The 72,089-nt window shown below is 36.8% G+C and overlaps 3 protein-coding genes and 2 long non-coding RNA genes across 12 annotated transcripts; 1 reads left to right on the top strand and 4 right to left on the bottom strand.

The window, feature by feature from the left end:
- Window positions 1-15,755: 15,755 nt before the first annotated feature.
- LOC127862245 (uncharacterized) lies at window positions 15,756-29,560 on the bottom strand. 2 transcript variants are annotated; one of them, XM_052401289.1, is made up of 6 exons: window positions 28,900-29,560; window positions 27,399-27,489; window positions 25,112-25,213; window positions 24,262-24,481; window positions 21,976-22,191; window positions 15,756-17,093 (listed from the first exon to the last, which is right to left on the bottom strand). In XM_052401289.1, exons 1-5 carry the CDS (start codon window positions 29,065-29,067, stop codon window positions 22,134-22,136), a joined length of 639 nt encoding a protein of 212 aa, XP_052257249.1. In that variant the 5' UTR covers window positions 29,068-29,560; the 3' UTR covers window positions 15,756-17,093; window positions 21,976-22,133. The 2 variants fall into 2 exon arrangements, with proteins under 2 accessions (XP_052257249.1, XP_052257248.1); XM_052401288.1 differs by lacking the exon at window positions 15,756-17,093 and adding an exon at window positions 19,456-21,674.
- Window positions 29,561-31,918: 2,358 nt separating this feature from the next.
- Window positions 31,919-39,125, bottom strand: LOC127862241 (uncharacterized). Of its 2 annotated transcripts, none has more exons than XM_052401283.1 (8): window positions 38,977-39,125; window positions 38,497-38,635; window positions 38,012-38,174; window positions 37,252-37,428; window positions 36,154-36,309; window positions 33,773-33,898; window positions 32,897-33,077; window positions 31,919-32,113 (listed from the first exon to the last, which is right to left on the bottom strand). In XM_052401283.1, the coding sequence occupies exons 2-7, from the start codon at window positions 38,554-38,556 to the stop codon at window positions 32,992-32,994; spliced, it is 768 nt and encodes a 255-aa protein (XP_052257243.1). In that variant the 5' UTR covers window positions 38,557-38,635; window positions 38,977-39,125; the 3' UTR covers window positions 31,919-32,113; window positions 32,897-32,991. The 2 variants fall into 2 exon arrangements, with proteins under 2 accessions (XP_052257243.1, XP_052257242.1); XM_052401282.1 differs by having other exon boundaries at window positions 38,497-38,624.
- LOC127862243 (uncharacterized) lies at window positions 39,001-57,524 on the bottom strand. Of its 3 annotated transcripts, none has more exons than XM_052401285.1 (8): window positions 54,587-56,088; window positions 53,279-53,462; window positions 52,598-52,740; window positions 51,604-51,775; window positions 45,256-45,389; window positions 41,087-44,653; window positions 39,649-39,824; window positions 39,001-39,130 (listed from the first exon to the last, which is right to left on the bottom strand). In XM_052401285.1, exons 2-6 carry the CDS (start codon window positions 53,304-53,306, stop codon window positions 44,612-44,614), a joined length of 519 nt encoding a protein of 172 aa, XP_052257245.1. In that variant the 5' UTR covers window positions 53,307-53,462; window positions 54,587-56,088; the 3' UTR covers window positions 39,001-39,130; window positions 39,649-39,824; window positions 41,087-44,611. The 3 variants fall into 3 exon arrangements, with proteins under 3 accessions (XP_052257245.1, XP_052257244.1, XP_052257246.1); XM_052401284.1 differs by lacking the exon at window positions 39,001-39,130 and adding an exon at window positions 56,128-57,520 and having other exon boundaries at window positions 39,762-39,826; window positions 54,587-54,674; XM_052401286.1 differs by lacking the exons at window positions 39,001-39,130; window positions 39,649-39,824; window positions 41,087-44,653; window positions 45,256-45,389 and adding exons at window positions 49,993-50,852; window positions 56,128-57,524 and having other exon boundaries at window positions 54,587-54,674.
- On the top strand, window positions 45,582-46,145 carry LOC127862244 (uncharacterized). Its single transcript, XR_008040515.1, has 2 exons — window positions 45,582-45,671; window positions 45,937-46,145. It is a non-coding gene; the product is annotated as an uncharacterized LOC127862244 (long non-coding RNA).
- A 2,782-nt stretch (window positions 57,525-60,306) lies between the features above and the next one.
- On the bottom strand, window positions 60,307-69,354 carry LOC127862543 (uncharacterized). Of its 4 annotated transcripts, none has more exons than XR_008040671.1 (10): window positions 68,785-69,354; window positions 68,248-68,372; window positions 68,024-68,107; window positions 66,951-67,081; window positions 66,019-66,165; window positions 65,353-65,501; window positions 64,264-64,539; window positions 62,733-62,860; window positions 62,146-62,319; window positions 60,307-60,966 (listed from the first exon to the last, which is right to left on the bottom strand). It is a non-coding gene; the product is annotated as an uncharacterized LOC127862543 (long non-coding RNA). The 4 variants fall into 4 exon arrangements; XR_008040668.1 differs by having other exon boundaries at window positions 68,716-69,353; XR_008040669.1 differs by having other exon boundaries at window positions 64,368-64,539; window positions 68,716-69,351.
- Between the last annotated feature and the right edge of the window lie 2,735 nt (window positions 69,355-72,089).

The following is a 72,089-nucleotide window of genomic DNA, read 5'->3' as shown; positions in this document are numbered from 1 at the left end:
AACACTTTCAAATATTTATGCAAACTCTAGTCGTGAAATGCGTACCTTTTACTGGTTCAGCTCTATTATGTGTAAGAGTTCTGTTCATCTTAATTTGTGCGTAGCCGAATTAAGAGTTACAGATAATCATTACTGTTTTGGATTCTTAAGTTAAAAGCAAGTGACAAGATAATAAAATTGTTCGTTTGGTGCTAGCACGTCAAAATATCAATAAAAAAAATGTTTTTATGTTATTTGAACACGCTTCGTCCACAACCACTAAGAATAATGTTGCCCTTTAATTGTATCAACGATTTCATAATGTGAACAATATCAAGTTTAACGTCGAAGTGTTTGTGGCGTAAATATAAATAATTCGGTTTTGTGAATCACTTCTATTTTAGGAGCCAAGACGCGATTCTCACGAACTGCCCAAATCCCTATTTGTGTTCGCTGGTAAATATTCGGATATCGCCTCGGGAAATTCACATGAAATGCATTATCACACAAAAAATAAAAATAAAAATTTGTATCACATTAAATCTATGTTGCGAGACCACATATATCGCTAAAATTTCGGATATTGCTATAAGAAATATTAAATTGTAATGGGTTTACTCTATTTTATGAAATATTTTTCGACATTTTGGTTGGTTTTAAGTATAAATGTTTCTTTACTATAACGGTGTTTTGTTTGAATATACATGAGTTAGTGGTATATATATATATATATATATATATATATATATATATATATATATATATATATATATATATATATATATATATATATATATATATATCGCCTCAAAGTGTTTCAAGTATTTTACTATTGGACATCTTAACATAATTAAGTAATTTAATTTAAAAATCAAATTATATGCTTTATTTGTTTTCATGTTTAATCACGATGCTATGTTAATGTTTATTTACACTATTGTCGTGATTGAGTACGTATGGACTAAGTGTTTTTTTCAGCTATTGATGAATCGGTTAAAACAACAACAGGTTACAATGGTCATTCCATTGCGGTTATCCAGTTTAAATCATTGGTTTGCTTAATGTTGTTCGGTATATCCAGTGTTAATCATGTTTTGTGCGTAATGTTGTATTATATGTATTGTCTTGTAAAGAATAGCCAATTGGTCATATGCCTTTAATCAAAAACTAGCGGTACGGATTAATATCCTGTTAATGATTCTTAAGTTTCATTTCATCTACATGTATATATTTGATAAAAGCTGATTATTCGAATTACTTGTTGATATCTTTGTGAAACTACATAAAACTTCCCCCGATTCATATTCTAAGGGAGTGTTATTGCGTGACATCCGTTGTGCTTAAATTAAAAATAGCTTAACGTAAAATGTGAGATACGTTAGGAAAACATTTTGTAATCGTCATTGACCATAATTTGCATTCCACAAAATGCAAAATGGCGGACACTCGATAACATTAAAATGGATAACTGTCAGCATTTTTGGATAAAATAATGTTCTTCGATGTTTCACCATTAAATATTAAACTTCAAACGTTTTATATTAAAAAACAATATAAGAGGAAGACATTATTTATTATGTGATGTCAATAAAGATAATAAGTCGCCATATTATGTTTTCTTATTCTAACATAACAGCAGTTTCCTTAAAAGTTAGCGCACTTTACGAACTCATTGCATGGAGATTTAAAAAACATATATTATTGAACACAAGTAAAAATAGCAGACTGGTGGCAATAATGTTATTAAGTTTAATTGCTGCGTTAAGGATCTGTTTTATTTGGTGAAGATTTACTGACAATGTTATAAGTTTGTCACAAAATATGCGTGCAAGTGTTCGACATAAAGCTTTTACCAACAAACTACAAGCTCGTCGACTTTTTGCTATCTTAAATTGTTAAAAATGGCAATTTAATCAAGTGAACTTCACAAACATATTTTTTAGACAGATTTTGATTCACGTCGAAGTAGTTACTCTACACAGTAACTTTATTTATGTATGTATTTAACTTTATTTTCTTACAAGTCAACTCGCAAAATGTCGACTGGCGGTTAACTATAGCTGTTATTGGTTATGAGCAAACTTGTATATGTACACACACATATTGTATAGCATAATTATATGATGTGTATGTTAAGCTACACTGAACTTAAATTGAATTTAATCATACTCTCAGTCTTTTTCGCTTTACTCATTAAGCATGGAATAAACTTGTGTAACGCGATTACTAAATTGCTTTATTCTAACAATTAATTAGTTATTTATACAAATCATAGTACAAACTGAAGATCATGTCAGAGATTAACTTAATTACATATATTATACGAAATGGTATCGTTATCGTTTACATAGTATTGATATGTATACAATGCAATGTATCCATCCAATGTTTTCGTCTTATTTTACGAATTAATCTTTTATTTTAAGACATTGTTCCGAAACTGACGGTTTGACAACAGCACCGTCACTATGTTTAAAAGCATATACTTTGTATTTGCGTGCTCTTTTTTAGTTGCTGATTTTTTTGCACTTAATTAACAGATTGGTTAGATAAAAAATAAACCGTATTTCCTTATGAAATGTTGCGTATATATTGTACATAGTGTTTTGTATAAGAAGCTTAAGTCCCTTCCCCGTATTTATTGTCTATATTGGAATAATTATGCATATTTTGTTCAAAGCGTCTATGCCAACAAAATTCTTCTAGCTGTATTATACACATTTTAAAAACTAAAGTTAGTAACGCCAGTTTACAATAGTCTATAATTATGAACATATACTTGAATTAACAATAACTTTCTGAAAAAACAAAACAAAACAACGTAGATCGTGTTTGATGGACTTTTTTGTTATTAACACCCAACCACATGTTAACTTTTTATATCGTCCGTTTTATTTTTATGTTTAATATGGTTTCCATTTTTTAGTATTTTCCTTAATGTTTATATATTCATTTCTTAAATGTTCTATTATTATTTCGACGTTTGTATATTGTTTGAATTAATGATTCCTTAAAAGTCTTACAGGTTCTTATAAGTCTGATAATTTGTTTCGGGAATATATGATGTTGGTTTTTACTCTCACGGTGGATGTATGGATATCATTCTTTCCTATGGTATATTACAGTATAATAAAAATAACCGCTTTCTTAACAAGTTAGTGTGTGTTTGTTATAATCCAAACCAACAGCTTACTGAACTTAGAAGGAGTAAGTATTCACACGATTATTGGTTTCAGGTTATGGGTCATGTACGTTTTAAAGTCACACACGTGTGTTCCTACTTTGAATGTTACGTCGTTCTGAATCTTGTCATATTGATTTTATTACACTTTAAAAGAACATAAACGGATAAGCTGAGTAATGAACTCTGTTACCATGATCAAAGTAAATGTAAGTTTTCTTCAATTTGAAATAATTGTATGAATGAAGAAGCACGCACAAATGACACAACAACTCGGGTTACCATAAGATATTTAGTCCGAATGAGATGCATCTAAAAGTAAACACCACACAAGCTAGGTAACCATCTTATATCAAGTGTAATTGAAAGTCAGTAACAAGCATATACGTACCTACAACACCAATGACACTCTCCATAGCAGTAAGTTAACAATACGATAGCAAGTCTGCATGGAAGACAGCTACATGCAGATAACTACGGGCACATCATCATATAAGTTACACTATGGTTACAGGAGATGTTACTATAAGAAGTACGTGTGTGCTGTTTGCTTTACAATACGCCATACAAAACACACATACAGAAGCAAATCTATATTGCAATAAAAAATGTCATTCAACCAATACACATACAGACAATTAATAATATGATATCGCTGTCCTATAATGTAATCGCAAATGTTACTCCCCAAAAGAGCTAAATACACTATGATTTCGAAAGTCTTTGCCGGCATAAAACATGTAACCGTCACCACAGCTATGTTACACTAAGATATCGTCATTGTTCTGATATCACTGAATCAAAAATCATTTAAGTTTGCTTAATTATTTTCATTTAAAATGTCTAATTTGGATAAAATTAGGAATACAAAACGAAACCTAAAAGGTAAATTTTCAAAAAACGTTCCAAAGAACAGAAAAATGTGGATTTAAATGAACGTATAACCGACAATCAGGATGTCTGGTATGACCACTGTTATTTTGATGATTTTTCTATCGGATCGTCGGTAAGCGTGACCACATGTGAAAACAGCGATGCCAGTTTGAAAATTGGTAGACGTGTCGTTGAACTCGACACATTGGCCGAATCGCTTTCAGCATGGTGTCCTTGTAAAGAACCATACGTTTACTTAACACAGAAGAAAGCAGGGATTTCGGACTGCCATGTGTATTGGACAAACAGTGTAGCAATTGTGTTGCAATTAATAATGTGGTTACTGGACGAAACGGTGGCAGAGTTTATGACATGTACGCAAAGCTTGCATTGGGTAAGACTTTTTTGTGTTTTTGGTACATTGGTGCATTACATAGGCAAGGCGTTGAACACGCCAAATGGGCAGAATGTCACAAATTCAACAAAAGTACAAATTATAAAGTCATTATCGTTTAAAATGTAAAAAACAATATATACAATTGTATGTTTTTTCTATATTAAAATTCGAATTTAATCTACTAGACACCACACATTATTATTCAAAGAGATTCTTTGATGAATTTCATATAAATACACAGAAAATGTATGAGCTAAAATCATCGTCCAGTCTCGAAAAACAACCCTTCATTGTCCTTTCGAAATCAATGCTATTTATACATATACAATTTAACATGAAAAAACATTTAACAATGTAATAATGTTATTCAGCTCAAAATCACTGCAAATCACCAAATGTATAGAAAGCAAGGCACCATCTACAAAAACAAAATCACTGGCAATGTCGAAAACAAATTCCATTACTCCTGTTCCAATGCAATCGTAGTGCGCCTTAACACTCACGAGCAACCTGTTGGTGTTCTCTTTGAAGAAGAGTGTGTTGTTAACGGATGCATATCCTACACTCAGTGGCCTCTTCATTACGACATTTGGAACATTTTGAAAATGAAACAGGTATTACTGTAAAAACATTATTATTTGCTTACCACTTATATGTTTGAATTTGTGTGGGTCCTCTAAATAAAAACAAATGTTCAAACAAGATGTATATGTTAGGTCTAAATCAGTCATAAGTTTTAACAATTCATGAATTCAATAACACATTAGATGACTTTTTACCAACAGCTAAAAAAAGCAACGGCTGTACATTTGCAAATTAAAGTTGTGTATGTAGTATTAATCTTTGTTTATGAGTGATACATATCCAACGTGCTATTAATTCCGTTGGATTACTTTTGCTTTGTATTATTAACCCCACTAACTTTGATCATATGTACTTGTTCGTATTAATGATGTAGTTCGTACATTTTAACGAACTTTCTTAATGGTTGAGTTTCAAACAAAGGAATTTATGATTTATTGTTAACTTCAGTGTTAAAATACACGTGTGATACAGCTAGCTAAAATGTATGTATACTTTATGATCGCATGTTGTTGACCATATTTACATTTTTGAAAGCTTAACACATGTAATTCAAGAAAGTATTTTTGGGTCAATTTTCACCATTCATGTTAGGTGTAATTGACAGTTAAATATGCATGATTGATTAATTAAAAAAGTGTAAAAATGTTATAAAACAGTATATTGTATAAATATATATATATATATATATATATATATATATATATATATATATATATATATATATATATATATATATATATATATATATATATATATATATATATATATATACAATTTGCACAGATGATATTTTGTGTTACTTATTATTTTGTTTAATGAAGACAGATGTGTGTGTTTAACGCCTGTTAATTTGAACATGCAGATAATGAGACTATCGGTCAAGAGTATAATGGTATGTACATGTTAGATTTAATGGAAGTTTGATACATGTAAGTACCTGAAGTACAAAAGGTCATGGGACTATTGGTATACTAATAGCATTATTTTAACTTAATTGACCGATTTAATATTTATGTTCATGACCATGCAATTTACGCTTAAGGGGACATTAACTTGAAGATTACTATGTAATCATTTAAACAGAATAATGTTTGCAAATATCCTCTTTAAATAAGTTAATGTTAATAATTGAAATAAGTGTTTTTATTTGGAACATGATTTTTATGAGCAGTTGTATGTAAATTGTGTTTGGGCTAGAGGCCTTGTTTATTGATTCTTCGTGAGTCTTAGATACATATTTCTAAAGATAGTTAAATGTCCCCGCACTGCCTCAATGACTTAGGTGTATACTGAAACCGTTTATGTATTTTATGTGTGTTAATTAATTCGGAATTTCATTTAAATATATATGTTATACGCTTTAACATGTTAGTAAATATCTCAACAAAGTGTGTTGTATCTAAAATCGACATTTTCAAGGGTACACTACTCGTATTTGATTTCTTGATAAACATAATGCAGAATAATGCCCTTGTTCTCACCAGCTAAACTCTCTGTTTGTACTATTCCAGCTCCACACGTTTCCTCTATTTTCTCATACAAAACAGAAGGTATGGGTTTTTGAACAACAAACAACGAACAGAGCCTAATGTTATAAACATGGGTTGACGATATTTGAAATATTTCTTTGTAATGCAAGTTTATTAGGCGCGAACGCATATTTGTAAGAGGAAACTGTCTGCATTAGGTGGCGCATTCAAATCAACTCATACGATTAGATTTATTAAAGTTCAATAACTTTCACGAAACATGTGTATTTTATTTATTTGTTAAATTAGCTTTGTATTTCCATTCGTTTGTCTTATATAATTATATTTGTGGGAAAAACATATTGGCAAACGTTAATAACATGTCCAATTACATTGGAAACGAAAAACTACAAATTTATTAACACAACGCTAACTTTAACATCAATTTAAAATAAAACACGTGTCCATTGCAATTTCAAAAACAATAAACCGATATGTTTATGTGAATCAATTTTTCTACCATTGATAAATTAAATGGTATTTAAATTAAATGCGTTTAAATTCCCTTTTTTAAATTATTTAATTGGAGTGACAATGCTAAAAGGTTAAATTGTATTTATACTTATATGTATTATGAATATTGCTTATATGTATTATGAATATTGCTGGGTATGAGGTTGAACGCTCTAAAACCGGTAAAAACACCCAATGCTTTACAATGACCGTTCCTAGGCGGTGACACCAGCTTTATTTTTATGTGTGTTTATGTTGTTTTGTATTGTGCTGTTTTTTACTTTTTTTGGCAATTGGTCATTTGCATGAAAGGACTAACAAATTGTACAAAATGAGACTGCACTACTGCTTCAGCAGTTTGAGTTTCAATTCTTTATATTGTGTGTGTGTAATCAAGTGTATAACATACTTACATTCTCGGGTGTTAAATGAGGACTGATGGGAATAATTGTCAGTGTTGTTATTGCTATTCTTTATTTCCTTCAATAATTAACTTGTATTTATGCATTAATCACTAATTCTTAATTACTTCCAATTTAGCTCACCTTGGCATCATAGCAATAAGATATGCATACTTTGACATCGGAAGATATATATTTGTTGTAGAGATGATGTTACAGAAAATTATGGAGACTATAAGAAACATTAAAATGTTATGTATGTAGACTCACAATTTAGGTATCATACTGCTAAACCCAAACCCAAGTAATTAGTCAGATACTGTCTCTCTATTTCTAACAACAGTGACCTTGACATTTTTTGTCCGACTCGCTCTAAGACTGGTTCTATAATAAAGTAGTCTATCATGCGATCTGGCTATGAAACAGACTTAGCTAAGGTAGAATGCTCATAAAGATTGACAACATGTTTGAAAAAGATAAGATTACAACTATTAAAAATAGAGAGTGGATAATGTTTATTTTTGCCATTTTTTTTATAATTGATGTGTCATTCATGCAATCTGCCTATTTAACTTGGCCAATTTAAACTTCCCAAATGCATTTTTAAAAAATTGCATGATTGAACCTTTTGACATATTAAGCGGGCATTATTTTCCTTAAAATAATATTAAAGCTTAATATTGTCCTTAAAGTTGCCGCCCGCCGCGAACTTCCCGACTTCGACCGCTGGTGTTTCAATCATACGTCCTTCTTTAAACAGGCGAATAAAGAAAGAAACAACTTTAAAGGTTTCGTTGTAATGTCAAAAAGTATGAGACATGCATGTAATGGTTAATCTACGCATACAAGGTAGTAGGATCTTAAATGGTTGTTTTGCATCAATTCTTAAAATCAATTCAACCATTTAAGGAACAAACTATGAAATATTTTGCAAAACTGCGTTTACAATGAGATAAACCTTAAATATCGTATTGCAACAGTTACATGCGAAAAGAAAACGTGTAAGTGAACTACATAAAATCACCGGTTTATTTCAAGTTACGCTGTTCAAATAATCACCGAGTGAAAGCGGAAAGAGTCTTGACAACGGTTCAACGAAAGGTTTGTTATGTTTGTTTAACAGTTTATACGTAGTATTAAAATATTGTTTTAATTCATTGTAAATAGCTCAGATATATTTTAAAACTTAATACGTTCCCCTGTTTAATAGTGATTGCCGTGTACTCAATTTCTTTTTCTGAAACACGATAATGTAAGTCGTACTTTGTAAAGTGTCCACGTTTCTAGTTCGATATGTCTTTATAAATACATTTCATTCGTTTTGTAAAAAATAACAATACAATGCTGCTTACTTTACTGTGCACCTCTTTAAGTAAATACAACATATGTCATTAAAAATATATTAATATATAGCTTTAAAATGTATGCACGTCACTATAGAGATTAAAATGTGTATATATTTATCTCACCTGGTAGGTGTAATTTACTACCTTAATAGTGTTAAAAATGTATTATCAACGTTTAAATATGTATAAACAGGTAACGCAAGTTATCGGGTGCAATAACAATGCTTAATAATGTGGAAATACGATATCAAAATATGTATTAAAGGGTTTGTCTTCGATAGCAAGATAAATACATTCTGGGAACGTCCATTTGATTGGTTATTATGGCGAAATCGTGTCTCAACTTAATCACGCACGTCTTATGATGCAATGTAGCAGCTTAAATGAGTATTTAAGAATATCGCGGATAAAATAATTTCCTTGAAGTAACATATATTGCGTTATTACCGTTGCAATGCCAAGTTACCGTCTATTTTGATCTCCCATAATGATAACTGGCTATTTCATTAACTATAAATTAAATAAACCACAAAACGTACCCTCCATCATTGTACCTCTCTTCTTTACTATTATAATGATATATTTTAGTTATTTTACGATATTGGCTACGGCTTTAAAGGTCATTTAAATTCAAACTAATGTGTGCATACACTCAGTTTGCATCAGACGTATTTGCAAAATATAAGATGAGCGTTATTATGTAAAGTGTATTATTGAGAAATGTATTTGTATTGTTTTGAGGCTGTTGGTTGGTTAAATATAGTATTATGATGTTAATAAAAGTTATACATGTGTATTCATTTGAACAATCCCAACATGTCAGCATTAGTGATCATGACGGTGATAGTATAATACATGTTAAATTGTATTTCTTGTATATATGTAGTGCGTTCACAAATAACTTACAGAGATTGCGCAACAAATATTTGATAAGCAGACATAGTGTGTACGGATATCTTATACCCAGTCTGCTTGATCGATTACATGCACCATTCTCATTATGATATGAATGGTGGTTATGTAGAGTTAAATCTCTCATTTTCATATTTTGGTACAGCGACACTATCTTGAAATTAAATAAACATTTACTCTACGTAACTTGAATAAAAAATGTAGCATTTTTTGTTTCCATACAAAGACATCAATGCACCATTTCACATTTTATTTACTATTATGAGATGTTAATGTATAGCTTCATACATCTGACCGATCTCTGAGCATTACTTACCTTAATAGAATATCAATAATGCGTATGGAATGTTATTATATAGGAGATGTTTGTGTGTGATTCATATGCGGACACACAACATGTTGATGTATTCTTTGGCATAGCTAATGAACATTACCTTGCTAATTTATTCAATTAAGAATCGTATCGTATATTATTAATTGGAAAAATTGAGCGAGATTGAAATGTGTTGTTCATTGTTTGTCTTCGCTATTTAATTTATAGCAAAACAATACTTACGCCTTGTCCGTTTGATCTTTCTGTTCAAACATGTAATGAATTTAACAACAATGCTATTTGGAAATGATGCAACACATATTAATATACTTGTGGGTTTTTTTCGCTTACACATTGTGTTTGCTACATCCGTCTGAACATTTTTGTTTTGTTTAAAACCAGCAAACCATGGGAGGATTTGAGGGGAAGGTGCCTTCCTCCCCAACAAATGTTTTGTAACGACCTTTTCTTTCGATTTAAAATCCGTTTTCAGTAAGATATAAGTTCGTTTCTGTAGCATGTCTCTTTCATTTAAGTGTTTATTATCGTTACGCAATAACATATGCAACGTTAAATCCACATTCTGATAAATATTTAAACAACATTCATTTTTATAACGTGGTAAATAAATTATTGTCAAACAGACACGATTTTCTTCGTCCCTGGTCAAAATGTCATGTTTTATCAACACCTCATGTTTCATTGGCTGAACTCTTCCTGTTTAAGTTACGCATTTCAACATCTATAGTACCTACTTCCGTCTGGTGTTGTAAGGTTTGTTCATATATCCATATGCTGTTTGAGTCAGTTGACGACAGTCAGCTGTACATAGGATACACAATGTTTTGTTGTCGCGAGGCCCGTTATCTTCTTGATAAGGGCACTTGCAAAGCGTCGAGTTTGATAACAAACAATTCAATTAAAAAAATATTCGCGTTTGTGTGCGTCATTATTGAATCAAACTAAAATACATACCAGTGAGTTATATAACAACTGTAACAAAACGAAGAAAACTTGCCTCTGATAAAAAACAAGCGAATCTCAGACGTTTGTCATTTTTTTTATTCAAAAGAACTAACAATGTATTTCGCTCAAACGTACCTATTAATATGACTTATTCAATGCGTATCTTAGTTTAAGTTGTGGGCAGTTTGATTTGTGTTAGAACGATTCGTAATGGCTAAATAGTTCACTCGTTACTTTAAATCCATTAATGCCCGCGCCAGTAAATATTTCATGCATCGTTATAAAATGTCAAGTTATATCAAGTTGAATGTGGAGCTAACACACCGTTCAGTGACAGTTACTATGGAAAACATATTTTGCTCAGTCATAGGTAATATTTATGAGCATATATGAGTACATGAAACATATATACACATCCGTATATATGAACGTGTTGTTTAAGATATAAAGTGTCTACATTTCTATTATTATCATATATCAAAATTTAGTGATAATTAGTAGAGCATATGCGTGTTGTATAAATGAACTTTGTTTGGGTCTTTCATTAATTAAATGGTTTCACACATTCTGTATGTACAGCGCTAGCTTGGTATGTTATAATAGCTTTTATGCATATATAGACCCGATCATAAGTGTGTGCTGGGAGTTTAAAACAGTGTATGTAAACTTCTACTGATCGCTACGACAGATAAGCACTAAACTAGCATATGAAGGTTTTGATTTACGTTACTCGTTCGTCGTTTTATGTCTTCAATGGTACATGTAATTACTGTCGCTTGCGACTGTAATATTAACTGATCTACTGGACAATTGTAATACTTAAGAGCCTTGTGAAATGCGTATTCTTAATATGTGTATTTTTAGAGCAATATAGCGGTCATTTAGAATCCTGTGGTATAACAATTGCCCAATATGTCAACAAGTGACGTTCTTTTGAACTCCATTTGACTCGTTTTTAAAATATGAATACATATGGTGAAGGCAAACATTCAAACTAAAGTTGACTCGATCATCTTATTTGTTATATCACTGAATCTAAATTTTAAGAATTCCATGATATTGCCAAAACATATTCTGATTAAGGCTTATCATGATTTAGTTCAGTATGTGGATTCTTAAGTGGTAACATGTTGTGTTCAAAGATAAACATGTTGGCCAAGTTTCATCAAGTTTTTTTTAATGAAAGCTACTTCTAAAGTGGAAACACGTTTTGTACGTCGACTAAATCTTATGACGTAGTTTTTACCCTACTTTATCTTTTTTCGAACATGACCGATGTATTACCCAATTTCATTAAGATTGAGCTGAAACTGTCCCCTCTATCGAGAGGTAACAAAGAAAACGTTAACAATGCACGAAGAGCGATGCCCAACATAGACTGATCACTTCGTTCTAGGGTGACCTAAACTATTTAGCACATACACGACATGAAATAAGAAAATTGAGCCGCCTATATAGCTAAGTACGCATAATTTAAGCAAGACTCACCTCCTTATATTGATTATCAGTGGTAAATTAGTTTAAAATTTACAAACTATGGAGCTTCTGACAACGATGCGTTATACAACGCGCTTTCTCTCCAAGTTGATCACGTGTTGAAAGTTGTACATAAATATTCTGAACATACTGAATATAAAGTTGGACTGTATTTCGGGACGGTTGCAGGTTTTTACATAAATACAAACGGACGGACATGTGCATTGTCTAAATGTCTTTCCTGATACGTAAATATGTGTTTACTTATATAGTCACGTCATTTATATCGCAGTTTTTGGTGATGATATAGTTTATGTTTGCGCTTAGTCGAACACAGGTGTTCACTTCCTCAAAAAGCGCATTGCTTGTCTTAAGGACATTTTAAACTTCCTTTTTGCATTTAATATAAAACATATAATGTAAACATGTGCATAAGCAATAACAAAGTAATATCATGCAGCAATAATAATGTCAAAAACATATTATACAAGATATGCTAGTTTTTAAATATTTTTGACCTTGTGTTTTTCTTAAGATTTATAAGTTGTTGGTTTGTGGGTTCTTTTGTTTTGTATATTGTCATACATGTTTTGTTTAATATATACTAATTAAAACTATAGACACGTTGCATTAAGTGGGGTAGATTAACAACTGGACTAGATGATGAAAATTTTATGTGTTTTCATTTGTGCTCAAAAACATGAAGTATATCATTGTTGAGATAACATTGAACAAACGCAATGTGGATGAAGGGTTGGGCTGGTTTAATACAATATCTTTTGTTCGTAATATAGCACGACAGTAAATATAACTTCCCTGAAAGGGATATGTTTAATTGTGATCAAAGTACTCATCAACTTATCCATTGTGGTCCTTTTATAAAGCTTTAAAGGAGGTATATACCGATGAAGCAAGCAGACTGTGCTCGCTTGGTATAGTACAAATAACGCACAATTCAAATGTTCAATGTTAAAAGATGTTAATCACATGCTTTGTCAGCTTGTGTATTTGACTGAAACATAATATAACATTTTCCACATGAAAGTAATACAGAGCATTAATATACATATGTGGTAACTGTGAATGCATGTCTGTTGATAATTTATCATCATTTAACATCGATATATGTAAACAGTGCATGCCAGTAAAGTTAACTGACACTTTGTGGGACGTTTATAATAATTGAAATACTGAATAATGTTCTGCATGCACTAATAATAATATAATATTACTATAATTGTGATAGTTTTTTTTTTTAGCATAATTAAAATTGAACACGTTTTGATGTTGTTTTTGTACCTATTCAATCTGTCTTCAATCTATGCTTAATAATATGTATTGTTAATTGAATGTCGTTAAGTGACAGAAGTCATGAAGACACTGCACAGAAAAATAAGAGGTGAACATGAATGATATGTCAATTGAAGGCATTATGTAAAGTGCAGTTCTCAATGTGTCTTAATATGAGAATATATATGAATCAGTTATCAAACATTATCTTATGGTCATGTTTAATAAGTTCAGAAAAGATGCCCTGGATGCCTTGCAGGTGGAAAAAAGTACGGGTTTCAACTGCTGGGAAAAGAAGTGAAAAACTACCCCAAAACGAAAAAAAAGGTTCATCATCATCTAAATCAGAGTCTGCTCAATTTTCCGTGTTATTTGAACCACAGCCCAGCACATCACAGGCTGGTGAACATAACCCTACGTTGAATCCCATTTCAACTGAACCACAGCCCATCACATCACATACTGGTGAGAAAAGCCCTAGGCAATCTCAATCAGAAGAAGAGGATGTGAAATGTGCCATTTGTGACTCGTATTCCAAGGAGCAGGAATGGATTCAGTGTGACATATGTGTTTCATGGTTGCACAGATGATGTGCTGGACTCTAACACCACTTAAAGTGGAAAACATTTAAGAAAGATGGGTCAAAATTTGTTTGCCCTCTGTGTGAATCACATTAATATTCCAGGAATACGTTAGGTGCACTGACAGGTCGTTGTTAAAAGGAAAAAAACGTTGAAAACAGTGTACAACTTTAATTAATTGAACTCCAACTAATATGTTAATGACCAATAATAGGCAATATGTATTTTTCATTAATTGTATAATGTCAAAAAAGTATAATTTTTAATCGTTATCACGAAATAAAACGACGTGCAACATTCACGTTTGTGTTATACCATGTAAATATTGACATTTTCCTGGATTGGAAAATAAATACTCTTCTTTGAAATTTTCCGTCAACTATTTCTTGTTTACAGGCGGATGATTTCCAACTTCGAATATAGCGAATGTATGCGAAATCGGGTACCAGTAGACGTAATAGACACACCTCCGTTATTTACCAATGAGATCACAGCTATTTTGAAAACGCGTTAACAACTCGACAATGGCGTAGCACTGACAAAAGGCAAGCGGTTAAATAATTTGAAAGCCGAATATCGCAACAGATTTAATTTGGGTGAATAAATGTTAGTAAGTGTCAATTTTGTTTAATTTTAATTGTATCTCATTGTATGAGATGTGAAATTACAATGTGAATCACTGTCCAACCGAAGTGTGAACGTTTGTAACGTATTTTCGTTGTAATCAGATCGATTCTAGGAAATGTTGTTGCAAGTTTGTTTTTTGATGACTGCTTGACGGTTCACTTATGCGAACATGCATTGATTATTTCGTTTAGTATTAGGTCTTCTGCGTTGTTTAATACCAAGATTGTGAAAATCGGTTGAAATTTGATGGAGTAGTGAGCCTCGGAAATTGACCGGTATGCCGAACTGAGCGATTTAAGGGTCTAAGTCACATACCTCTGTTTATATATATAAGTACAACAAAAAATAAAAAATAATTCGACAAACTTTTTTTGTCATGTTATTTTGTATTACTAATGGACAATTTTGTTTGAGAAAAATGAATAAATGCATAATGAGAGTTTTTTGGGGAGGGGCGTAGTAGCTTATGCCGAGTGCCTGTGGTCAAAATTGTGTGCTACGTGTCATTATAATCATGTTTGATTCTCTCGTTGAGTTGAAGCTCATTTTTGTTTTATCACCGTTGGCTAAGGCTGAATGTGGACGCCATTTTGTTAAGTAAAAATCGCGCGATTCCATTATTTTCTGATATGAAAAATCGGCCCGGCTCAGCGGGCTTATATAATTTATATTTGCCCGCTAGATATGAATAACGGCCTTGTCGCGACGTCATTTTGTTACTATTTATAGTAACGATATGTGATATTTTATATTTTTCACGTGCGGGCATATCACAACAAGCAACATCAATTGTTTTTCAAGTTCATATTAATGTTTAACAAAATATGGAAACAACATTAGCATTATATATAAAATCAACACGATGGAAACAACAAAACGTCAATTACATGAAACCCGTAACAATTACTTCATGCAAAAGGTTGCAAAATATTCAAATAATATGTAATCTCACAAGAATGCGATGATCTTTGAACAAAGTCCAAAGTGTTTCGGAGATATGGTACGTTATCTAAAAAGCTTTTTTTCCAGTGACGTTTAGTTAATGTTGGACATGAATGAATATAATGTTTACATAAAGTATATGTAAAACACACAGCAATAACAACAATGAAATATTCCCGAGTTAGAAACAAACAGACAAACAAAAAATATGTATGACCATTTATCTAAAAAAATGACGCTTTCTAATGTGATAACTGAAATAACGGTAAATAACTACCATACGAAGATTGCCTTTTTTCATTTTTTGTTGGAAAATTAATGTTCATATATTTTATATATGTATATGTTAAGGCAGACAAAAAATATTGCTTGTGCACATGCAAAACGCCTACCAATACCTTATATAATTCGATAATAATTTGCTGCCTGATTGATATTGACAATCACGCGTTATAAAGATTTGTATGTTTTGCAGCTATCAAAACCATGCCAGAAAAACAGTTTCGATAATGCTTGTTTTTAATTCACTTGTTAAGCCTTTTTCGAAATTCTGATCGCAAACTTCAAAATTGTATGTTTTAAAATGAGATCCAGAATTTACGTTTGAAGCATCTGTTCATTCAAAATATTCAACCGAATATTTCTTCAATCGTTAGTTCCTTCTCCTGATGACACCTGAGATAACGACAGGATCCCGGCATCTGAACTTCTGGTTTATCCTCTGCCGTTCTATGCTCATTTCGTTTGCTGCGGTCGTATTCCTTCAACGATGTCACGGGCCTCTTTTTTAACTCTGTTATCGATTTTGCTCGGCGTGCTTCATGTCCTTTCATGTGAACAACAGCCGACACCATGCATAGTTTTACGCCGTGTGATTGACCCGCATTTTCTACGACCGGAAGCGCCTTATCGGATATATTTATTTCATGTCCGCGGTCTCGTTCGCGCTCTCGATCTCGCGTAGTTTCACCAAACGGAAATGACGTCACTCTGGGATTGACTGTTTGAACTTTACTGGCGAGTTCGACAGTTTCGCCGAGACCTACCGGCTTTGGCGTACTGGGTTCCTCCTCAATTACTGTCAAGACATTTGATTGTAGATCAGTCAGCATACGGTCTATCTGCATTCGTTTGTTTTCACGCCGGGTTCCTACGCTTGATCGTTTAGTCTTTATCCATTCCTTGGTGACGTCCATTTCGGAGCTTAATTTAGTCTGGTTGGTGAGCAGGGCCGTTGAAATCCTGAAATAAAGAAGTTTCTTTTTCAAATAAATGACAAACAAATGCCCCTTACCCCAACTCCTTCACCACCTTACATAATCTGTAACAATGAACAGGAATAAATAACAAATAAATATAAAATGTAGAAAAACATATTATGCGAAGTAGAATAATGATGATGGCAGAGGATTAAGTAGTAGAAGTTCTAGTAATTGTGGTACTATTTGTGCAAGTAATAGTGGAAGAAGCAGTAGTGGTGGTGGTGGTTGTGGTGGTTGTGGTGGTTGTGGTGGTGGTTGTGGTGGTGGTGGTGGTAGTTGTGGTGGTAGTGGTGGTGGTGGTAGTAATAGTAGTAGTAGTAGTAGTAGTAGTAGTAGAAGTAGTAGTAGTAGTAGTAGTAGTAGTAGTAGTAGTAGTAGTAGTAGTAGTAGTAGTGGTGGTGGTGGTGGTTGTGGAGGTGGTGGTGGTGATGGTGGTGGTGGTGGTGGTGGTGGTGGTGGAGGTGGTGGTGGTGGTGGTAGTGGTGGTTGTGGTGGTGGTAGAAGTAGTAGTAGTAGTAATAGTAGTAGAAGTAGTAGTAGAAGTAGTAGTAGTAGTCTGTTAAAATAAAACAAGAAAAAGATACTTACTTTCCGACCGCTATTTAAAAGAACAAGTTGTTTACTGATCGTGAAGATCACGGCGATTAAGAAGCATTTTCTGATGTTAAGCCTCTTAATATGATCCTACCATTATACGCACAGGTCAAGCATAATAATAGAATTCATTATTACACGAAAACTCAGCCAATATCAATTTGTATTTAATTTTGTATTGGTGCAACCTAACCCATTGGTGCTGTCAATCGTGATACATTGACTATCTCCGGAATCCTCCGTAAAACAGTTTCAGCAATAAATCGTCTGCTGATCCAGAATGAAATAACCATGCCTCGCTCGTTGTCGTGGTGATAGTTGTGGTGGTGGTGGTCTTAGTAGTGGTGATAGTGGTGGTGGTTGTGGTAGTTGAAATAGTGGCTGTGTTCGTGGAGGTATTGGTAGTGTTGGTGACAGTCGTTGTGGTAATTCTGATAGTGGTTGTGGTGGTGGTAAGGGTAGTGGTGGGAATGGTGAAAGCGGTGGAGGGTATTGTTGATAGTTTCGGTGGGGGTAGTAGTGGTTGTGACAACTGTGATATCGGTGGTGGTAGTAACTGTGGTAATAACGCTGCTACAGTGTATCAGTGATATTGTTAGAAGTTGTTGTATCGGTGATAGTGTTAGAAGTTGTTGTATCGGTGATATTGTTAGAAGTTGTTGTATCGGTGATATTGTAAGAAGTTGTTGTATCGGTCGTATTGTTAGAAGTTGTTGTATCGGTGATATTGTTAGAAGTTGTTGTATCGGTGATATTGTTAGATGTTGTTGTGTCGGTGGTGTTGGATGTGGCATTGGTGGTAATTCATCTATTATAGTTACTTTAATGCATAGATCTGTGGATCATAAATGAAAACAATATGAATGGTACAAATACAATTGATTTAATCAAACGTTATATGCAACTCGCGCCTTTTCTAATATCGATATTGACAATTGAATCGTACACGCTGATCCAGTTTGTATTAGCGCAACTTTGCCACAGATCGATATAAAAAAATAATTCCGCCAACTAAACGAAATATCAGTTCACTGTCCGATAACATAATTTTAGCCAAGCCCACGTTTATTATTTTCATGTTGCTCTGCAATGATTTTTGTTTCTAAAGTCACGTCGACTTAACTCTTTTTTGTAGAAATGGCATTACGAATTAACAAAACAATATCTGGGTTTGAAGTTTAAATAGCGTTTATGCGTTTGCGAACAACTAAAGAGTTGTCACGAGAAAATAGACAAAAAAGTACCAATAATACAAATATGTTGAATATTACCTGAAAGAACCGTGAAGTTAATTGTTTTAAAAATAATCTCGTAATTTAGCCGCGAATAAAAGTTCTATTTCAACAATATATATGGGCCGTTGCTCTGTGCAAAGGGGGTTTGCTGCATGTGCGTAAAGTTTCGTCCCAGACTTGCCTGGCAGTCCGCAGAGGCTAATCAGGGACGACACTTTCCGCTTACATGATATTTTTCTTTTCAAGAGTTTCTTTTTAACAAAAATCCAGTTTAGGCGGAAAGTGTCGTCCCTGCTTAGCCTGTGCATTAAACCCCCTTTTCACAAAGCGCTGCTTATATCTAAAAGTTTACTATTTTTTAACAGAAACTCCATCGGTAGAGAAATTCTTGTTCTTGTCCATTTCAAGCCTCGCCAAGCCTCGCCTTTTCATACGCCATATCAGACTCGTCCGATTTCCAATGATAACGCATGTATAAAATCGAATAATAAAAGTCAAACGTCAAAACATGTAAAAGGTCTCGATTTCTTTATTTGATAACGATATAATCGCGCCCTTCACATAGTATGCTCAAAAAAGAATAGAGATCATTTATAAATACGTCTATTGAGAGAAAAGTCAAATACATAAACAAACATTAATGAAACAACAGTATTAGGCTGGCTTAAAGGAAAGTGTTCACCGATTTTGGAAGATATTGAAGTTCGTAATTAACTGCTTTATATTGATAAATGTAAACATCGGATCTAAAAAGCTCCAGTAAAAAAAACAAGAAAAAAATAAAGAAAAAAATAAGTAAAAATCAACTGGGTTCGAGCCACTGACCCCAGGATTAAAATTCCAACGCTTAGACCCTTCGGCCACCCGTGCTCATACAATAAGTGATGCATTTTATACTTTGTATAAGCAATCCTCGTAGTGTCAAAAAATATAACGACAACAACAGAACTCTCCAAATTATTCAATCGTTTCGCATTGCAACGTTTTATAATGCTTTATTCAGGTTTTAACTCGTCAAAAGATACATATTATGGATATTTTAGAGTATGGTAAATGTTTAGTATTACCGTACTGTTTCCTAAAAAATATCATAACTACAACGAAAATTTGCGAATCTGAAACAATTGTTGTTGTTTTTATTTTGTGAATTTACCAAAACGTGATAAGATCCCTTCAAAGTCGCAATATACAAGTTTAATAAATCTTTTTACGAGAGGAAAGCAGTACCAATTACTAAAATATGAAATATACAGGTACAATAGACGAAGCTGCTCTTACAATCACGTGAGGAACTTCAACTTTGACTGTCTTTCATAACGGCCTTGATTCTATTTAAGTCAAATTATGAAATGTTCAGTCCGGCAAGATTTATTTAATTATTTGAATAAATCTAAAATGCGTTTTATTCACAAATTTCCGCAGCCTGTCTTTCATGTTCAAAAGAAGAAAATCGCGAGTTAATACGTCAAATGTTGGCAGTACTCATTATTGTTTTCTTGTTTGTCCTTTTAATTCAACTGCGTAATCAATCTTTCAAATCGTCCACGTCCATAATCTGTGGTAAATTCCTTACCATAACCCAGCAGTACCGTTGAAAATTAAGTAACTGCAAGGATTAAAAGCCATTCCATCATTAACTCCGGTACCGGTTTCTATCTTGATTGTAAAACTCTTAAAAAAACTTGAGCACAGTTTAGTTAAATGACGATTTTCAAAATCAATATCATAGATTTAAAAAGTATTGAATGCCTAATGTTTTATTTAAGCGAATTAACAATCCTGACTGGGAAAACGTTTATAATATTGGTTCATTAACGGTTATTCATCATTCGAAATTGGTAAAATAATAAAGCGTATGTAAGGCTTTTCTAATTGTTCTGTTATAAATGCACTGCGAACTAGTATAGCTTTAATGTTCGTTAAGCCATTTATGCCTAGTGGACTCTCCCATCCTTAATTGGATCAATTTAATACCAAAATTAGGGATGTCTATTATATTTATTTCTATATTAATACTATTTCTTACAAATATTCCTTTAAGCAAACAGCGCAGAGCCTGATAAGACGCCGCATCATGCAGCGTCTCATTTGGGTTAACGCTGTTTGCAAAGGCCTTTTTTCTAGACGCTAGGCATAACTGGGTTAATGTTCGTTCATAAAAACGAACGCCTGCGTGGCACAATTATAGCGCATTATATTTTGCTGCCAGAGGTCCCGGGCTCGAAAACCATGTAATGCAATATTTTGTAATCCAGTTTGTTCTTGCACGTATGGTAAGTTAAGACAATTGAAAACATATTTGTAAGCAAATTTAATGACTTTTTTCAAAAATTCAATTATCTACGAGTAAGAGAGTACAAATAAGTCTTTCACAGCGGTTTGCTGTATTAAAGGTGTTTTTAGAGATATGTAATAATTCAGCAAGACTACAATGAGCTCTTTGTGCTTTTTGCGCGGAAAACAAATTGCAAAATTACAGTTTTCTAATGTTTAAACAGCATTATGATGCACAAACTTTAACACTTAACGATCCGGTTTGAATAAATACTTGATTGGCTTGAAATTGTTTTTTTTAAATATTCCGAAGCTTTTCGAAAAGTCATGGAATTGTCTCTAAAATAGTCTGAAGATACCATTCCGAAGATTCACGAAAAGTCACGGAGATCGCTGTTTACTGATCTCAATACTTCGGGTACATAGCACCTAGGTTCCCCACATCACGTTCGTGGTAGCTAAAATAGACAAACGTTACTATTAATAAACGTTTGTCAATTAGTTGATACTTAAAATAACATTTTTTTTATATAACGCAGACCAATTTTCAGTAAGACTACTAAACAAGGATTTTTATTTTGACGTTTGGTAAAAACTTGGTTGTTGTTGTTGTTTTTTGAGGGGGAGGGTACCATATGCGGGGCGTTTAGTATGCGCCTTCCATTTTCCGATGTGTTTGTGTTAAAATCGTAAATCGGTTTAGCCACAAAATACAGCAAAATGTATGCCCGATGCTTACAAAGAAAGAACAAAACATACTGAACGATAGGAAGATCGCATGAAGCGATTGTTCCTTTTTCGGTCGGTGGAGGTGGTTGAGGTGGTGGCGTTGATGTTGAGGGGGGCTTGCGGTAGACCGCCTGACGCTCATCGACTTCCCTGGCGGTGATCACTCGTGTCTGGCCTCTCCCTGGGTCTTAAAGCGGCCGGTCGGGCCGGATCGTCTTTACGGCGCGCGACTGGTAACAGGAACCGCTGAGCGAAAAAACACAAACGCCGGGTCATAATTTTCAAAATAATAAGAATACTGTTATTGTTATTTTATTTTAAAGGGACTTCATTCATGTCGGCAAAGTGTCGGCCCAGATTAGTCTATACACTCCGCATAGCCATATCAGGGACGACGTTTTCCGCTTTTATTTAATATGTTTGTGTTAAAAGAAAGTCTCTTCTTAATGAAAACCCAGTCTAGGCTTTAAGTGTCGTCCCTGATAAGCCTAGAAGCGGACTGCACATGCTAATCAGGGACGACACTCTACGCACATGCAATAATAACGGCTATCCCAACTTATAGCAAGTAGATTTATATAATAATCATTAAAATAGTGCAAATGGTTATTGATTATGACGATACAATTATAACGCAAACCAATTACATAGTGTGCCGACTAACAGACCACTCGAAGGAATGACTGCGATAAACTACGAGTATACCTCCTCTCAAATTTCGGTTATGGATATTATATGGTGTTCAATATCAGGAATGATGCTGAACGGAAAAGGGAAAATAATAACACTAAATAAAATAGCTTAACACTGAAGGAATTTGATCATGATTATTTAATTCAACTGATTTGTCCTAATACGATTAGTGAAAGCGTGTCTACGTTGCCAACTCGAGACAATTTAATTAAATCTTTTGATAAGCTCTTATTGCATCGAACGCAAACTGAGACACAATAGAGTCCCATTCCTGGGTATAGCCATAACTAGAGATGTGGAAAACGCATACTTGTATGCAAATATTTTAAAATACCTTTTGTTATAAGCAATATGATCTTTAAAAGTATGGTTTATTAAATTAATGTTCTGTCTTGTTACAAATTACGTGTTCAAGTCATCGAATCTGTTTATTTGGATTTATATCCTTATTTGACTATTTTATGTTTCAAAATTATATGTTGTTATACCTATTTACCTAGAAGAAAATAGTGTGTTTATTTAAGCATCAAGACGATGCACTGTTCTTTAAGTCTCAATTAAGCATCAAGACGATGCACTTTTCTTTAAGTCTCAATTAAGCATCAAGACGATGCACTGTTCTTTAAGTCTCAATTAAGCATCAAGACGATGCACTGTTCTTTAAGTCTCAGTTAAGCATCAAGACGATGCACTGTTCTTTAAGTCTAAATTAAGCATCAAGACGATGCACTGCTCTTTAAGTCTCAATTAAGCATCAAGATGATGCACTGTTCTTTAAGTCTCAATTAAGCATCAAGTCGATGCACTGTTCTTTAAGTCTTAATTAAGCATCAAGACGATGCACTGCTCTTTAAGTCTCAATTAAGCATCAAGACGATGCACTGTTCTTTAAGTCTCAATTAAGCATCAAGACGATGCACTGTTCTGTAAGTCTCAATTAATCATCAAGACGATGCACTGCTCTCTATCTCTCAATTAAGCATCAAGACGATGCACTGTTCTTTAAGTCTCAATTAAGCATCAAGACGATGCACTGTTCTTTAAGTCTCAATTAAGCATCAAGACGATGCACTGCTCTCTATCTCTCAATTAAGCATCAAGACGATGCACTGTTCTTTAAGTCTCAATTAAGCATCAAGACGATGCACTGTTTTTTAAGTCTCAATTAAGCATCAAGACGATGCACTGTTCTTTAAGTCTCAATTAAGCATCAAGACGATGCACTGTTCTTTAAGTCTCAAGTAAGCATCAAGACGATGCACTGTTCTTTAAGTCTCAATAAAATGTAGGTATGTCTATCTGTCTGTATCCGAGTTGGTATTTAACAGGGATAGCAATGTCGATACTGTTCAATGAGTTAATGAGAAAACTGGGCATAATGCATGTACGTAAAGTGTCGTCCCAGATTAGCCTGTGATGTCCGCACAGACTTATCAGGGACGACACTTTCCGCTTTTGTGACATTTTTCGTTGAAATGAAGTCTCTTGTTAGCAAAAATCCAATTTAGGCGGAAAATGTCGTCTCTGATAAGCCTGTTGGGACTACACAGGCTAATCTGGGACGACACTATACGTACATGCATTATGCCCAGTTTTCTCAGAACGGGACTCAAATAATGTTACCATCGGCCGCCTTGGATGCATCGCCGAATGACATACACGGCCAGCCCCGCCATGAGCGCCAGAAGGAGCAGCGCCGGAATCAGCCAGAACAGGAAGTGGTCTATGCCGCCGGAAGTTGCCGACGCCGACGATGCGCCGCTGGCGCTGTTGGGTTTTGATGGCGCTGGTGGGTCGCAGAAGAACATTGTGACAGGAGATTCGTCGTAGTGACCGGCGGAATCTGACACAGAAGAAGTATAGAAACTGAGCCTCGTTCTGGCAAAATAGGGCTTAATTCATGTGCGTAGTCTCGTCCTAGATTCTCATATGCAGTTCCAATAGTGTCGTCCCTGATTAGATTTTGCATAGACTAATATGAGTCGACACTTTACGCACATGCGTTAAGCCCTTTTTTCCAGAACGAGGCTTATGTATACAAGCTCATTCAAATAGTAAAATAACGAGCTATCGACGCGAACAAATAGGAGCGTGCGGGTCAGTGGATACAACGACGTTTGACGCCTAAGTTGTAGGCAAAATACTCTCAACTTTGATAGTTCGTTTGGATTGTAGTCCTCATCCAGTTATTAAATGATTTGTATATTAAGAGGGTCACGTGTTCAGAAAACTCTAACACACTAATAATAATTTATATGCATACATGATTATAATCAATGACCGGCACTGTGGGAAAAAAAGGATTAATTCATGTGCTTAAAATGTCGTTCCAGATTCACCTGGTCAGTACGCTAGGCTTGTAAGGAACGAAACTTTGAGTCTAGACTGGATTGACACGGATTAAGTCCCTTTTCTCCCAGAGCGAGGCTTTAAATGTAATACATTAACATGTGGCGTTATGATTGTTTCTTACCTGTAACTCTGAGGGTCGTTTCAAATTTAGTGCCTTTTGCATATGAGCTCAAATCCCCGTATGTCAGACCACCGGTCCCGGATGCGGAGTAGGGTCCACTTCCTGTGAACAAACAAGGAAACAAACAAAAATCTATTAACCACGTATAGGGGTCAAATTATACTAATTAGAATTACAATGTATAACAAATATGTGTGAACAATTAATGTTTCATTTGTGAATATTTGGATTTTACGAAGCTTAATGGCTCGTCAATACAAACTACGAACTAGTATTTATTGGTTTCTTAAACAATATGTGAAAAATAAATAGTTTAGTACATCGCAATTCTAATATGTGTGAGAAATATTTTTTTAAAGTAATTCTACAGAATTTAATAAAAATTAAATAGCTCGTAAATCTCAGATGTGAAAAAATATGACTTTAAAACTAAAAAGCTCGTACCGACAAAATAAAATAACTAAATCCCCCGTACCGAAAAACTAAAAAGCTCTTACCGACAAACTAAATAGCTCGTACCGAAAAACTAAATAACTAAAAAGCTCGTACCGACAAACTAAATAACTAACTAGCTCGTGCCGACAAACTAAATAACTTTATAACTCGTACCGACAAACTAAATAACTTTATAGCTCGTGCCGACAAACTAAATAACTTTATAGCTCGCACCGACAAACTAAATAACTAACTAGCTCGTACTGACAAACTAAATAACTAAATAGCTTTTACCGACAAATAAAATAACTTAAAAGCTCGTACCGACAAACTAAATAACTAAATAGCTCGTACCGACAAACTAAATAACTCGTACCGACAAACTTAATAACTCAATAGCTCGTACCGACAAACTAAATAACTAAAAAGCTCGTACCGACACACTAAACAACTAGCTAGCTCGTACCGACAAACTAAATAACTAACTAGCTCGTACCGACAAACTAAATAGCTCTTACCGACAAAGAAAATAACTAAATCACTCGTACTGACAAACTAAATAACTAAATAACTCGCACTGACAAACTTATAAACTCAATAGCTCGTACCGACAAAATAAATAACTAAATAGCTCGTACCTACAAACTAAATAACTAACTAGCTCGTACCGACAAACTAAATAACTAAATCACCCGTACCGACAAACTCATATTTCTTGGTTTTATGCGCGTCAAGGACGTCATTATCCCCACGCTTTTTGAAAAAAAGGTGGGGATATTGTGGTTATCTCCGCCGTCCGTCCGTCCGTCCGTCCGTCCGTCCGTCTGTCTGTCCGTCCGTCCTGGCCACTATCTCCTCCTACACTAAAAGCACTAGAACCTTGAAACTTACACACATGGTAGCTATGAGCATATGTGCGACCCTGCACTATTTGGAATTTTGATCTGACCCCTGGGTCAAAAGTTATAGCGGTTGGGGTGGGGCCGCGTCAGAAATTATCACTCATTTTTTTAGGTTATTTTACATTTACTTCTTTATTTCTACACCGATTTACTTCAAATTGATACTGGACCTCTCTTATGACAATACGGTCAATCTCAACCATGCATGGCCCCATTCCCAACCCTTGGGCGCCCCGCCCACATAGGCCACACCCACCAAAAATTTCCATTTACTATAATTTTTTCATTTCTAAACGGATTCACTTCAAATTGATACTGAACTTTTGTTATGACATTAGGGTCAATCTCAACTATGCATGGCCCCAATCCCAACCCTGGGGCGCCCGCCCACATAGGCCACACCCACCAAAAAATTCCATTTACTATAAAAAAATTTTAGGTTATTTTACATTAACTTCTTCATTTCTACACTGATTCACTTCAAATTGATACTGAACCTCTCTTATGACAAAACGGTCAAACTCAACTATGCATGGCCCCGTTGCCAACCCTGGGGCGCCACGCCCACATAGACCACACCCGCCCAAAATTGCCTTTTACTATAATTTCTTCATTAATACACTGATTCACTTCAAATTGATACTGAACCTCTCTTATGACAATACGGTCAATCTCAACTATGCATGGCCCCATTACCAACCCTGGGGCACCCCGCCCACATAGGCCACACCCTCCCAAAATTGCCTTTTACTATAACTTCTTTATTTTTACACCCATTCACTTCTAATTGATACTGAACTTCTCTTATGACAATACAGTCAATCTCAGCTATGCATGGCCCCATGATCAACCCTGGGGCGCCCTTGGGTCAAACATGCGGCGTGGGGATACGCGTCGGCCTCTGCCGCGCCATTTCTAGTTGTCGAATGTGGTCACCTGACCCAGCGTACCGGAAGTGGAACCCACAGTCGGGCAGTACACGTAGGAGGTCTGCGACAGGAAGGGTTTGTTGTCGTCATCTTCCTTGATCTTTATGTTAAACTAAAATTGAGAAAAAAGCTTAACCATAAAGTTTACTTGTTTGTAAGAAATCTAATTATAGCGTCGTTAAATAAACTGGCAATCTCCACGCAGAGTTGTCGTTCCTTATATATAATTTAGAGTACAGGATTTTATTTTTTTTGTTTAAGTATTATATTATGAAAAGTAAGATCATTTTTATATATTTTTTGAAAAATAATATATAAGTTTAGGTTCAAAATTTAAACAAAAATACCTAAATTAAAAAAATAACAACAGTAAAATAAGTGATTAGTAATGAAGGCAGGGATTTTTTCAAGCTATGCTGGTTCCAGTCAAGTCTCTGCGGGGCGCTTGATAAACTAAATGTTTGTCACAACAACCGTGATCCATTTCGTTAAATTTTACAATTTTATGTCATCAACCACGTCATCAAACCACTTATATTTTACGTAAGACGTCAGTCTCATTGTCACTAAAATGTAATGTTGACGCATTTTACAAATATATACAGGATCTGGCTCGAGTTGTCATATCATACCATATCTTATTACACGAATTCAGGAATTGTGTTAGTAAGCGAGCCTTTGGCGAGCTAACTAACTAATTTTCTGGACGAGTTTAATAAAATATGGTATGATATGACAACGAGTGTCATACCTTTTTATCACATGCTTTTAATGAGCAAATTAAATAAATATTGACGCAAACATAATGATGCATCCCAAATTTTGTTTTCTTTTCGTGACGTAATTTGACGTTGCAACGTCATTTCAGCAAAATAACATAATGCGATTGGTCAATAAACGAAAACTAAGCAAATGAAAACGCTTAAAAAGTATATATATCACATGTTAATACAAAATATATGTAATGGTTATATTACATGGGAAACAGGGTATATGGCATGTTATTTCCTTTATGACGTCATAATTTTTGCACACTTGCCTAGGCGTTCGACCCCAGCCTGCGGCATTGAAGTCATTACATTTAGTTTTTCAAATAATGTGTGACTTATTTCAGTCATATTAGTAATCTAATTCTTGGTCTTGCTCGAATTCACTGTACCAGGGTTCAATGCATCAGTGCATGATATTATCACAAACACCGGGGCCTTCTTCATTATTATTTGCAATTTCAAATTATAGGTAACGTCATCCCCTACGTTTAACCATTGTCATCAGTCTTTCATCGCCTACATTATCATATAAGGTCATAATATACGTAATTGCCTACGTCATCAAGTGTGTCATCGAATACGTCATTTAAAAGGTAATCGCTCTAGGCAACGTATACGTAATTATTTACATCAAATTTATCTGAATCCAATAAAGAAATAAGAAATACACTAGGCTCACATCCATGTGTATTGTAAAATTCAGAGAAAGGTATCAATATTATCATGACCTTCATCATCTAAGTCAAACTCACCATGGCGGTGCTCGTCAGTCCACGGCGGTCGGTGGCCGTGACTGTGCACACAACAGTCTCCTCACCCAGACGCTTGTTGGCCGCGTCCAGGTCCCACACCTTGGTCATGGTAATGCAGCCAGTGAGGGGATCCATGACGAAGACGCCACTGCCCCGAGGGCACGACATCTTGTACGTGTGGACGTCGCCCACATCTTCGTCCTCGATGTCGTTCTTAAAGTCCGGACAGCTAATCTGCTCTCGGGGCTACAAATTGAAGAGCTCAAGTAGTCTGGATTACCTGCCCCTCTGTATATAATTTGTTTAAAATAGAAGCTGGGAACCAGACTAGAGCTCAAGTTGTTTAGAACGTTAATGGTCAGTTATGCTAAATTGGTCGTTGTCAGCTCAGGTAGTTCTTGAAAGTACCCCGGGTACTTGAAAGTGTACGACAGTGAACCCCGAGTTCGGTTTATACGCATAAAGGCACCCGGCCATTCATCGCAATACTTTTTAGCAATTTTTCCGTACCCCGAGTACATTGTAGTATACTTAAAAGTACCCTGGGTACTTTTTAATAGTAAGTTAGCCTACAATGACCAATTGAAGGTTAGTTAAGCTAAGCCGTCTTAAACCTTAAAAAACATATTCATATTATTTCATTTTTAAACATGTGCTTAGTTTTAAAAAATGCAATTATCGACTCATTTTTATTTTTTTAATAATATGTGTTCGTTAAATGAATTTATCGATGTCTACATTAAATTTTATCAAGCTGTAAGCCTTAATCGGCACAGTAAAGTTTTGTTAACTATGGTTCTATTTCAGATTGTACGAATATAAAGTCAACTATTTTTAAAACCAAGTATTAGTAATTATCGGATTATCATAATTTAACGATCGATAAACAATTCTACATCGGGCCAATGCGAGGCTAAAGCCCCGTGGTTTTATTCATACAGATCCGAACACCAAATGAGCCGCGTTCTGAGAAAACTGGGCTTAATGCATGTGCGTTAAGTGTCGTCCCAGATTAGCCTGTACAGAATCTGGAACGTCACTTTCCGCTTGTATGACTTTTTTTCGTTTAAATGAAGTCTCTTCTTAGCAAAAATCCGATTGCGAACTGCACATGCTAATCTGGGAAGACACTTTACGCACATGCATTATGCCCAGTTTTCTCAGAACGCGACTCAAATCGTTCTTTACTGACCTATTCAAACAATTAACCGAAAACTTTTCATTTAAGAAAATACGCTTTAATTTATGTCTACAATGAGCGCCTTAAAAGCAACATACTATAAAGAGCTATAAAAAAACGTGAGTCATTCAACCATGACAAAATCAAACTTTGAAATCATGTTTGCATTAACGTTTTATCACACGCGACACATATGTATATTTGATTTCAATATTGCAATATGAAAATTTCACCTGAGAAAGATCCATATTTAGAACACGATATATTCACAGTTAACACATGTAAACATTACAAAATCACACGCGGCACTTCTACTCAGAAATAAATCACAAACGATGCATTACTGACAATAGTTAACCCACACGGAATTTTCAAATGAGACACGTGTACTGGACACACTCAGTAGTGGCACAATCACAACTCATACGTTCATACGGACTCGCATACATCACGTGACAATCCCAGATATGAAACAAGAGTAACAATTCATTTGGTTTGTGTTCAAAAGTAATGGAGTATATCTTCAGCAATTAAATAACATTTTAAATATGTCAACAATGAAAAGAATATATGCATGACACTTTTGTCCACAGTGATCCTAACATCCCTGAGTTATTTGCCCTTGAAGAAATCGCTCAATCCGATTTCCCTCCTCCCCCAACACACACCTCCCCTGCCCTTCCTTGTCCATTAATAGACTTTCCAACACTTAAACATTGTAGGAACATATAGGAATTAACATGCATTTTTGCAAATATTTAGATTGCATAATAATGGTCTACTAGATTTTTAACACGTTTGTTTACACTTTAGTTTAAAATGCAAACATTTCTAAAACTATTAACTTGCAAAGTATAAGCATACGATAACAGGTCAGTATTTATGACATTAAAACTATTCACCAGCTTCAGCAGCAAACAATGTACAACAAGCCAGAAACTCAACAATACATTCATACGCTGCGAGAAGCTCCTTAACCCCGCCCGAATGGCTCCTTACCCCGCCCGAGTAGCTCCTTACCCCCGCCCGAAAAGCTCTTACTACCTACCCCGCCCGAGTAGCTCCTTCCTACCAACCCCCCCGAGTAGCTCCTTAACCACCTACCACCCCCGCGAGTGGCTCCCTTACCCAACCGCGAGTGCTCCTTTCCCGCCAGAAGCTCCTTATCCTGCCCGATTATTTACTTATCCTTATCTATCCCCCCCAAGGTAGCTCCTACACGGCCCGAGTACTCCTTTAACCACCCACCCCCGCCGATGGCTCCTTAACCCCCGCACGATAGCTCCTTACCCCTTATACCCCGCCCGAGTAGCTCCATACCCCCGCCCGAGTACTCTAACCCGCCTTAATGGCTCCTTACCCCGCCCGAGTGGCTCCTAACCCCGCCGGAGTGGCTCCCTTACCCCGCAGAGTTAGCTCCTTACCCCGCCCGAGCTCTTACCCACCGATAGCCATTACCCCGCCCGAGTAGCTCTTACCCCCGCCGAGTGGCTCCTTACCCGCCGTGTGGCTCCTAACCAGCCCGAAAGGCTCCTTTAACCAGCCCGAGTAGCTCCCTATCCCGCCCAAGTAGCTCCTACCAGCCTGAGTAGCTCCTTACCCATCCGACTAGCCCTTACCCAGCCCGAGTAGCTCCTTACCCCGACCGAGTGGCCTAACCCCGCCCGAGTAGCTCCTTTCCGCCCGAGTAGATCATTACCCCGCCCGAATAGCTCCTTACCCCGCCCGCGTAGGCTCCTTACCCCCCCCCAACCCGAGTAGCTCCTTACCCGCCCGAATAGTCCTTCACCGCGCCCGAGTGGCTCCTTACCCCGCCTGACGAGTAGTTCCTACCCCCCCCCATGCCTTCTTCGTTTTTCGTTATCGTCCACGTCGTAGTTGTGAATTCCGGTTTCTCGTTGACGTCACTTATGAGCAGCGTCAAAGTCTCGGTCGTAGAATTGCTGTTACAGTCGTAGGCGTGAATCTCGACCTCGTACGAAAGTTTGTTGACCTTCTCGAAGTTTACCACGGACTTGGCGCGAATTTCAACCGCTGAAAAGAAATCAAAGCGCTGAGAGCCTTAAACGACTGTACGCGATATACTTTATTAATATCAACGCGATTTAAGAGCTGTTTTATATGTATAAGACTCCAAACTAGGTTATTTTTGTGAGGTAAAATATAGTAAGCACATAAACTGTAGAATACTTCACCATCGTTTATATTCGCCAGCATTAAATTACGTGATTTGAAAAACTGACTATTTTGTGGTCACCTATATTCGTGAATTTCTCATCATGGGAATTCGCGTCGATCATTTTCGATATGTATGTAAGATAAACAAAAAATGTCCCAAACATAATATTCATTTTACAAAACAATACAAAAACTCATACTCCTTACGAGTAACGATCGTATATATTGCAAAACTCGGTGTAAAGCAATTTCTTTGATATTCGATGCTTTAATTTCAAATTGAAATCTCTGGAGCCAGTCAGGGAGGAATGTGGAAGAATGAAAAATACCCGTCCTTGTCAAAACTCCAACGACTGATAGTATTGGAATACTATTTGAGTATATCTATTATTTTTCAATGAATAGAACGCTTTCTTAAAAAAACTCCGTAAATATAGATTACTTGTGTAACATCTCATTTGCATACATAACTTGATCCAAAAAGTTAACGTGTTATTAAAGGTGTTTATTAACTCCGCTAAAAGAAGTACATTTCACTGTCTTTTTTTAAAGTGCAGTTTCAGTTTTAACAAAGCGCATATCCTATTTTAATATTTTGTCCAATGTACCAAAAAAATAGAAAAAATATAAACGCCGTACTTGCAGAATCGCATGTGAAATAATCTGCGCCACCGTCGATGAAGTTGCAAAAGTATTTTATTACGTCACCAACATCCGGGTCCTTGTGATGTACGTCATACGTCACCGGTGGCGTTGTTTTCGTAGACGGCTAAAACGTTGATTTTCGGAACGTTCGTCAGCTTTGGCACAGTGTTTATATCTGGATTAAAAACAGATTAAATATGAAAACGCCCACACGAAAATAGAATTATATCTACGGAAACATTTCTAGTGAAAGTCCATAAAGCGTTTCAAATGTAAATAAACGAAGCCGGAACTGCTTTTCTATTTTTTTCCTACAAAAATAGTTTTCGCTTTGGTAAATAAGTTTAAAATATTGCTAGAAGGGATGTATGCATACTTTGTGGATCGTAAAAATAAGGCTCAAATTATTGTTGAAACAAGAGAAATGATACAGATTAAGCATCTTACAGTGAAAACCAGACCATTATTCTAATTCTCTGAAACACCGAAACAATAAATGACCGAGTCAACGGAACATTAAAGCATGGGAGACAAATGATATTGCCTGTTATATCGTTTTTAAATCACAATTACCTCCCATTGCATATTCAAAGTGGATAGGCAAACAATGTCGGAAAGAAATATTTTATTTCGAAACCGGTCGTCAACTTGATAGATTACATATCATCAGATGTGTGTGCTCGTATTTTGGTTTTATTTTTCCATCTGCTTCTTGTTCAAAGGCAGAAAAACATTAACCAAACTAGGATATATCCAGTTACTGTGTCTAAAACAGATACGTTTAAATTTACGTCGCCAATGTTTATGGTTAAGGTTTTTTACCCTCGCTAAATAAATTGATCCAACACCCAGTTTTCTCCATGTACTTACCAGTTATTTCCACAATGACGGTGTACGGTGTCGGATTCTTGTTATACTTGTCCGTGGCTACCACTGAGAGTTGGAACGAGTTGTTAGGGTACGAATGAAGGTCCGCATTCGATACTATATCTCCATCTAGAATTGTGCGATAGATTGAGCTTACACAAGTTATCATTAATTAATTGAGTCTTGTTCTGAGAAAACTGGGCATAATGCACGTGCGTAAAGTGTCGTCCCAGATTAGCCTGTGCAGTCTGCACAGGCTAATCAGGGACGACACTTTCCGACTAAACTTGATATAAGGCAAGGAGGGACTTCCTTGAAACTAAAAATACCATAAAAGCGGAAAGTGTCGTCCCTGATTAGCCTGTGTGGACTGCACAGGCTAATCAGGGACGACACTTTAGGCACATGCATTATGCCCAGTTTTCTCAGAACAAGACTCAATTTATTAATGATTTATGCGGCAAATACCATCTGCTTTTAAGACATGCAAATGAATATAGTTGTATGCAATATAATGAATATTACGACAATAAATTTGCATATTATTTTACGACTGCAACGATAAAACAACACATTACTCCATTTAACTTGTTTAATGAACCGATTCCAAAATATTTTGCCTCCCAATAAACATCACAAAAATGTAATAGAATGCACAAAGTATTCACTAACAGATCTCTTTAATATATTATACGAGTAAAAAGTGGGATATAAAAGGCCGCAGCGAAAAAAACAGCCGGTGGTAACCACGAGCCCAACGAAAGATCGGCTACTCACTCGTGGAAACCTGTTACTTTGAAAATATACCTACCGGAGGTGGATGAGCACACGATAAAATTACAAAACGTGAAGTAACACCGTTATAGTAGCAACACCGCGTACCCAAAATAAAAAAAGCTATTGCTCATCAAGCGACCGAACTAGGAAGAACCATATACTTTGCTGGGCTAAACCTAGTTCTACCAATCGCTTGACCATTGGATCCACTTTTACATGATAATCGCCATGATACTTTTAATGACACACTAAAACTTTTACTTCATCACTACACTTGTGATTACACTTTTTTCGCACTTGCGAATTACATACTTAATCGGACATTGATCACTACACTTGTGATCACACTTTTGCGCACTTGCGATAACACTTACTTGATCACTACACTTGTGATCTTTTACATACTTAATCGGACATTGATCACTACACTTGTGATCAAACTTTTTGCACACTTGCGATAACACTTACTTGATCACTTTACTTGTGATCCAATACTTTTACTTGTACCTTTTACATACTTAATCGGACATTGATCACTACACTTGTGATCACACTTTTTCGCACTTGCGATAATATACTTAATCGGACATTGATCACTACACTTGTGATCACACTTTTTCGCACTTGCGATAATACTTTTACTTGATCACTACACTTGTGATCACTTTTATCGCCACACTTGTGATAATATTACTTGTACCTTTTTACAAACTTAATCGAACATTAAAATACAACTTATCGCTCCGCCAGCGATTTGACACCTAAACGTTTTTTACCCTACGGTATTGCTACTATTTTTTATTTTGTTTAAGCTTAAACTTTAATAACTTGGAATTACCCGAAAGGACAAGGATGATAAACTACGCAAGTAGTCACAGAGTCCATTCAGATAAATGTATAAATGCGCATGCCCATCCGACCCCCGGCAAACAGAATTTTCCGCCACAATAAATTTCACAACTTTATCCCCCACAAATTCTGGATTAGCCCTTTAACAGAACTTTAAGATGACGTCGCGATTGCAATCCAAATACGATACATAAATTTGCATATTATTATATTATAACTAAAAGTACAGAAAAAAAATAGGAGGCGAAGACAATAGTGTCCTGAGTATCGCCATCCTAACTAATCATGAATGTATATTTATATAAATTACCTTTTTGTTGACACTTTTAATCGTGGATTTCTGATTTTGGAAATAAAGATTAATTTGGGTCGTTGTGTAATACGCATTTTTTTCAACATCCGAAATTGGCGAATATAAATGCTGACGAAATATTCAAATTGTTTAATCACGAAATGTTGTGCTGTCGGAAATAAATGAATCGGTCAGCCTACAAAATCATAGAAAACGTGCCACGAAAATTATTATGATTATTTTACAGTGAATGTTTTTGTGATACATTATTCAGTGTACATGTATTTATATTAGCTCGTATTTTCCTAATAGCTTATTCCTGATTCGAACCACTAATTAGGGTTTTTAAATATGAAACACACTCTAAGATCACACGTGGAATTACAGATATCTAAGCGGACACAAAATCATCTTCGTAAATGTGTGAATGATTCACTGCGCGTGAAATGTCTCCTCAACAACCTACTCGGAGACATTATGTACGGGCACGTGGCGTTCGGGGTACAGGACAGCATACTGTAGATGACGTTATCGTTTTCCACGTCACTTCCGGTTGCGGTAAACACGTCGTCGGTAGCGCTGAAGTCTTTAGCGACGAGGCTAAGTTTCGTGATGGGGGACCCTGTGACGACAGATAAAACCGTTTAAGACAACACTTATTACAAAAGCATTCTTTTAACGGTGTCAGTTTGAAGATTCTTAAAGCAACTCAATGTCATCCTGCTCAAAATAATGTTGATACTATAAAACTAGGCTTAATGCCTGTGCGCAAGGTGTCGTCTCAGATTAGCCTATGTGCTCCACACAGGCTAATCAATGACGACACTTTCCGCTTTTATTGTGTTTATCGTGTAAAAGAGTTATATTCTAAACGAAAATTGGGTGCTTGCGTAAAGTGCCTTCCCTTATTAACCTGTGCGGACTGCACAGGCTTATCAGGGAAGAAACTTTTCGCACATGCATTAAGCCAAGTTTTCTCAGAACGATGATCATTCAATACAATATCTGCTTTAAAGGAAACCTCATGGTCGAAATTTTTAAAAAAAAAGCTCCTCGGAAAACTTAATGTGTTTGATAAGGGAACATTTAAGAACAAATTCTAACAAATTCTGCGTACACAATAATAAAATGTTAGTCATATAAGGCATATTAATCTGTCTAATCATAATGATTTGAATTTAAATAAAACGTAAGACGTTATAACCAGAAACTTAAGGCATTTTATCAAATCTATGAATTTCATAAATACGTCTTTATTAAAAGTGTAAAACATTAATCGCACAATAACGCTATTTATTTTATTTTGATACTTTAACATTAAACATGTTTCTGCCAAAGCCTTCGTCAGCAGTATGATTCGAAACACACACAAGAAGTGACGTCAACGTAATACAGTAACGTAACTTCGTTTGGCAAACAAAAAGACATATTGCGCAATACAAAGATGGATCAAAGTTGATTCAATACTATGTAAGTAATACTACAATTTATGTTAAAAGTATCTAAATAACGCTAAAGAATTATCGCAATGAGTCCTTAATAAAGCATATGTTGTTCGGCTTACTGCTAAGGTTGTCGATCGTCGGCGCTTTGTTATCGTTAATATGGACGGTGAAAATCTTCTCCGCCCCTTTGACCCCCGCGGCGTCGCTGCACTGAATGTGCAGGTTGTAGAAGGGGTTGGTGTCGTAGCTAAGCGACCGCCCCGCCACCGCCTCGCTGACGTAGTAGATCACCCATACTGAAAGAAATAGTGCAGTAGTAATGACGTCATAAATATGGGACATTCTCAAGAAAACATGTTTATTTATTGTATATTTTTACTGGCAGGTCTTCAAAATGATGTATGTTTTGTATTATCTGCAAACGCATGTTTGTTTTTGTACACGCAAGTTTCTAATGCTTACATCAAATAAACTGTTCTATTTTATTCTATAAAAATACTTCAATTTTGTCTTTTGGCGATTTTAATATTATACATACTTAAAACAGTGGATATGGCTTCATAAAGAAGGTGTTTAAATAAGTAGAACTTGAATGACGTCACTAGATGCAAGAATATGATAATTACTGAAAGGTAGTACTTATAACGTAAACTGACGACATAAATATACTGTTTATACTTAAATGATGTTCATCAATATTTCTAAAGATAGAAGAAAAATGTAGGCCTGTCCTGTATGCATACCACTGTGGAAGCTTTATTTTGAACCCCAGTCCCAGAGACACCAAGTTACGCAGAAAACAAACTTTATAGCGTTTAAATAAGCCTGAGGTGTTTTATGCAGTAGAGCCAAAATCAATAGGTATATACTGTTTTATACCCTCTGTGGTGGGCTCGTATTTGACGTTAAACTCGTCATACGTCGGTGACGTCTGAACGCAGTCAACCTCGTCCTCCGTTAACGTCAACGTCATGAGTTGCTTTTCCGCAGTCTGCCACTTGTTCAGAGTTGACGCCGTCGGCAAACTCGTTATCTCTGGACCCTTAAATGATACAGTATAAATTGGGTTTCGTTTTGGAACTGGACTTAATGTATTTGCTTGAGGTGTCGTTCGTGCACAGGCACAAGATAATCTGGGACGACACTTAACGCGCATGCATTTAAACCAATTTTATCAGAAAGACGCTCTTGTGAGGACGTACATATCAACGTTAATCGCGACGTAAATATCAACGTTACTCACGACGTAAATATCAACGTTATTTACGACGTAAATATCAACGCTACTCGCGACGTAAATATCAAGATTTACTCAACACGTAAATATCAACGTTACTCAATACGTAAATATCAACGTTACTCACGACGTTTTTGACTTTGACAACGTAAGTATTCGTGGTTTGAAGAAGGCCGTCAGTGCACATGACGTCAAGATTATGCGCCGCCTTTGTCTCAAAGTCCAGAGCTCAAGCCGTCTTCACGATTTGGTTGCCTGAAAGACGTCTGTGCGTGAGCGTAATATAAGTATAATTCTGCGAAAACTGGTTTTAATGCACGTGCTAAAGGGTCATCTCAGATCAGCCTATGCAATTCCCACAGGCTAATAAGGGACGACACTTTCCAAATGAACTGGATTTTTGCTAAAGAGGCTTCCTTATAACAAAACAAAAACATACCATAAAAGTGTGGAATTATGATTTTTTGGGAAACAAATGAGGAAATTGCGTCGGTCATTTTCCAATTTGTTTGTGTTAAATTCGTAAATGGGTCGACCCATGAAATCAAGGAAAGTTAATACCTCACAAAAAATGATTTTACACTTAAACGAGAGATTATGTACTAACCAGTGACGGCGAAGGGTCCCCCGTCAGCGCTCGTCATTGAGCAGACGGCGTCAGACTTATCGAAAGTGACGAAATCCAACGTCTTTAACGTCAACGTTCCGCTAACGTCCTCAGCGACATCACTGGAGCCCCCTGGGTTAGTGATCACCGGTGCCTACGGAAATATATCAAAACGGGGCTTAATGCATATGCGCACAGGCTAATCAGGAACGACACTTTCCACTTTTATGGAAGTTTCGTTTGAAAGAATTCTCCCCTGAACACAAATTAAGCCCAAGCGTAAAGCGTCGTCCCAGATAAGCCTGTGCAGTCCGACCAGGCTTATCAGTGACGAAACTTTCTTCATAAGCTGGATTTTTTGTTCAGAGGAGACCTCTTTTAAACAAAACACTTTTAATGCGGAAAATGATGTCCTTAATTAATTCGTGCGGACGAACATGCATAAAACCCTGTTTTCCTAGAGTGAGGTTCTAATAATTATTTTAGTGCAGCCGCGTTCAATTCATTGATTAAAATGTATAAAATAGCATTTATTGACAAACATTATTACTTCTTTGAAATATTGTCATAACTCAGTTTAAATATTTACCAACGAAAAAACATTTAATATCTGACCTACGTCTTACACCTAGCATATTACACATTGTAAAAGGCTTTAACATTTAACATTACATTCCTTTGTGTCTGGAGCGATGGATAAGAGGCCCTTGACGTACCGTATTGATTATGTTCACAATCAGCGTCTCTTTGACGGTGGACACGGAGTCGCTGCATGTGATCTCGACGTTCACGGCTCCGGAACTTCCTTCAAAATCGAATCCGCCTGGATTGTGGGCGTACACCAGGTACTCTGCATGAAGATGTTAATTTTGCTAAATTGGACGTTGTCGGCTCATGTCCTACTTAAAAGTACCCCGGGTACTCTTAAGTACTCTCGTAATTTATTAAATATGCACAAACTACCGGTACACTTTATAAACATACACACACACTTTTTTAATGTAACGGCTCTTTCCCGTATGATGACACTTACGCTGGCAATCAAATCTAATTGACTTTAACATTGTTAAAGAAACTAGTTTATACTTATCATCTGTAAAAAGCATAAGGTAGAAAAGAAGATGAGTTGTATTCGGTGGATAATGATTTTAATTCACACGTGATCACAGAAAAAAATTGTAATGATCAGTCGCCCGAGGGGTAACTTCCCAAATTTTAGGGAAGGGGTGTCCCACTGAGACTGACGAAATTTGACCCATTTTTACACCGGAACTATGATAAAGTAGACCCATTTTACACCGGAACTCTGATAAAGTAGACCCATTTTACACCGGAACTCTGATAAAGTAGACCCATTTTACACCGGAACTCTGATAAAGTAGACCCATTTTACACCGGAACTGTGATAAAGTAGACCCATTTTACACCGGAACTCTGATAAAGTAGACCCATTTTACACCGGAACTCTGATAAAGTAGACCCATTTTACACCGGAACTCTGATAAAGTAGACCCATTTTTACACCGGAACTCTGATAAAGTAGACCCATTTTACACCGGAACACTGATAAAGTAGACCCATTTCGATACAAGATTTTGAAAAAGCAGACCCATTTGTATACGATGCCGTTGAGAAAGTGGACCCATTTCAATACACTATTTTTGATAAACTGAGTCCATTTTAATACTTGAATTTGATAAAATGGACACATTTCATACTAGAATTTTTATCATTACATATCAATACAAAATACCTATTGAATTTGCTTTTATATGTTTATTGGTTTTCATATAATTTTGATACCTATTAACATACAAGAATGAAATTTATCAAACGCATTTTGATCCTGATACTTTCAAATATATATTCATTTATATACAAGCAAATTTCTGATTTTAATACCCATATCTATGCTTAGATGCTCAAAACAATACCCATATCTATCATTTTAGTTGAACAATACACCCAATATTTTCGGCACACTCCTATATACCCCTAAATAGGAGGTTACCCCACCCCTTCCAATCACTCATGGATTTAACTTGATATTCCACCAAATCCAACTAATACCCTATATGTTATAAATGACGTAAATGGTGACGTCACGTACGCGTATTTGGTGGTGTCACAGTACTTTGCTCTAAGGGTAGAATTCCCGCGGCAAGCGCAGTATCGCTCAAGTAACATGGTGGAACTTGAAATAAACAGAAAGAAGCTCTTTTGACATAGGTATACTCTTAAGTACCACAAGAACAAATCCGCCTTTGTGGCGTATTGATTTGTTGACAAAGTGTGAGTTTCTTTTGACGCAATGATCTTTTACACATATACAACATTGTGTTACAACTTATTTCGACGAACATAATCTGAGGAAAATGAAATTGCAAATAAAAATAGCACACTTAGAACATTGAACGTATAAGTTTTGTAAACAAGACATTGAGCAATTGTTCGAAATTGTCTTCTAAAACTGATGAGCGATCGAGCGCCATATACAAACAGAATAAAATAGTGGTATTTAATTTGCTATAGTATATACCTATAATAAGAGGTGAGCGCAAGGTGCAAAATAAGAAAAGTCATAGGGTAAGTATTTGCTAATCAGCCACCAAATGTTTTCAGCTTATTGGATGGTATCATTTTGTATTATTGTCCGTTTCAAGACAAATAAATAGTATGTGTCATAAAGTATGTGGGGTTTACTACAATTAAAAGAATAGAAATCAACTCCTCTTTTTAAAAAATGAATGCGGGTCAAAATGGAACACGCGGGCGCCTAATAATTATTTTACAAAATACGATGTTCAATTTGATGAAATTTGTGTGGCCTTAAGATTGAATACAGATAAGTATATTCAGGGCGAGTTGGAAATCCTAAACTGCAAGCTGTGACGTTGTGTAAACAATGACGTCATTATAATATATTATCGATATAAACAACAAGCTTTGTCGTCCTGTACATAATGACGTCATTATATAGATATAAACCACAAGCTGTGGCGTTGTGTAAACAATGACGTCATTCTATAGATATAAACTACAAGCTGTGACGTCGCGTAAACAATGACGTCTTTATATAGCTACAAACTACAAGCTGTGGCGTCGGGTAAATAATGACGTCATTATATAGATATTAATAGTTCTTTTTCCGGGCAAATCTTAAGATTCTTAAAAAAAATCCGAGTTTATAACATATTACATATTTCGACAATGAATGGATCCATATTTCCACACCAGGCAAATGGTTTGTGAAATTACACAGCCTACAAAGTAACTCATACCGCGTAGGTCTGATACTGTGAGAGTATTTAGCAATGTTTTAGACGTCACCGCCTCGGCTATTGACGGAAAAGTAACCGCAGGGAGGTTAACAAACACCGGAGGCTGAAAGAGAAACACCCACTAATTATTTAATGAAATGGGCCGGTTTGATTAGAAAACGGGGTTTTAATGGACCTGTTCAAGTTTTGATAAATTGACAAAATAAAAAAAAAGGTTACAGATTCGCAAAGTTTCGTTGTAGTTATGATATTTGTCAGGAAACAGTAAAACTGAACATTTACCATGCTCTAAAATTTCCATAATACGCATCTGTTGACGATTTAAAAACCTGAAAATTATAAAGCGTTCCAACGCGAAACGTTTCAATAATGTGGAGAGTTGTTTTGTTGTCGTTATATTCAGTGACACTACGAGGATTAGGTATATAAATAACAAGGGACAAAATTGTCACAAAACCAGGTTTTCATTGTGAAAAAAAATCTGATAAAGGGAGAAAACTCAAACTGAACTTTTGAAATGAACAAACAAAATTAACCCCCTTTGTAAGTTTGTTTTAAAAAAAATCTATTTTTAGTTGTGGCGACCTTGACATTGGAGATATTGACGTGATTCTTTCGTGCGACACACCGTCCCATTATGGTGAACAAATGTGCCAAATGGTTTTAAAATCTCACAATGAATGACATAGTTATGGCCAGAACAAGCTCATTTATGGCCATTTTTGACCTTTGAACTCAAAGTGTGACCTTGACCTTGGAGATATCGACGTAATTATTTCGCGCGACACACCGTCCAATGATGGTGAACAAATATGCCAAATGATTTTAAAATCTGACAATGAACGACATAGTTATGGCCCGGACAAGCTTGTTCCGCCAGCCCGCCAGCCAGCCAGCCCGCCCGCATTCGCCAATCTAATAACCAGTTTTTTCCTTCGGAAAACCTGGTTAATTCCTTCGGAAAACCTGGTTAATTCCTTCGGAAAACCTGGTTAAAAACCTGGTTAATAAAATCATGCATTGTATTAGCACGGATGGCCGAGTGGTCTAAGCGTTTGACATTTACTCCAGAGGTAAGTGGTTCGAGCCCAGCTGAGGGTTCTATTTTCTTTAATTTAATTCTTGTTTTTACTGGAGCTTTTAGATCCAATTTATCAATATAAAGCATTGAATGATACCCGTCAATATCTGCTCAAATTTGTGAAAAGGCCCCTGTAAGGCATGTGCGTGAAGTGTCGTCCCAGGGACGAGACCTTCTGCTTAAACTGTTTTTATGATAAGGAGAGGCCTCCTTTAAACATAGATAAAAACATTTGAACGGAAAGAGTCGTTCCTGACTCACCTGTGCGAACTTTACAGGCAAACCTGGGACGATACTTTATGCAAATGCATTAAGACCCGTTTTCTCAGAAAAAGGCTCAGTTGGTTTTCAACGAACGAAATCATTGATTTCGAGATGTCCCGATGTGTTCTGATTTGTCCCGTTGTATTTCGATGTGTTCCGATGTCTTTGTGTCCCAGTTTTTTTTACAGTTTTTACAAGCAATACATTAGCCGCTTTCAGAGACAGCCACTTTCAAAAAAATTGTAGTATACCTTATAATGCTCTTGTTATAAACAATGATAAATGTGTAAGAACTCAAAATAAAACCATATGTAACTAAAATATATAAAAAAAAACGTATGTTTCATATGTAAAACAAGGTTTGTAGTACCATCTTAGGAACTTAACGAGTTATTTCCGTTTGTGTAACCTTTTGTCTAAACTATGTTAAAACTGAAACAATTAAAAATCAAACTTATGTGTCATTGAAATACCATCTAAGGTACTTGAGGTGTTTTTTCAGTATGTGTGGACAGACAGCACGACAAATCAATGTGGATCGACGGACCAAAGCAAAAATATAACCAAAATTTCTTGATAATTCCTGTTGTACTTTTTGAGTTATAATATGAATTTTAAGCTTTGTCTCATATTAAGTTACCGTGAAAATACCTTAGGCCAATGGTGGGAGATTGGCAGGGCGTAATTTCCTCTTTATTAGTATACCAAATATAATCCGTGTGTCGCCGGTTGATGAAAAGTGTGCAGCCAGTCCAGGAGTCGAACCCGGGACACCTCAATTGCATGGCGAGTGCTCTCCCGACTGAGCTAACCGGGCCGCCACACATCTTTCCACCAATCCTGCTTAAGTTTGGTACCGTGACACATGACAGATCTACATGCCAGACTGTTCTTCGTCTTGGCCTACTTACACTGTTTTCCAGCTCCACTGCGTAGTGATATCTCGCGCTAAAGACGTTACCTTTGTCGCAAATAATCGTGACGTTATGAACGGGCGTGACGTCATAGTTCAGGGACGCTGGCGGGCGTCCCTTGTACCAAATCTGGAACGCTAAAAGAAAGAAAAACAAGCATGTGTTAACAAATATAGTATCATACTTTCATGCCCGCTTTAACGAAATAACATCCCCATTTAATGTTGAAAAAGCAAACACGCGCAGGATAGTGACACCATCTCGACTAATTTCTTTAGCAGTGTTCAAAAGAAGATGGCTGGATAAAAACATGAAAAAAAATGCGAATCCTTCGCATTACAAACGGGAAGAGCGAAAGTGCTTGAAAAAAATAAATATGTTAATTTTGACCTTTGGCGTTGATTTTTAAATTTGACGTCAAGCATGTGTCATGTATGTTTTATCATCAACTTTAAACGCGTGAAATCGTCCGTTGAAGAAAATGCGTTTAATTCGGAAGAAAATGTGTTTTGGACTTGCATACCTGGTACAGTTCTGGCTCTGATCATAAAATTGCTTTCTTCTTTTAAAACAAAATAAAGCTTTTCAATTGTGAGGATTGATTGATTGCGCAAAAGTAAAATGGTGCGCATTTTGGTCTACTTTGCTAGTTCACTTCTCTTAAAAATCTTGTTTTTTTTCCATTTTGGCATTAAAAAGCGTTCACACTTTTGCACGTTATACACCTTTAAGTATATACCTGTAGCCTGTCAACTGGGTCATCCTGTTTTGCCGCCAGTTCGAGTAGCGTTGAGTACTCCAGGTACTCTGTGATACGCTGTAGGAAGGTTATGGGCTCGTTGAACACAACTGGCATAGGGATCTTGGACAACTCTTGGAAACAAACAAAACTGCTGAATTGTTCCTGTTTTCATTATTAGTCAGAAGAGCTTATTGTATTTTTTTCAAACATTACATCGTACAATCAAGTTTCTTTCTGCTGAATTATCGTAGGATTACCGTAAGTCGACCATGACCTAATTTCGACCACTTTGTTTACATTAAAAACGCGGCCATTTGGATGACGTCACACGCAAGCGCTCCGAGTATTTCGATGAAGTGACATAACTACGCTTATAAACAAAAACAAATAAAAACAAAATGAGGAAAAAACAGGTAAAATTGCATTTCAAAATAAAAATTTAACTAAAATTACACAAATTTAACTATATCCCATACATTTTATTGGTCCTATTTATTAAATTCCCACAAACATTGAAATGTAAAGCAGACGATCTTAACATAACACTTTCATTGACAGCGCTTCATATCGGAAAATAGTAGTAGTAAATCGTAGTTAATTTAAGGCAAAGCTTTTTTTAATAAATTGGTTTTCAGACCTCTTCTTAATGGTGATTTTTTTTACTTGTTTTCTTTTCAGGCTTATCTCAAACAATTTTGTAAAATGGGCACAGTGTGACAATAGAGCCTGCAACCACTGGGTACACCTGTCATTTTGTACAGAAATTAAAGTCATCAGAAGAGGTGCAACATTTATGTGCCCATGCTGTGCTAAAGAAGAGTGAAAATTGTTCTTAAGAAAAGTGAAAGAAACATGTTCAATTGTATTTATAAAATATTGAAAACATATTTAATATATATTTACTGTTTTAGTTCTTGTTAAAATTGTTCAAAGAAGCGATGTTTTAAGTTAAGTTGGCCTAATCCATTACCACTAGAGTGCTGTCCCTTTCCCGGATGTGACGTATCGACTTAAGGTAAACAACGCGCGGAATAAATGTTCTTGTAGTGTGTATGAAACTATCGGCTTTGCGTAGTAAAACATGCTGTAAATAATCATTTTTGACATTGATTTAACGGGAATTAAATAAATATCTGAAGGTAAATAGTATATTGCTGCATTTTGTTGCCTAAATTCAGAAATTCTTTTACTTGTTTCCTTAACCGGTCGACTTACGGTAATTGGAGGATAATTTTAGTTAGTAAGCGAGTAACTCACAGTCTGTTAAGGTTTTATGCTGTTTGCTGGTCATCAGTATCTGAGGGCTGGAAATGAAGCCTTAAGGCTCATGAATATTGTCAGAAAAGTCTTCAATTAATTGTATCTTTTTAAGTGACTACAAATGTGTCAAAATAGGTAAAAGGTAAAGGGTCAAGTACAGGCTAATCGTTTTTTTTTTCAATAAAAAATAAAGCTAATTCTTCAGATTCTTCTTCTTATTGAATCTTGTTCTGGGAAATCTGGGCTAAATGCGTGTGCGTTTAGTGTCATCACTGATTAGCCCGTGTAGTCAGAGTAATGAGTAAGGCCACTTTTGCTAAAATTGAATTTTTTGTTAAAAGGAGGTTTCTTATAAATCTTTTAACCTTAAATGGTTTTCACTGACCATTCCAAGCTAACAATTAATTTCTGTTTGTGTTCATTTCTGTTTTGTATGCCCCCAGTAGGGTGGCATATAGCAGTTGAACTCTCCGTCAGTCAGTGAGTCTGTCCGTCCATCCGAAAAAAACTTAAACATCGTTTTTCGTTAACTTTTGAATTTTTGAAAGTCGTTGGAACATCATACGCTCGACTTTTTGAAAGTTTGACATGTTTGTGTCTACGTACCAAATACTCCGTGCAGTTGTATTCACCTGGTATATGGTGATTTAACAAGTTGGTGTGCATTATACATTGATACAAAGCTATTCTGACTGCTAATTTGCGAGAAATTCATTGTGTCTTTCCTCAATCGGCCATATTAGGCGCGCGCTTGTTGTTGTTGCTGTAGGGCTATGTACTACTATGTTGAAAGGGCTGTTGTCGACATAGCGAATAACGCGTATGAAGGGCATTTGATGGCAGTGATTTTTGAGAAGAGCAAAGATGTAAGCCAAGTGATTTAGTACGTTGTTATTTGTGTATTTATTCTATGTATGTGATATGTTGCTTTGTTAATTTGCGTGCGTATGTGAGCGTGCGTCATGTTATTTCGGATTGCGCCAGTGAAGTGAAACTGAAAGGGGCATCAGGCTCGTGAAAGCAAAAGGAAAGTAGAAGTGGATGTGGAAAGTAGTTCGAAGCGGATTTCGTATTGTGTTTTGAGTGATTTGTTATTGAGCGGTGATGATTAGCTCAAGATATAACTGAATGTATGTTGTGTGCACTGTAATGTAGCGTTGCTGCACTTGCGAAGAGACTCAGAGTTGCTGTGTATGCGGCTGGTTAATTATGGTAATTTTCACATTTTGCGGGGGATTCCGGAAATAGTTATGGTAATTTTCACATTTTGCGGTAAAAACACACTAAGATATTTGCTTCACGTGGTGATTGACGAAAGTAGTGCCTATTTGTAGCGAGTTCTCTTTCTCTTCTGAATGAAAAGCCATTTCGCGATCGCGCCCATTCCATTAGTGGTTATCAACTGTTTCCTAAGTGTGTCTGCAATATGTATTTCATTGGCAGCGACGTTGGCAGACGAGAGTTTGTGGTGCATTTATGGAAGTGAAGGGATTTTGTCGAAATCTCACTGCCGAATCCCCGAGTTCGCTCGCTTGCATTTGGGCGAATGGGATTTTCTTAGAAGCTGCGTGATATACGTTTTTGATTGCATCTTTCGGAATAAGATCGATTGATCTTTAAAACTGATACCAGCCTTGCACACTCTGATGCAAAGAAAAGGCAGGATCATAAACGTCGGTCGTTCATCAGATGCAGTGTCAACTAAGTAATAACTGCGTAAATATACTCTTGACCAGTCAGGCAACCCCAAATCGTATACTGACCGAAGCCGCATACAGTTTGATGCTGCCTGGCTGGTCACTATTGGGTTTTCTCATTTACCCCTCTGGGTTATGTACTGAACATATTGTCCTGGGTATCAATCAGTGTATAATCAACGATTTTAATAGCAACACTGTCGGTTGCTCTTTTAAAGTGATTTTATGGGCATCTAACAGTGTATAGGTGTCTACCGCAACCGTTGTTTATTTTTGGTGTTTTCACTTCATACACATGAATATTTGTTAATGCAGCATCAACATACTAAAACAACATCCCGGAAAGTGAAAAATAATGCATTTGAATATCAACCGTACTTTGTGAATCTCAATTAAGTTTTAGTGCAGATTCGTTCATACGACACAAAGAAACTCTTTTGTTTTACGGATCATTTCGGCTTAGATGACTGGGTGAGTCATGTAAAATATCGAATATAATTTAAAAAAAAATATAAACAACTGGTAGCAAGATGAGTTGCAGATACATGGTCTGTTACCACATTTTAACTAACTCTTTTGACCAGTTAATTCTTTTCAGCTCAATTCATCAGTGAAAAATGCCCATAATATCACTTAAAAGAACACACTGATATTGTATTCGTCAGAGATTCGAAACTAACGACCGCGTTGTAGAACATCGGGCCAAGACTCACCCATGGAAGCCATTCGGCAAACCTATTTTGCTTTTCGAGTTAAAACTCGAAACACCTGCATTAGATATGAGTCGCATAATGTGCGTAAAGCGTTGTCCCAGATTAGCGTGTGCATTAAAGCGGGTATATACGATTTTTATATGTGCTGAATTGTAAAATATTGATACAAATATGTTGTAATAACACACAATATGCAAGAAAATGATACATTTAAGACGAATTTCATAAAATACAGCAAATACAAATTAGCGCCCCGAGCCGATTGTGACGAAGATAATTCGTAATTATTTTCCTACAATAACCGATGCATTCGTCTTTTTAGTAAGTGTTCGTGTGACTGACAACGCCTTATACTTGTTGACAACGTGTTAAAGCGACTGACAACGCCTTATACTGGTTGACAACGTGTTATAAAAACTGACAGCGCCTTATACTGGTTGACAATGTGTTAAAGCGACTGATAGCACCTTATACTGGTTGACAGCGCCTTATACTGGTTGACAACGTGCTATAAAGACTGACAGCGCCTTATACTGGTTGACAATGTGTTAAAGCGACTGACAGCGCCTTATACTGGTTGACAACGTGTTATAGCGACTGACAGCGCCTTATACTGGTTGACAACGTGTTATAAAGACTGACAGCGCCTTATACTGGTTGACAATGTGTTAAAGCGACTGACAGCGCCTTATACTGGTTGAAAACGTGTTATAGCGACTGACAGCGCCTTACACTGGTTGACAACGTGTTATAAAGACTGACAGCGCCTTATACTGGTTGACAACGTGTTATAGCGACTGACAGCGCCTTATACTGATTGACAACGTGTTATAGCGACTGACAGCGCCTTATACTGGTTGACAACGTGTAATAGTGACTGACAGCGCCTTATACTGGTTGACAACGTGTTATAGCGACTGACAGTGCCTTATACTGGTTGACAACGTGTTATAAAGACTGACAGCACCTTATACTGGTTGACAACGTGTTATAAAGACTGACAATGCCTTATACTGGTTGACAACGTGTTATAGCGACTGACAGCGCCTTATACTGGTTGACAACGTGTTATAGCGACTGACAACGCCTTATACTAGTTGACAACGTGTTAGAGCGACTGACAGCGCCTTATACTGGTTGACAACGTGTTATAAAGACTGACAGCGCCTTATACTGGTTGACAACGTGTTATAGCGACTGACAGCGCCTTATACTGGTTGACAACGTGTTATAGCGACTGACAGCGCCTTATACTGGTTGACAACGTGTTGTAGCGACTGACAACGCCTTATACTAGTTGACAACGTGTTAGAGCGACTGACAAGGCCTTATACTGGTTGAAAACATGTTATAAAGACTGACAGCGCCTTATACTGGTTGACAACGTGTTATAGCGACTGACAGCGCCTTATACTGGTTGACAACGTGTTATAGCGACTGACAACGCCTTATACTGGTTGACGTGTTATAGCGACTGACAGCGCCTTATACTGGTTGACAACGTGTTATAGCAACTGATAGCGCCTTATACTGGTTGACAACGTGTTTAAGCGACTGAAAGCGCCTTATACTGGTTGACAACGTGTTATAAAGACTGACAACGCCTTATACTGGTTGACAATGTGTTAGATTCCAGAGTCCAACTTTTTTTTCAAAATCAGAAATTGGCTCACTTTTTTGTCCACAAAATTCACTATTATGTCCATTCTTGTTTTATAACTATCGAAATATTAATGCCGACGAATAAAAATGATTTAACAGTATTTATAAAAATGTATTAAAAGGGGTTTTAAGTGATAAACCACGCACCTGGGCTAGTTGCGGCTACCATTTAAAAAAAGGTGGTTTCCGGCGCTTGTGTGGAGCACATGACAAGGTCGTCGCTGTCGGTCACGCTGAACGTATGGAGAGTCGCCGCGGCCGCCTGCAAACCGTCGTTGATGAAACTTACGGTAGAAGGTAGTAAAGTAATAACTGGGGGCTGTAGTAAAACAATCAAGTGTAATTTAATGGGCAATACGTATATGCATAATTAAAGCATCCGTGTCAATTGTCGTCACATATTAGCCCGTGCAGTCCGCACTGACATATCAGAGATTATTACATTAATTCTCTTCTTAACAAAAATTATGTTGAGGCGGTAAGTGGCATCCCTTTTTAGCCTGTGCGCACTGCACAGTCTAATCTGTGAAAAGACTTCACAAACAAGCATTAAGTCCAGTTTCCCAGAACGATGCATATAATAATTAGAAGGGAAAGTGGACATCCTTGTGAAATTCCTTTTTTACGTTAAAATATATCTTCTGACAAAATGACGACTGTTTGAGAGTCATGACATTTGTTGATGATTTTGAAAGATAATATGGTTATTGTTCATATAGATTTATTAAATGATGTTTTTAAAGTGGCGGACTGCACAGGTTTATCAGAGTAGACAATTTACGCACACGCATTAAGCCCCGTTTTCCCAGAGCGCGGCTCATGAATAGTTGAAGAAAATTGGATACAATCTAGAAAAAACGAGAAAATCATCCAAAAAACGAGATATTAACTTATACTCATAACAGGAGACAATGCGGTATTGAGTTATAATTCATTTCAAATGTGTTTTACATTAAATACAATTTATTTCAGTTTAGCCACTTTTGCAACATTAAAATTCGACGAAAGTCAACCTGGGCTAGTGGCGGCTACCACTTCAAAACGGGCGTTTTGTGGCACTCTCACGGAGCATGTTACAGCGTCATCGCTGTCTGTCACGCTGAACGTGCTGAGAATTGCGGCGGTCGTCTGTAGACCGTCGTTGATAGCCGTTCCACTCGCCGGAAGTGCTGATATCACCGGCGGCTAAAATCGCCAAGAGAAAAAAAAACGTGTGTTAAACGCGGCAAACCCCGTTGACTGTGTACCCTGTTAATGAATGTGCCTAAAGTGCATTCCGCACAGGCTTTTCAGGGTCAAATGTTTTCGCAATATTTAGATTTTCGCGAGGAAGAGACTTCCTTTTAACGTAAAACTCCACACACAAAAAAAACGGAAAGTGTCGTCGCTGTGTAGCATGTGCAGACTGCACTGGCAAATATCATTATGGGACAACAATTTACACAGATGCATTTAGTCTTGTTTTTTCAGAGCGCGGACTTAAATAGAGAATATAATGTGAGTTTTGGATAGAGATTCATTCGGGGCTAAGAACCGTGGTAGTACAAGGCTCTAATTATCCTATTTTTCCTACATTTTCCCATAAACAATAATCAAATAGAGCATTTATTTGGACATTTTTTTTTTCTTCCGTAGTTGACAAGAAAAATCCGTGTTTGGTCCAAAAATAGCGATAGTAAAGAGCTCAAGTTTATACTATCGTTGTTATACCATCGATTTTCATCTGATAATAAATGAGTCGTGTTCTTAAAAAACTGGGCTTAATTCATGTGCGTAAAGTGTCGTCCCAGATAAGCCTGAGCAGTCCGCACAGGCTAATCAGGGACGACCCTTTCCCCTTTTATGGTATTTTTAGTTTTCAAGGAAGTCCCTCCTTACCGTAAATCAAGTTTTGGCGGAAAGTGTCGTCCCTGATTAGCCTGTGCGGACTGCTCAGGCTAATCTGGAACGACACTTTACGCAGTTGCATTAAGCCTGATAACGCGACTCATATGATAAAACACAAACCTCGTCGACAATGTTGACGCTGAACGTTCCCGTGATGGCGGTGTTTCCGTCCGTACACGTGGTCGTCAACGGCACCGGAACCGCATGGTTATTGAAGGCTATAGACGCTTGAATAACGGCGGCAATGATCCACACTTGGAACTCTTGAATAAAACATTTGTTGATGTCAAACAAAGATTGCTTTAGAGTTGATATGGGTTTCTGATAAAGATTGTTCATAATTTATCCATAATTTCGAGATCTTATATGGCCTTGTTCACAGTTTGGCAAAAAGCTTTTTTCAAAAAATGTATCATTGATTCAACGACAGAATGCATGCATTTTACTCACACAAGCAAAAGAGCACTCGTGATCTGGAAGAATCTTTAAAATATATATTCGTTTATGGATAATTATCTATCAAAATCAATAAAATAATATTGCGTTTGTAACTCCCATCATCACAAACTTGGGACAAGCGCCTAGTACTAATACAGCGATTAGACACAACACTGTTGTTGTTATAAGCCCGTGGATTTCAGCGGAAACGCGTTAGAATGGGCTCATTAAGGTCATTGGATTCGAAATTCTGGAAAGACGGATTATTTGTGTAGTTATTATAATAATAAAATTCATCATGAAATATACATCTTCCGCCCAGACAAGTTGCATTATGCCAAGCTGTATTTGGAAGAAACATACCAGGCTTTTGAGGATCTGCCGGTGACATCAAGGGTCTGATCTCATACACTGACGTCACCGGTGACGTAATACTGCACGTCGTGTCGGGGTCAGTAACGGTGAATACACCAAGTGACGTCGCGATGACGGTCGAGTCGGAAATAGACGGAGATGTTCCGGGAATTCCCGAAACGAACGTCGGAGGCTGAATAGTAAATATACTCATTTATTATTATTATTATTATTATTATAATTATTTTGATAATTATTATTATTATCATCATCATCATCATCATCATAATCATCAGCATCATCATCATCAGTAGCATCATCACCATCATCATCATCATCATCATCATCATCACCATCATCATCATCATCACTATAATCATCATCATTGTAGTGTTTTCACCCGGTTAGCTATTCGTTGGTTTTAATACAATTTTAATATAATAACAACAATCACTAGCAACAACACTAAATACGCTACTCACATGGGCATCGACTGGAATCCACGTCAGGATGGCACCAAACGTTCTCGTCGTCTTCGAGGGAACTCGTCGGCTAGTCCACGTCACGAAATGGCACTATACATGTACTTTAACACACAGTCACCGGCTTACATACACATATACTTCTGGGAATACACTTCCAGGGAAATACGTGTCATTGACACAATCACAGGCAACTCACAGACTAACATACACAGTCACAGACTCACTTATATCTTCTGGGAATGGCCTTCCAGGTAAATACGTGTTGAACACACATACAATACAATATAATATAATACACACAGGCTCACAGCTAGACACTGGCTAATATACACAGGCTTAACCCCCTGGAACTACTAACGTACTCAGGGTTACACGCACAGGTTCACAGTTACAGCCTCACAGTAACAGACACACATATACAATACAATACCATATAAAATATACAGGCTCACAATTCCTCACACAATACTCACATTGGGACATAGGCACATAAACACATCTACTCACCTCAACGTCCCGTGCACAAGAGACCGTACTATCTCGTGCTGCCCAGCATGCACTATATCGATTTGTCACTGGTTCCCAGTCACGAGGTATGTGCGCGTTTTGTAGGCCGGGCACCGGCACAACATCATCATCAACATAATCATCATTTTAATCATCATCATTATCATCATCATCGTCATCATCATCGCCATTATCATCACGACGTTTAAGCTCGAATAAAATAAAATAAAATCACACTCGATCAGATGAGAGAGTTTACTGGGCTTTCGTTAAGTTTTGAATTTTTGAAAAAAAAGTCGTTGGAACATCGTGCAGTTGTATTCACCTGGTAAATGGTGATTTAACAAGTCGGTGTGCATTATACATTGATACAAAGCTATTCTGACTGCTAACTTGCGAGAAATTCATTGTGTCTTTCGGTTACAATACACTAAATGATCGCTTCATGTAGGGCTGTACTCTCTAAAAAAAATATCATAGTTGACAGGAAGGCATGTTTTACACTTTTTACCATTATTCGGGTGTTTTCTTGCGGAGATAATGGTAGGGCATGAATAGGTGTTCACTACTGAATCCCTGAAATATGATACACTTGAAGACTATAGTAAACCATTGCACTAGAGAAGGTTACATTCCACTAAGAAACGGCCGAAAAAAAAAAGTTGCAAAAACAGTCGATTTTGATTTGTGTCACGTTCTTTCTTGCATTGTACATGACATATCTTTTTTATTGCATAAATCGATTCCGCTTAGAATGGCCTTTAAGAAAAGGTATGGTTATGGGGGTCTCTATGTGCAAAATGTTGCATTTATTTTCGCTCAAAGTTGTCGCTTTTACATTGAATTATATAGGGAAACTATTTAGTGTATTATGACCTAAACGCAAAACCAGGCCTAGTCACAAAGGAGCTGTATTTACAGAAAACCATAATTTTTTTAGTGAGATATGACGCGTTTTGGCAAATTTCACGGAATAAATGCGTTTGTTTCACGAATTTAAGGAGCATCGTGAGTTTTTAAGAAAGAAATACGTTTTCAGAGGAAAATAAGAAAAAAAACGTACAAAAACTCGTCTTGAGCATCTCAAATCGCAACAATTTGTGCTGAAAGAGCTCATGAACACGTTTTAATGGTTGTTTACTTCTTTTTCTACATAGCTTGTAACAATATTCCAGTATTTTGACCGATTGTAATTATTTAGGGTAATCGTTTTAAGCCTGAACGCCCGTTATAAATCAAAGCTCCGAACGCGAAAGCCACGTGGCTTATCAGGCGTTATAATAAAATGCATTTTCAAGCATTTCTACGTGAAAGATCGGTCTGAAAATTGGCATGCACATAGAAAATAGGTTTATAAGTATCAAGAAGTGCTAATTTTTTGCGATGTTAACAGTAAACGTTGTCTTATAGGTTACAATACACTAAATGATCGCTTCATGTAGGGCTGTACTCTCTAAAAAAATATCATAGTTGACAGGAAGGCATGTTTTACACTTTTTACCATTATTCGGGTGTTTTCTTGCGGAGATAATGGTAGGGCATGAATAGGTGTTCACTACTGAATCCCTGAAATATGATACACTTGAAGACTATAGTAAACCATTGCACTAGAGAAGGTTACATTCCACTAAGAAACGGCCGAAAAAAAAAAGTTGCAAAAACAGTCGATTTTGATTTGTGTCACGTTCTTTCTTGCATTGTACATGACATATCTTTTTTATTGCATAAATCGATTCCGCTTAGAATGGCCTTTAAGAAAAGGTATGGTTATGGGGGTCTCTATGTGCAAAATGTTGCATTTATTTTCGCTCAAAGTTGTCGCTTTTACATTGAATTATATAGGGAAACTATTTAGTGTATTATGACCTTTCCTCAATCGCTTGTTGTTGTTGCTGTAGGGCTATGTACTACTATGTTGAAAGGGCTGTTGTCGACATAGCGAATAGCGCGTATGAGGAGCATTTGATGGCAGTGATTTTTGAGAAGAGCAAAGATATAAGCCAAGTGATTTAGTACGTTGTTATTTGTGTATTTACTCTATGTATGTGATATGTTGCTTTGTTAATTTGCGTGCGTATGTGAGCAAAGTCATGTAATTGCGGATTGCGCCAGTAAAGTGAAAGTGAAAGCATCAGGCTCGTGAAAGCAGCAAAAGGAAAGTAGAAGTGGATGTGAAAATTAGTTCGAAGCGGATTTCGTATTGTGATTTGAGTGATTTGTTATTGAGCGGTGATGATTAGCGCAAGAGATAAATGAATGTATGTTGTGTGCACTGTAATGTAGCGTTGCTGCACTTGCGAAAGGACTCAGAGTTGCTTTGTATGCGGACTATGCTGTGGGCATGCGCTACTGCCTGGTTAATTATGATAATTTTCACATTTTGGGAGGGATTCCGGAAATAGTCATGGTAATTTTCACATTTTGCCGGGGATTCCGGAAATAGTCGCTGCATCACGATTGGCTGATTTATGGTGAAAACACACTAAGATATTTGCTTCACGTGGTGATTGTCGAAAGTAGTGCCTATTTGTAGCGAGTTCTCTTTCTCTTCTGGATGAAAAGCCATTTCGCGATCGCGCCCATTCCTTTAGTGGTTATCAACTGTTTCCTAAGTGTGTCTGCAACATGTATTTCATTGGCAGCGACGTTGACAGACGAGAGTTTTTGGTGCATTTATTGAGGTGAAGGTTTATCGCTCGCTTGCATTTGGGCGAATGGGATTTTCTTAGAAGCTGCGTGATATACGTTTTTGATTGCATCTTTCGGAATAAGATCGATTGATCTTTAAAACTGATACTAGCCTTGCACACTCTGATGCAAAGAAAAGGCAGGACCATAAACGTCGGCCGTTCATCAGATGCAGTGTCAACTAAGTAATAACTGCGTAAATATACTCTTGACCAGTCAGGCAACCCCAAATCGTATACTGACCGAAGCCGCATACAGTTTGAGGCTGCCAGGCTGGTCACTATTGGGTTTTCTCATTTACCCCTCTGGGTTATGTACTGAACATTTTGTCCTGGGTATCAATCAGTGTATAATCAACGATTTTAATAGCAATCAATGTCGGTTGCTCTTTTAACGTGATATTATGGGCATCTAACAGCGTATAGGTGTCTATCGCAACCGTTGTTTATTTTTGGTGTTTTCACTTCATACACATGTATATTTGTTAATGCAGTATCAACATACTAAAACAACATCCCGGAAAAAGAAAACTAATGCATTTGAATATCATCCGTACTTTGTGAATCTCAATTAAGTTTTAGTGCAGATTCGTTCATACGACACAAAGACACTCTTTTGTTTTACGGTAAACACGCTTCTCACCAAGGCGATCCGGCTTCAATCCCAGACTCAGTTGTTGGCATGATGCGAGTGATTTAGTTTCCTAACTATATTGTAAACGTTTGTTTTATAATGCAGAACTGTTGGATAGAATTAAGAAAATGATATTGAAGCGATAGATGCGGAATGTTATGTCCGTAATATTTAAAACATAAATAAATGATTATATATTAAAAATAAAACGTTGAAATAAAATAAACAGATGTTTATCTCTATATGCCTATGACCACGCTGATCACAAATTCGTTGGAATTTTTAAGATATCTACAGCCGTTCAAAAGTTATCAATTTTTAAAAAATAAATAAAAAAATACATATGTATCATATAATGAAAAAAATAATATTTTTTTTTTGTTTTCAATAAAACATAAACAGTTTATAGTGTTGTTTAAAAGTTTGAAAAAAAAATGAAAAAAAAATAAAAATAAAAAAGTTATAATCAAAAAATGTTTTGCATTAAGCACCCTTTTCTCACGCAGTCCTATTTACCTGCACAAATGAAATACGCTCGCTCGCTAGCTCGTTCGCTCCATCGAAATCAAACAATAAGATAGTGAAATCTCTATGAATTGGTGTCGCTGAATCTGAATCCGGTGTTAATTTTTCGATGTCTCGACTCGTTAAAGAATTATTGAGTTTAAATTGTGCATTTCGATAAGAATGCAGCAACCTTTTAATAGAAGCGCAAAACCCAGTACACCTTACATTCCAGTGAAATAAAACAATAAGATAGTCCAATCTATGTGATTTTGTCTTCCTGAATCCGATTCCGGTGCTACTTTTCCGATATATGGACCCCTTAAAGAATTATTGATGTTTGAGTGATTGGTGGTTAAGTCTAACCATTATATTTAAGCATTTGTTGTATTTTGAACTACGGAAAATAAAACATTTCATTACACCTAATCGCTGCATTCAAGATTTGAGAGTTGTTTATCTCACTAATACGGACGATCATGTTAAAAAATGAATGGATGAATAGATAAACAAGACAGTGCGAAAATAAACAATTGTTAAAGTGATAGTATGGGCATTTTTTCACTGTTGAATTAGTTAAAATGTGGTAACTAACCCTTTATCTACAACCCATCTTGCTACCAGTTGTTTACAAAAAATATGTATTATTTTCTATATTTTACATGACTCACCCAGTCCTCTAAGCCGAAACGATCCGTAAAACAAAATTGTGTCTTTGTGTCGTATGAACGAATCTGCATGAAAATTGCATTTAGACTCACATCGTTCATCGAATCATTTCTGTCGTCAGTTGTCAAAACGAAAGTACGGTTGACATTCAAATGGATTATTTTGCTCTTTCCAGCATATTGTTTTAGTATTGTTGATGCTGCATTAACAAATATAAGTGTATATGAAGTGAACACACCAGAAATAAACACAGCGGTTGCGATAGACGCCTTCATACCGTTAGATGCCCATAATATCACTTTAAGCTTCCAACACAAAGCACAGGGAGAACCCAGGGACGCATTTCCAGTAGTTTCGATACGTTCATTATTATGCCTTAATGGTGACGAATACATTTTAAATAGATGCATATCAATCACTCATTTAGTCAGTCACTCACTCACTCCTTCACTCAGTCAGTCACTCAATCACAAAGTCACTCACTCAGTCAATCAGTCATTTAGTTTCGCGGATCACGATTTTGGTTTCAATTATCGGATACAGTTAGCCCTTAAATAATAGTGTAAGTTTGTTCGCACTTTTGTGTTTGAAAAGTCTTTTCGCTTAGCTCAAGGCAATATTGATTCAACGAGCGAGTGTCTGTAATATTAATACACTGATGTGTGTATTAATTTTAATATTTTCAGACAAAAAACCCTGGGTAGAACCGGTAGGATGATCGTATGGTTTCTACAAATAAAGTAAAGATGAAAGATTAACGCAAATTAAATGAGCCTAGCTCTGTGGAAAGGGGGGTTTAATGCATGTGCGAAAAGTGTCGTCCCAGATAAGCGGTCCGAATGACACTTTCCGCCTAAATTAATGTTTGCTAATAACAGAATTCCTTAAAACGAAAAATATCATAAAAGTGGTAAATGTTGTCCCTGATTAGCCTGTGCGGAATTCACAGGCTAATATGGGACGACAATTTACGCACATGCATTAAACCCTCTGTTCACAGAGCGGGGCTAAAATATAATTTTGGAATAAAACTAGTCATTGAAGTCTATACTGTAAAACGCATTATTATTCGGGACATGATCTTTTTCTGTCATGTTTTGTTTTTGAGTTAAGTTTACAGTATTTGAGTTTGGAGATCAATGGGTACAAAGGTAACTTACATGATTTTATGTTGGTATGTTTTAATTGCTCGGAAAATTAAGCGGCTATAAAGTGTGGAATGCCCAATATGTGCTGGTGATGGTGTTTACATCTTTCATTAAACCAGGGAGTTTATGGTAAATACCCTTAAGTATTCCTATTCAATCGCAAACATGGATTATAATGAGCCGCACTCTGAGAAAACAGGGCTTAATGCTGTCCGCACAGGCTTATGTTTACTTCCTTTACGCTTAAAAAATCCGCCGGAAAGTGTCCACCCTTATTAGCCCGTACGGACTGCACTGGCTATTCTGGAAAGATGCTCTACGCACATTCATTCAGCCCTGTTGTCCCAAATACAAATTTATACAAGGATTAAGTCTGACAACAAAAAAAAATACAAACACACCCTTTCATCTTCAGACGTATTTAATAACATGTGTATAGCCATATTTACTATTATAGTACATATTCCTAATAGTCATCTAGTATACAAACACACGAAATAACTTAGCGCAACATTTGTGATGCACATAACATTAAATGTAATGAGACAACACTGTCGGATATGGGTCAAAAAGGGCCAGCATCAGTAATTATAATACATGTATAATACTTTGCAGAAAACGTACAATAACAAAGAAGCTTTAAATAGTAATGGGAGCAATACATATAAATTGAAGCTCTTAACAGACATTAGGGCTCTAAAAACACAAGTGAGCTCTAAATAGAAATGGGAGCTCAAAATAGTTATTGGAGCTCTAAATGGAAATGAGAGCTATACACAGAAATGGGATGGAGGGCTTTTGTCAGAACCGCTAAATACGAGGTTTTGCCCATTCTCTCTGCCAGCAAAATTTCAGTCTCTGTCGAACAATTTTAAGACGCGGTTAATCGGCTTTCATGCGTTGTCTGTGTTTCAAGACCCACTCAGCGTTGGGGTTGACCTTGTACAGAGCCAACATTTTCGTGTTGTCGGGCAGGCAGCGTTCACCAATGTTTCCCCTAACCTCATAGAGATATGTGTCAACATCAGCCGCAATAAACTTCTTATCCTTACTGGAGGATTTTCTGAAATTACACAACAAACTATGGTCTTTTTTTGACAACGTGTTATAAAGACTGACAGCGCCTTATACTGGTTGACAACGTGTTACAGCGACTGACAGCGCCTTATACTGGTTGACAACGTGTTATAAAGACTGACAGCGCCTTATACTGGTTGACAACGTGTTACAGCGACTGACAGCGCCTTATACTGGTTGACAACTTGTTATAAAGACTGACAGCGCCTTATACTGGTTGACAACGTGTTACAGCGACTGACAGCGCCTTATACTGGTTGACAACGTGTTATAAAGACTGACAGCGCCTTATACTGGTTGACAACGTGTTATAAAAACTGAAAGCGCCTTATACTGGTTGACAACGTGTTATAGCGACTGACAGCGCCTTATACTGGTTGACAACGTGTTATAGCGACTGACATCGCCTTATACTGGTTGACGTGTTATAGCGACTGACAGCGCCTTATACTGGTTGACAACGTGATATAGCGACTGACATCGCCTTATACTGGTTGACAACGTGTTAAAGCGACTGACAACGCCTTATACTGGTTGACAACGTGTTACAGCGACTGACAGCGTCTTACACTGGTTGACAACATGTAATAGCGACTGACAGCGCCTTATACTAGTTGACAACGTGTTATAGCGACTGACAGCGCCTTATACTGGTTGACGTGTTATAGCGACTGACAGAGCCTTATACTGGTTGACAACGTGTTTTAAAAACTGACAGCGCCTTATACTGGTTGACAACGTGTTATTGCGACTGACAGCGCCTTATACTGGTTGAAAACGTGTTATAGCGACTGACAGCGCCTTATACTGGTTGACAACGTGTTATAGTGACTGACTGCGCCTTATACATATATATATATAATAAGATAATTCTGACGGAAATTAACCCATTTATGCCTAGCGTCTAGAAAAAAGGCCTTGGCAAACAGCGTAGACCCAGATGAGACGCCGCATGATGCGGCAGGACCAGGAGGTCATGGGTCCGATCCCCACTGTGATAGCGATCTTGAGATCTCCCCAAAATACACTATGTTCTATTTCTACCCAAGAAAAGAAAAGGACTCGATAGCGTTACGATAAGTCTTAGGCTTGCAATGCAACTGAGCTAAAATAAATAGGTTTAAACTAAACTAACTGTGTACGAATGTTTCTAATGACTTTTCACCTGGCTGAGAAACATTCACCGTCACATTTCTGATCTCATACACGGTGGTGGATGGTGACGTCACAGAGCGCGCCGTATCTGGGTCTGTTGTAAACTTCCCGAGTAACGTCTGCGTGACAGTGGCGTCAGATACGTTGGGGAACTTCAGGGGATCCCGGATACAACGGTCGGCGGCTGCCAAAACAGAAGGACAATCAAAATAATCCCTTTAACAGCCAGGCGTCATTTTTATTTTTTTTGGTTCCCATAACCTTATGTATCTGAACATCTATTATTTGGGCACTTTTTAAGGTGCCGTGATGACTTTCGGTTTATATTTGGTTTCGGTGTAACCACATGAGCGGGAACATTTATTGTTGAGGGAACATTTGAAGGGATGATCTTTTTGGTTATCATTTTGTTCCAGTATAACAACGTTAATTTGAACATCTATTTTTGAAGGCACATTGGTCGGGATGACTGTTTGGTTTCCTTTGGTTTCGGTGTAACGACATTTACTTGAACATCTATTGTTGAAAACTTACATACCTGTTTATTTGTTAGGTTTTCGGTAAATCCGGTAAATTTGCCCACGTAAGACAACTTACGGTATCCATCACTGGTTGTGTGAACGTCACAGTGACGTCATTGTCGCCATCTGAGCAGTCGACGTTGATGACGTAAGGTCCGTTCTCTGCTCTTAGCGTAACCCCCATCCTTATGTTAACTGTATATCCTGAAAACGTTCAAGCGATGAATTATATGAGCTTCAATCTGGGATAAAGGGGCTTAATGTATGTGCGTAAAGTGTCGTCCTATGTAAGCCTGTGCAGTAAAAACAAGCTAATCAAGGACGATAGGGATAACGGGACATAAAGTGTCGTCCTATATTAGCCTGTGAAGTCCGAACAAGCTAATCAGGGACGATACGTTCCGCTCTTTTTTGCATTTATCTTGTGAGATAAGTCTCTTATTGGTAAACAAAGTTTAGGCCAAAAGTGCCTTTCCTGATTAGCCTGTGCTAATTAACATGGGCTAATCTGGGACGACACTTTTCCAACATGCATTTAACCCGTTTTCCGATCGCGCGTCCATACCCAGTGTTAAAAATGTTTTTATCTGAAAAAATGCGTTATATAATCCTACTTCACCGACGATTAACAACATTCAAATGAAACATTACATAACATTGTTATTATAAGCAAGAAGACTTCTCGACGTTCGCACGTGTTTATACCAAATAGTGGGGATTTTTAACCGATGTCCGTGCTTTAAACTCACTTATTTCATCCATGTTCTTATTCAATGCCCTCTTTTGGCAACTTGCTCGATAATTGTTTGTTATTAGCGCTGATGCAGGAATCCAATTAATTTTGTGGTGCTTCTTCAAATAATTTGTTTAAACAATTTTTCTTGAGATGTTCAACTTGTGCATAAAAGAAAGTTTTAATGCTGCTTATGGCAATGTGAAATACATCAGAATTAATTGATTTAATAAGCCTGTGTTCTTTTCCAAAAACTGATTTTTAACGCATTCATGTACACGCCTATGCTGCACGCAACGTGAAATTTAGGCACCGATTTCAGACGTATTCAATGATGTGTTTTTTAATCTTAAGCTATCGGAATAAAATGCTGGGTAAAAAACTTTCTTGTACGCACAAAAGATTTGTGCAAATGTATCTCAAAAACTTAAGATATTTGCAAAATAAAGTTCTTAACGTTGTGTTTACATTCTGTCCAGCTCGTGTGTAAAGCCCTGTGAACCCCCCGTTGATCCTGCATCGTGTATAACGTTGATATCACCATAACGGTATGATAAAAGGCACATCTGTGATTGCATACAGTAGAAAATAATGTCTCCGCGTTATCTGACTTAGCCAATTAAAAATGAGTATTATATACGAGGTCATATAAAACTGAAACTGATGTGACCTTAAAACGCATTTATCCGTGACTCCATTGAGTCTTTTCTTTTAAAACTAGGCTAAATGTATGGTCGTAAAGTGTCGTCCCAGATTATCATGTGCAGTCTACACAGGCTAATCAGGGACGACAATTTCCGCTTAAGCTGGATTTTCGTGTAGAATCGACTTCATAAAAACGAAAACAACATATAAAAGCGAAAGGTGTCGTCACCTTTTAGCCTGGGTCCGCTCAGAGACGACTTTTAAAGCACATGCATTAAGCCCAGTTTTCCCAGAACGAGGATTAAATTGGTATTGATTTTTCCAGTTTATTACTTGGTGCCACGCCGGCGACCACTTCAAAAAGGGCGTTTTCCGGCGCTCTGGCAGAGCACGTAACGGTGTAGTCGCTATCGGTGACGCTGAATGTGTGAAGGGTTTCGGTGGCGTGTTTGAGACCGTCGAAAATGTTAGATCCGGTAGCAGGCAGTGCAGTGAAAACCGGTGGCTGAAGTCAAATAATAAAATCATTACACAGGATATTACGTCATCACTATCAAAGATTTTCTGTTACTAGTTACCATTTGGCATGGATATTCACTGAATTTCTAGCTAGAACAAAGTCAAGTCAATACTTTTATCAATAATCGAAGACCACACGTCCAAAACAGTGCTGTCTGCACTGGCTAATATGGGACGACACTTTAAAAGTCCCACGCATCAAACCCGGTCTTCTCAGAAATAGGCTCGTATCTTTCAACAAAACGTTGTTAAATCCTCAAGCCAACAACATCGGCTCAAGCCAAAAAATGAATGTTTCTCTCGATAGCAAATATATATGTCAAACATTATAGACTCGGAATAAGTTGTTGCTGCCGGCATAGCTACGCGCAATTTGCGTTTTTGGATTCAAGCGACAAACACTCGAAACGAAGAGTCACTGTTTATATGAATTGCATCAGTTCTTGAGAATGTATTTTAAAAAATCAGGATTGGTCGTTTTTGAAAGAGCATACACAATATACAAACAGTATATTGCTCCTTAAGCAATTCATTAGAATTTCCATATCCTTTAACCCATTTATGTCTAGCGTCTAGTAAAAAGACCTTGGTAAAAAGCGTAGACCCAGATGAGACGCTGAATGATGCGGCGTCTCATCAGGGTCTGCGCTGTTTGCTTAAATGAGTTTCTGTAAGAAATATTCTAACTATAGTTATAAATATACTGTACATCCCTAATTTTGGAAAGAACTTGATCCCATCTAGAAGGATGGGAGAGTCCACTAGGCATACGTGGGTTTAAAACGTGAACGCAACTTACCGAGTCCACGATGTTGACGTTAAACGTCCCCGTGATGTCATTGACAACGTTTCCGTCTGTGCACTTGATTGTTAGCGGCAGCGGAACAGCCTAGTCATTGAAGTCGATAGACGCCTGGGTAACGGCGTTTCTGATCCACACTTCGAACTCTGTAATACAATGGAACTAGATTTCAGCCCTCACAATTAATATTTCAAAGCGGAAAATCTCGTCTCTGATGAGCGTACGCGGACTGCACAGGCTATTCTGAGACGACTCTGTACGTACATGCATTAAGCCCCGTTTTCCAAGAACGAGGCTCGTATGAGTTACGTTTACTAAGACGTGTTAAATACTGACATATAAAAATAAGTTAAATACTGACAGTAACAGTTGAAATATTTATATGAACCGCCCTCTGTGAAAATGGGGGTTTAGGCATGTGCGTAGAGTGTCGTCCCAGATCATCCTGCCCGGTCCTGTACTTGCTCATCAGGGACGAAACTTTTCGCCTTAACAGGACAATTTGCCAAGAAGAGACTTTCTTGAAACGAAAAATATCATAAAAGCGAAAAGAGTCGTTCCTGATACATACTGCACAGGCTAATATGGGATGACACTTTACGCACATGCATTAAACCCCTTTCTCACAGAGCGCGGCTCATTTATTTTTGACTAAATTGTTACCCGGTTTCTAGGGATCGGTCGGTGACGCAATTTTTCTGATCTCATAGACTGTTGTCAAAGGTGACGTCACAGAACATGTCGTATCCGGGTCCGTAGTTGTGAACTTCCCCAATGACGTCGCACAGCCACCGAACCAGCTTTAAATTCCTGTGGTTAGAAAACAAAAAAAAATAAGATGCTAGATCTTTAAGCTAGGAACATGTAACTCGTTTTACGATTGATTTTTTTGGATGCACTGATTAATTATTGCAACAATTATAATATCAAAAAACAGATTGGTTCCTGATCAGCGTCATATTAATCGGACGTGAAGTAAAAAATGTGACGTCATTGTATAATATCATAAGGACTCTTCCTAAAAAGGGTTTTTAATGCATGTGCGTAGAGTGTCGGCACAGGCTAATCTGGGATGATTCTTTCCGCTTGTATGGTATTTTTAGTTTCAAGGAAGTCCGTAAATCAAGCTTAGGCGGAAAGTGTCGTCCCTGATTAGCCGTGCGGACTAATGTTGTTTTTTTGTTTTTTTCAAAAAATGTATCATTGATTCAACGACAGAATGCATGCATTTTACTCACACAAGCAAAAGAGCACTTGTGAGTTGTGAGTTGGAACAATCTTTAAAATATATATTCGTGTATGGATAATTATCTATCAAAATCAATAAAATAATATAGCGTTTGTAATGCCCATCATCACAAACGTGGAACAAACGCCTAGTACTAATACAGCGAGTAGACACAACGCTGTTGTCCTTAAAAGCCTGTAGATTTCAGCGGAAACGCGTTAGAATGGGCTCATTAAGGTCATTGGATTCGAACCTGTATCTAGCAAATGATAACACTTTGGTCATTGGTGTCATATTAAAACTTTAAACAAAACGGTAATAGACGAAGAAGTACCGGGAATTCCCGAAACAGCCCGAAGTTACTAACCTGTATCCAGCACGTGATAATACTCTGGTCGTTGGCGTCCGTGACGCTGAACGTGCAAAGTAACGTCGCCGTCTGAAAGCCGTCGTTACGTGCCGGCGACAACGTAGCCGAAGTCCGGAGAAAACGGGTTTCTGAAGCAGTGTGTAAATTAAATGAGGTATTTTCATGAATCTGGAAACATCATTACCTGCTTGAAGCCATAACGACCACAGAAGAGTACTATACAAGTGAAAAATGATGTTCGAAAAATATTCATATCCCCGACGTACAGCCAATGCAGCAGTATGTAAATTTTGTTTTTCAATATCAAACGCCTTAGTGATCTTTGATTTCTTCATGTTCAAATCGACAGGCGTATCCCATCTCCATATTGACAGCGAACTAATATATACGACATATCGTATGTAAAAAAAACACGCCTGTCAAGTTAATTAACCTCAACATTTTTGGCCACTTCCTTTCTTTAAGAATAACCAACACACTTGTTTGGGATATCTTTAGTCGAAGCGTTATCTATATATCTTGCAGAAATTAACTGAGTTTACATGTTACAGATGTTGCCCGTGTGCCGGGACCTTGAACTTGATTATCCAAGATCGAAGCATTCTTTAGCCCAGCTGCTATTAGGAAATTCATCTTACAAGCACTATGACTTTGACATGTGACCTTTTGACTAGAAACGTAAAAGGCGTCGTCTGCTCTTTCCAAGTAGCCAGCATACCAATTCAGATGGTCGTAAGTCAAAACGGTCTCTTGATAACAAAGGGAAACGAAATTGCCGATCTACACAGTCTGGTTCAGGAGACGAATTGTTGCATAATCAATCTTACGGAGAATTCCGGAAATAGTCGATGTATCATGATTGTTGTGATCTATCTTACAAAGATTGACGGACATAATTGATGCATCACGATTGCGACCGACCGACATATATGTTAGAAGAAATATATTCCCACTTTTCGGGCGGTGGAATAACAAATACAACGGAATGAGTGCTATAATGTATATTGGGAAAAGTTACGCCAATGCAGACATATGTATGTTGTCAATAGTTTTATACGCTGAACGCTTACCTCGACTTCAGTGACCTTATTTTCTCCCCTGAAGGGCCACAGGGGCAGGTCGATACATCTGTAGTCGAGAAGACGCTGGACGACCTGTAAATAAATCTCAAATACACACACACTCGACTTCAGTAAACAGTATTTGCTTGACAATAAACGTTTTGACTTATTCGAAAAACACGTTTTAACAAATACCTAAATCATTTTCAGATATTGATTTATACTATGCTTACGTCATCTGCTAAGTTGATGGTCCTTGATGACGTCACAGGGTTGATAGCGTCAGTACACGTGACGGTGATCGTGTAACTCGTAGCAGAGTCGTAATCAAGCGTGGCAATCGTCATGACGTCGAACCCTGTCAAAAAAGTACCTTAACATGATTGCTAAGTCAAAGGTGTCACCGATATTTAAACTATTTTACCATCTTTGAACACTCGCATTAACAAATATTCCTCCTCCTCCTCCTCATCACCATCATCATCATCATTAACATCATCATCATCATCACCATCACCACCACCATAACAGCATCGCCATAAGCAGCAGCAGTATCCTGATCATTATATTCCTACTCTTCATCAACAACACCACTATTACAATCATCATCATCATTTTAATGACTGCACCACTATCACAATAATCATCATCATCATTTAAATTACGTCACTAAACGTACGTATTACCATCAACAAACTCACGTAACGACGTCTACACATTCACGTAATGACGTCACCAAACTTAGGTTGAGCTCCGGTAGCGGTATCCACCTTAGTGATGCCAAACTTTGCGCCCTCCGGTGCGTTGATGGAACAGGAAATGGCGTCATCCTGGTCGGTGGCGGTGAACTGATGAACAGAAGTGCCCACTGGCAATAGGTCTCCCAGCGGACCGGAAGTACCGGCAAAATTGGTTAGAACGGAGACCTTTAATGAACTTTGACTTTTATTTCAATTTGAAAGTAAAGCAAATGCCATATATATAGAATCATGCTTTCATTTAGAGAGATACAAACATTGTGTAATGTTTCCCATGATATAGATATATAATATCTAAGTCTAAGCCATAACATAACGGAATATATAGCATATATCTTTGTCCATAGTGTTTTCACTCAATTAACTCGATTATTCTTTTATTTTGGGAATTACCGACACAACTTTGGAATATCGTCAAATATATCAACATGTTTTTTCAATGTTGTCCAAAAATATCAGGCCATGCTATGTTATCTAAAAACAAACGCTTTTCTTCAGTCTACTGGGTTCTTCACAACGGGAACTAAAATACACAACTTCTATGCCTGGAATCGAACGTTGCCTGTATCTTGCTATGCTCACGCTGCCTCCCCCCACCCCACCCCGACGCCCGCAACGCTTTGGCGATCTACAATTTGAAATACTTTATATATCTGTCATTGCCTTGTCATTGCCTTGACTTTACACATTGCCTTGACCAATCAACGGACCGACATACCGAGCTACCCGAAACACTGCGTCCATGCATTCTTCCGATTGCGGTGCTCATGTTGGAGAGAATACCTGTGAATTCGATAAAAAAAATAAGCCGCCCTGGGGTAAAACGGGGCGTAATGCATGTGCGTAAAGTGTCGTCCCAGATATATCTGTCTAGTCTACAGAGGCTGATCAGGGACGACACTTTCCGCATTAACAGGATTTGTTGATAGCAGGAGACTTTTTTAAAGAAAAATGCCGTACAAGCGGACAGCACAGGCTAATCTCAGACGACACTTTACGAACTTGCATACATCCCGTTTTCCCAGAGCTCGGCTTAAATCTACACATACCACGTCCGAAATGTCCACCTTGTAACTGCTTGTGATTTGGTCCGTCCCGTCACTGCACGTGATCGTCATGGATTTTTCAGTGGTGACGTCATGATTCAGCGTACTCGCCTTCAGCCAAAGTTCGTAGGCTGCAGTAAAAAAAATCGCAAACTTGAACTATTTGACAATAAGACTGCAAGAAATAAAAATATAAATTATTGGATAAAATCAATGTAATGTAATATAAAAATAATGAATTGAAAAAAATATATAAATATTTAACAAATATTAAACAAAAAATAATTTATATATATATATAATATTGCTGTAGTTATTGTTATTCTAAATTATAACCAACCTCACGTAATTTCGTGCGCGTTTTTTGTGCCCAAGGATCATGCGTTAAGCACTTTGGATCATTCAGTAATGTTGTCATTGTCTGGAAATAGTATTAGAGATCAGCATGTGTAACCTTGCAGTTGGCTGTATGACGTATATCTCGGCCTATCTGACGGACCTTAAGACATCATGAATAACTTTAACATACAAGCAATAATTTTACTGATGCCAAAAAGTGTAGTTCAATTCGTTACAAAGCCAACTGCATATACCATAGTTTTGTTACACTTTTAAGTAAGCTTATGCTGTAAACGTAATCTTTTTTAACGGACACTGTGGGTCAGGTGGTTTGGGAGATAAGCTAGAAGAGAGACACCTATCAGGGTGTGTGCAGTTCAATATGAAACTCATCATGCCATTAAAGTCAGATTCCTGCACCACGGAAACACCTATGTATCCATCCGGAGCGAGGTAACATTTGCAAATTTCCCATGGATCGGTCACCCACCTTTCTGCCCGTGTATTGCGCCAGGATAGGTTTCAAAATCTATGAAATGATATGATTTTTAGCTTCACTTGATCGCACATTTGGCATTGCTTGGGTAGTATTGTTTGGTGGAACGTGCAGTCATTTCTTTTCCTTTTTTGTTGCACAGACCCGAAGTAGGACATGCCATCAGATTGTCAATAGAACCATTCCCACAACTACTACCAACCGCTGCGTGGACTTTCTGTAATTCGGTTTCAATGAAGTTATTCAACCCTTCCTTCGCAACGTTGAGAGCTATGCATGCCTTGAACCAGTTATTGGTCTATTTTTCAGTGAATATGTTTGTGTTTGTCGCCATCCTGTCTGAATGTTTCACCCTGTTATTATGTCATGACATCAACTCGTTGATCAGCATCAGTCCTGTCATCAGTTTTCCCTCCATGCATCATTTGACTGCACATCACACATCACCTATAAGTACAAAATTACAAGTAAAAGGTCCTTGAAGATATGTAAACATATGTGCGTGCCGTTTAGGAATGCACTCTCTCACTCTCTCATTTGATACTTGTACAAATCTAAAGAATATGTAGTATCCTTCAAAACATTCCATACCATAATAAAACAGTATGTGTGGACAAAATGTAAAATATACAAACTTGCTTTTGCATTTTTCACCTAACAACATGCGTCTTATGCCTTTGTTACAATTATTTAAGACCTTGTGTATATTGTTTGTTTTGTGAATATGTTTAAATTTCAATGATATTTTCAATTTCATACCTAGTATTGATCTAGCGACTACACAAGTCATAAAAACAATAGTTTCTAATATCACCGTGTGTATACAATACATATAAATACATGAACACTTGTATTGTTTTTCACCAGTTGTATAAGTGTTCGTGTATAGTTTTATAACTGAGTGTGTCAAGAAATTTAACTAATTACCAAATCATGAAGCTAACTAATGTAATACCATCAAACTGTCTCACAGTAGTATTTTGGATTTAAAATAAAGAGAACCAGATTATCATTTACATTGTTTTGACATTAAACAACGAACTGAGATTTCGAAATTAACTGTGCTAATGAATTCTGCCTTTCTCTATTTAAACTTTGTCAAACCATTTTGATAAATGGCACACGCCATTATATGATTTTCTGAGAATGCTCATTTCACGGTTTAGGTAGATATCAATTTGCTGCGGACAATTTTTTTAATTAAAGTGCATTAAAGGTTTGTTTACAAATGTATTGTTACTAGACAAATAAAGCTACCATTTGGCAAATCTTCATAAGAATGATGCTACTGTTTGATATTGCTGTATTTAAACTTTAATATTCCAACTTATCTGATATCATGCTGCTATGTTTCAGACTTAAGTGAATATTAAGGTCAACACATTTAAATGCAAATATATGTTGTCCTTAATGCATTTTATATTCAAACTTTGGTC

The sequence above is a fragment of the Dreissena polymorpha genome, chromosome 16 (genome assembly GCF_020536995.1).
Source record: "Dreissena polymorpha isolate Duluth1 chromosome 16, UMN_Dpol_1.0, whole genome shotgun sequence".
Taxonomy (NCBI): Eukaryota; Metazoa; Mollusca; class Bivalvia; order Myida; family Dreissenidae; genus Dreissena; species Dreissena polymorpha.
Note: the sequence above shows the minus strand (reverse complement) of the source record. Positions and strands in the feature narration are given on the sequence as shown.

Coding starts and splice junctions, on each gene's coding strand:
- LOC127862245 (XM_052401289.1), bottom strand. CDS start 29,067: ATGTCGTGCCCTCGGGGCAGTGGCGTCTTCGTCATGGATCCCCTCACT. Junction 27,490..28,899: donor GACTGACGAGCACCGCCATG/GTGAGTTTGACT, acceptor TCTCAATTTTAG/TTTAACATAAAGATCAAGGA. Junction 24,482..25,111: donor AACGACCCTCAGAGTTACAG/GTAAGAAACAAT, acceptor CTTCTGTGTCAG/ATTCCGCCGGTCACTACGAC.
- LOC127862241 (XM_052401283.1), bottom strand. CDS start 38,556: ATGTGCACTGACGGCCTTCTTCAAACCACGAATACTTACGTTGTCAAA. Junction 38,175..38,496: donor TTGTCAAAGTCAAAAACGTC/GTGAGTAACGTT, acceptor GTATCATTTAAG/GGTCCAGAGATAACGAGTTT. Junction 33,899..36,153: donor CCCGTACATAATGTCTCCGA/GTAGGTTGTTGA, acceptor GCACAATTCTAG/ATGGAGATATAGTATCGAAT.
- LOC127862243 (XM_052401284.1), bottom strand. CDS start 53,306: ATGTCACCGGCAGATCCTCAAAAGCCTG. Junction 52,741..53,278: donor GGCAGATCCTCAAAAGCCTG/GTATGTTTCTTC, acceptor GTTTTATTCAAG/AGTTCCAAGTGTGGATCATT. Junction 51,776..52,597: donor GCGTCAACATTGTCGACGAG/GTTTGTGTTTTA, acceptor TGGCGATTTTAG/CCGCCGGTGATATCAGCACT.